The sequence below is a fragment of the Dipteris shenzhenensis genome, chromosome 14, assembly GCF_047967505.1.
Source record: "Dipteris shenzhenensis isolate YYH24624 ecotype China chromosome 14, Dip_SZ_1.0, whole genome shotgun sequence".
Lineage (NCBI taxonomy): Eukaryota > Viridiplantae > Streptophyta > Polypodiopsida > Gleicheniales > Dipteridaceae > Dipteris > Dipteris shenzhenensis.
The window spans coordinates 49,014,144-49,086,232 of NC_141609.1; the positions used below are offsets into that span (position 1 = coordinate 49,014,144).

The window sequence follows — 72,089 nt, forward strand, 5'->3', positions numbered from 1 at the left end:
TCCACTGTTCATCATTTTGTTACCCCTTCCACATCCCATACCATCTCCATACCATTACCTGATCAAATGCAGCAGGAACAGATCCAGGAGCCAGTGTCCTCAATGCAATAATCCACTACATGCACCATTTGCAAGTGAAAAACCCAGGACATAACAGAGGTCCTTAACTTCTCCAAGCACGCAGTGGCAGGTCACAAGGTTCTCCCCTCTCATCCAAGAGTGGCTTGAAGACTTTGGAGGGCATGGTGTTGCTCTCGTAGTTCAAGTGCAATATCAAGGATTACAAACTATACTATCATAATGCAGTGGCATACCAGAAACTTCAAGACCTGAGGTGCAATATCAAGAATTATAGACTGTAATATCACAATGCAATGGCATACCAGGCACTTCAAGACCTTGAGGTGGTGCCCTACATTAGATCAATTGGATTGCAGACAGTAGTGGACAAATTCTTATGCCATCTCAACTTTCGACAGGCTATCAAATTTGTTGCCAATTACAATAAGGCAACGAGCACAACCCGCTGGATGCAAACGGATGGACAAACTCCCATGCCATCTCAACCTCCAATAGGCTATTGAATTTGTTGCCATTTACAATAAGGCAACAAGCACAACATGCTGGATGCATGCGAATGGAGAGTACCACTTTTACTAATTTACAATAGAGACAATCTAGTGGGCGATCAACTTGTCCTCAATCTCCCAATCATTTTAGAAGTTGCACACGATGGAAAAGAGGCTGGCGACAATGGTCCCCTACAACTCCAAGATCCATCGGGGAGGGGTACCCATTAATTTGATCGAGAATTAGCACTGAGGCAGTCCGAGGAGTCACACTACTAGCACCAGAGTGGGGTACCCATTAATTTGATCGAGAATTAGCAACTAGCCAAGGTAGTCTGAGCATTCACAGCTGACATAGCACCATTCGGTTGTCCTCCCTAACTTTTGGATACGTCTCTACAAGCTTGAGCCTACAAACTAGGCTGATTTTTCTATCAGGAAACAATTGGTATTTGCTCCCACTGTGAGAAGATAGGGAATCCCATGTTCTTGAAGCCCATCATCCATCACCTCTCCACTGACCCGATCATAGAAGGTTATGGTGATGTAGATAGAGACATCGGTTTACTCTCAGCCACTCCCCCAGGTCTATGCCTACAAAGAGGAGAAAAGAGGAACAAACTCAGAAGGCCCAAGAAGAAGCGACAACCAAAAGACCCCAAGAAGAGGAGACAGCTCCCAAGCTCCAAGAAGAAGAGGAAGCCCGACATGAAAGAGCTGCGGCCAAGAAAAAGCAACAAGAACTCAGGTAGCAAGTAGAACTTGAAAGGCTCCAAGCAGAAGAAGAATGAAAAAAAAAGCTACTGAAGCACTTGAACGTAGGCAATGGGAGCCAAGGTTGAAAAGACCCAGCAGCCTAGGGGAGAATATTACAGACTTAACTCAAGATTCCCAAGAGCCAAACTGCCTGCCATAGACTCAGCAAAGCCAGTAGCCAAACCCACCATCATAGACTAACTCCGGAATAGCCACCCATCCAACCTCCATTCCTTCCCAATGTGTATCAATAGCAATGGAATATTGTACATTAAGTGCATACACCTCTATGGAAGGATATCAGAATCTCATGTAGAAAGATAGGGATTTGGATGCGAAAGAGATGGTGTTCATGCAATCCATGGCACTACCCTCACAACTGCTACACAAAATGTTCTCCATCGATGCCAAGATGCCTTCCGATGCTAGTACCTGGGGGTAGTATAGACCACACACAAGCTCTAGCAAATAGAGGTTGTCCTTGTGAAGGAGAAGGCCGACCACCTTATGGTAGAAGCCACTGGGCTTCAAACAACATAGACAACCAAAAAGTTGGAACCAGAGCTACTGTTGAGATGCAAGAGGCCCTAGATCAACAATAGCATGCCCGGGTCATGGAGGAGAAACACGCACTAAAGCTCCAAGTTCAGCAACAGGCCACCCTGATTGAGCTTTTACATGTAGCTACCCAGCAAGTGCCAAAAAACAAGAGCAGCAACTACTCGCAATCTAGGTAGACCTGCAGGAGGCCTAGACATCTCCCCCTCCAACACAAGAACCAAGACTTCTCGATGACAGGGTCTAGGAAGCATCATCCCGTGCTTCCACATTGTGCTTCACAACATGCACTGTCCATGACAGTTACGCATATTTTTTGCACACACTTGCCGCCGCACTTCTTCCCCACAACATCCTTTTTTAAAATACTCTAACACTACGCAACCTCAATAAGGGCTTCCGCCATGCCACAGTCCAAGCACATCCACTTATAGTTATGGTGACGTTATGGCAGACTTCCATGAAGATCTAGTTTTGGAAGTGGACATGGATATCTTGACTCTATATTACCACCCCATTGTATATAATGTCATGACATGGGGTAGAGTGTTTCAGGACTCTGCCAACTTTCTTATGACGATGCCACTACTTGAACTTGTAAAGCCTTCTACCCTAGAATACCTCCTCTGTAGTCATGAAATTCTCCAATTGTAGTCATGAAGATGATCGGTGTATATGGGGAGATATAGCTGACCTAATTACAATCTGTGAACCCCAAGCCGATAAGGATGCTGGTCTCCAACCTCCATGGAGAATCCCATTTTTAAAACATGCAACATTTTGGTGGACTTACTACTACGCGAGATCAATCGACCCTACCTTCATGCCACTCTGTGCACCAGATTTTGAGAAGATGTGGGAAGCAGATCCCCACATTGCCTACATCTTCCCTTGCTTCGATTTTCCAGAGGTTGGCTCTTCACTAGCTCTGGTTGACTAGATGGTGAAGTTCAACACAAAATTTGCATCTATTCCAGATCCAACAGTTGTGGCAACTTTTACTTTTTTTCGCCCAAAAAAAAAAAACAATTGTGGCAACCATGCACTTTTTCCAATTGCTTTTAATTTTGCTGAAGGACCTCCCTGCTTTTGACCTGCCAGGGGAGAAGCACCACTAGTGACTGCAAGAGGAAATAGTGTTCAATCTTAATGAGGGCCCCTTATTCCCTCAAGTAATTCGCTTATCTATATGTGTCCAAAATCTTCACGACCATCACATCCAGACATTTGAAGACATGTTCGAGACACATTTTTGGAAGCTCCTACATCCCTTTTGCTACATCTCCCACATGACATTCGACTATTAAAGAACCTCCCTGCTCTTGACCTACCACCGAAGGAGCACCACTAGTGACTGTAAGAGAAAATAGTGTTCAATCTCAATGAGGGCCCCTTATTCCCTCAAGTAATTTGGTTATCTATATGTGTCCAAAATCTTTACGACCATCACATCCAGACATTTAAAGACATGTTCAAGACACATTTTTGGAAGCTGCTACATTCCTTTTGATGCATCTCCCACAAGGCTGCTACTGAATTATGAACAACGCCCTCAAGTTCGGCATTATGCACCAAACACAATCCATGGGAGGATTGTGAATAGGAAGGGGGGCGTGTTAATTGCCACGTTGGTTAATAGTGAAAGTGGAAATGTAGGAGGGAGCATGAGAAGTAGCAAGTGATAATTCCCTTGGAGTCGAATGAGCCCAAGTGGTTGTAAAATGAGAGAAGAGAGACTCAAGAGAGTGCAAGGGTTAGTCCTGCCTTCAAAAGGTGGATATGTATATATGGCCAAAGGTTTGACTTTTGTCTTCATTGTATACTTTCAAGAATTGAATAGAAGCTCTCTCTTCTTCTCATTCTCTTGTATTGAGTCTTCTTGTCCTTTCTTGTGAGTTGTCTTGTGATTGCCACTATTCCCCTACCCCCATCTTCTCTCCCTCATGCTCTTATTCCCCTCCCCCTCCCTTCTCCCCTCCCCTCATGGAATCACTTGCACACGATCCGATAGATGCTTGGGTGACACAGGTAGACAGTTTGCACATACGGAGCCCCCACAAGGAGTTGTTCGAGAGTAGAGGCTTCGATGGCATTGAGTCAATGCGTAGACAATTGCATGCATATATATGTAAATCATGCACATCACAAATGCGTGAATATTACAACAACAAGAATGCATAGTAATATTATTAATATTATTAATCTATGTGGATGCGAAGAAATCTAATTATGCAAATTGCATTATGCATGGTACTTAGTGCAACTTAGCTTTTATGACCTCCAAAAATATTAAGTTTTAAAGCTAGGCATAGCAACCGTTCCAACTAACATTTTGTCTTATGAGAGAGAACCACTCAAACCCATGTGGATTCTAGTAAACTAGGTGGGGAAGGATGGCTTATAAGTGGATACACACACACATATACACACATACATACATATGTATGTATGTATGTACACACACATATATATATATAGAGAGAGAGAGAGAGAGAGTTTTCCCTTAGTAAAACCAGGGGGCAGAATGCTTTATTGAAAATTCAATCACAAGGAAACAAGGCACACAGACCTAACAAAGACACACACACACACACGTTTGTTAGGCCTGTTTCATTAAGCGCCAATGCTTACATCAACGTGGATGAACTCGCAACCTCACACCAAACTTAGGGCGACGAATAATGCCGAAGTGCATGGCTAGAGGCTTCTCCATTGCAGGAGAATGCTCGAACGTGAACCTCTGGTACAGCATTATCAATGCCATCTTGGCTTCCTGCATCGAGAACTTATAGCCTATGCAGATCCGAGGCCCCATCCCAAAAGGGCTGAATGCATATGGGTGCCTCGCCTTGTTTTCCTCGCAGTTCGGATCGAATCTCTCCGGCCTGAACTTATCTGGCTCTGGAAAATGTTTCGGATCCCACAACACGGCGTTCATCGCCAGCCACACGGCAGTGCCCTGTCATAGCACCACATAACAAGCATGATTGAGCGGATCACAAAGATACCTATACCAAAACATGGCTGATCTGATCTTAGAAATCCGACTGTGTTTGCCAGCTTTGCTGCATCTCGTACCTTCTTAAGACGGTAGCCGCCTAGCTCCATGTCTTTCAATATCTCACGAGCAATTATCGGTGACGGGGTGTAGTATCGTAGCGCTTCTTTTGTTACCTACGCTTCCAATCGTGCAGTATATCAGTTTCGGATAGGAATTCCATGGAAGAGTCTTACGATCTAGAGCTCCGCGCCATACCTGTTCCACGTAGGGAAACCGGTCGAGATCCTCATAGGTGGGTTTGCGATCGTGTGGCCCAAAAGCATCTATTTCTTTCACCAGCTTGCGTTCGACCTCCGGATGGCCAGAGATTAGATACAGGGCAAAAGAGAGCGTTGTTGAGGTGGTCTCCGACCCGGTCAGAAGCATCTCGAAAGTCAGCCCACCTACGTAATCGTCTGTAAGGAGTTGTGGTGCGTCCTTCTTTGCGTTTAGTAGCAAGGACAATCCATCGATCCGGTTCTCGTTTCCAACCTGCCGCTTTCTCTGTGAAACGATTTGACTCAACACGTTTTGCAGATTGAGAGCGCACATTTCTTGATCCCCATCACCTGTCGAGGGGAACAGAGCCAGAAACTTTCGTACTGGTTGCTGTAAGACAGGCAAGAAGACTCCAACGATAGTGCTTAATGGAGCTTTTTCGTCCAACCGGAGTGCAGCGATAAATCTCTGTGCACAAAGAATTAATTTGGATTCCAAGCTTTCAGGGTCTCCCGATTTCTGTCCCTTGAGACATCCGAATTGTGTGCCGAATGCAGCCTCTCCAATGACGTCTACCGTCATCCTCATCAGATAGTCGCAAACTTCCACGTCTTCGCTCTCTGTCTTAGTAGCCAGCTCAGTCAACAGGTTGTCGATGATACGGCTCATCAATGGTACGTATTTGCGCATCTGATCAGAATGGTAGAAAGGGAGCTGGATGTTGCGCAAAGATGACCATTTGTTGCCTCTGTGCGACGAGCCGAGTAAGGATAAGCAAAAAGCAGAATCACACCCGAAGGCGAGTGTACAGAAATCTTGGCAGACGATGAGGTTTCAATTACCTGGTGAAAAAGAGACCACGGTTAAGAACCGGGACAGTCTCGATGTAAGGCGGAGGATTACGGTCCGTGGCAGATTTGAACTGCTTGATGCACAGTTCCTTGCACAGTTCCGCATCGGCAATGATAACATAGGGCTGCCGTCCGATGTGCAATCTGTACTCCAGGGAAAAGCTCGGGTCAGTGGAGCAAAAACCGGCAATAGATACTCCACAACAAAATTTCGGAGCAAGGCCGTTGACAAACCCGCCTACAACAAAGTTTGGGAGACAGACCTGTAAACGGCTCCATAGGCCCGGGCGAGCTTCACAAAGAGCTCCTCCTTGAGCTTATAGAAAAGAAGAAGATGACCCAACCCGGGGAGAGCATAGGGAGGGCAAGGGATGTGTTTCACTGCCCAGATGGGGTAACAGACGTAAACGACCAGCAAACCCACAACAAAGGCTCCTCCGATGAGGCCATACAAAACCCAATCTGGCAGCCATGTAACTGCAAGATTCATTGTTCCAAAGGTCTCCATATCCACGATAAATCGCAGCACATATGCTGTGGATCATATAAGGGAGAGTCTGTGCAGAGAAATCCTGTTCTGATTCCTTACTAGATAATTCCAACAGCCTTCGAATCAGCATCGCATTTGATCGAATAGGACTGCGGAGGTTCCTTTCAAGATAATGACAACTCGAAGTATTGTATCGTGCGGGATTCCCGAGGTTGAGATGCTGGGGCCTGATTCCTGAATATATCAAAATTAAACTCATAAAATTGCAGATAGAAATCACAGGTTTCCAACTATATTTGCGAAAAAAGTTTAGGATTTTGAGACCTCCAAATATTTTTCCTTCACGTCACCTAAACCTAGGTTTTTTCATGAATACTCGTGTTAAGTTAACCTTTTCTGAAAAAGAAAACAAGGTGAATGTCATTCACTAGGCTTGCCCTAAGTTAATGTATGCCAGCCGATGTGTAAATAAGGGAATGGTCGGTCCAATCAGCAAAGTTGGTCCCACAAAGACAATTTTCTAAATGATTGTTAATCCAAATGTGGTCTAGCATTGGCTCATGTATTATTGTGGGCGAATGAGTTCGTGTGTCATGTCTTGGTTAACCATGAATTGTTTTAGTTCCAAGAGTTGTTTTGTTGTTTGGGAAAGGAAAATCATTTCCATTTCTCAGGGACGCATATCGATCCATTGCACAAGACAGGTAGAGTCCGAGATGTGTGCTAGTGATGTCCTGGAAGCTAAGGGGATGCTGCGACAAGGTCAAACAAGCAGGATGTCTGAAAGCAACAGCCTTTGGTTCTCTTGTAAACAGATTGGGTGCTCTGTCTTTGCCAATTGCCCGAGTCAGGGAAGGGGTGGTTCTGCTGTTATGGTTAAAGCCTTGGAGGTCTGTCATTAGAGTCATGGGTGTTTTGTCAGTGTCGAAGTCTCGGTGGAGTCTTTTGTCTTTAGAGTTCTAAGACTAAGTGTGTATGAGCATGCTAAGTGTTGGAAGGAGATTAATGATGCTTTGGTAGAGTCAGAATGATGTTGGGGGGGCATTGGAACATGACAAAGCTTGTTGGGGATAGATCACATAGTGGGAGAAGAATTTTTGGGGCAGAGAAAGAAGCTTGGTAGGATTTAGTGCTTACTTGGGGTCTAATTGACTGTTTTGAGTTGGATGAGAACGGTTTGGGAGGTTTCTCTTGGAACAATTGTCGTCATGGTGATGAATTTAGAGTGGGTAGAATAGATAGATTTTATGTTTTTGAAGATGGGTGGTGGCTCTGTGCACCTTTCAGTGGGAATTATGTTCCATCTTCTGGATTGTTAGATCATCTACCTATCTATTAGCGCTTTTCTTTGCCAGTTGACTCGGGTAGATCATTGGATGTGCCATATAAATTTGATAATGCTTTGCTAAAGTCTAAGTCATTCTATAGGAAAATACATAGTGCCTCGAGGGAAGTTGTGGCTGGTGTAGAAGACCATGTGCGAGGTGAGACAAAGCTATCAGGGCACTTTTGCAAGTGTCCAGAGATTGGCAAAGGAGCGGAAGATACACAAATACACAGAGGAGGAGGTGATACAACATGGCAGGTCAGCTTTGAAGGATGCTTTAGGTGTAAGTCCTCGGGATCAGGTGTTGGGGATGTTGTTAGTAGAAACTGAAGTTGAGTTGAAGGCTAGGGAGATGGAGGCGACTAAGACCACTCAAGTAAAGAGAAGACAGCTCTAGCTACCACTGGGTGATTACACTGCTAATGTGTTCTTTCAATCAGTTAGGAACAAGCACATCAAGGAGAGAATGGATCGAGTGCTTGATAAATAAGGTAGATTGGTTAAGTACTAAAATTTGGCACATAGCCGAAGTTTTTTGGGCAGACCTTAGTGCCATTGTGGGTGATGCAGGGGTATGTGATTTATAGTGGGAAGAGAGTTGATGGAGGATGTTCAGGTGCGAGTGTCCGAGTATTAGAGGTCTATACATGGCCACCGTTCACAGAGGAGGAGCTTTGGGAGGCTATTTCTGCTATGGAAAAGGAGAAATCTCCTAGTCCCGATGGGTTCTTTGTTGCATTTTGGGATGAACTCAAAGGTGATTTGGTAGACATGGCAAACTTTGCTATGAAAAGGGGTTTTCTCTCCAAAGATGTAAATGTTGGGTTAGTTAAGCTCTTTCCAAAATGCCAGGAATGCTTGTGGGTGGGAGATTGGAGACCTATAACTATGCTAAACACATCTTATAAAGTGTTAGCTAAGGTGTTGGGTCTCATAATTCAAGATGTTTGTACACAAGTAGTCAACAAAGAGTAGAATGACTTCATTAGATCAAGAGACATTTTCGAGAATATTTTTACGTTTCAAGTGCTCTGGATTATGCTTGCTTAGTGGGTCAAAGATGTGTTTTGTTTGGAATTGATCTAGACAAGGCATATGATAGAGTGAAATGGGATTTTATGCTGTTGTGTTGAGTCGCTTGGGTTTTGGTGATGCATTTTGCAGGATGGTAGAGGCCTTTCCTTGGTTTGATTGGGAGGAGGATTTGCCTATTCAATGGGTAAGGAGGGGTGAGTTCAACAGATATCTTGGGTCTCCTCTTGGCTTGGGGGTCTCCTTAAGGTAGAGGTTTAATTGGGTGGAGAAAATGGAACAAAAGCTCAAGCAGTGGGCGGTGGGGCTATGTCTTGGGTGGAATGCAAGGTTTCTAATAGTGTAGCATGTTCGATCAGCCACACCACAACTTATATTGCTTCTATATGGAATTTCAAAAAGTCACATTGGCTTGAAATTGAGTGTTTTCTTAGAGCCTTTCTATGGGCCAAGGAAGGAGTTATATTCCATAGGATGTTCTAAAGGCTCCCAAGCTACATGGGGTCTAGGATTGGCAGACATGGTGCTAAGAAATATGGCATTGATTTGTAAGTGGCTCTCGAAGCTATTTGCAGTTAGATCTTTCATTCAGCAAGGTAGTGGCAAGGTGGTGGGTATGTGGAGGTATATGTCTTGGTATGAAGCGGTCGTATCCTTTTGTCCTCTAGAAATTCATGGGTCTGATCTAATTGTAGGCTTGGTAGTGGCTTGGAAACATTGTTGTCTTTTTGTGTCATGGAAAGGAAGAAAAGGCTTGAGGGGGCATCGTAGTCTTGTTGAAAACATTTGGTGTGGGTTGGTAGTGAAGGATAAAATTGTCTGCTTGCATTTTTTTGATATCCAGAGAGCCAAAGGGTTGCAATGCAATGGGATTCAATCATGGAGTCATCTCTGAGATGCTAGGAGAATTGGCTAGACCCCGTTGCATGAAATCAACGTAAGGTTTGCTTTAAATTCCCCAGAAGTATAGCTGTTAGCAAGGGTGTCTAGCTTTATCCCTGAGGAGAGGTCATCTAATGTAGTTAGTTCTAAAATCTGGCTAACATATCAATGGGTATTGGGGCATACCCTACTCAATAAGTTTACTACAAAAATAGTGTATAAGAGGCTATTGAGTGTGCCTAACCTAGCATTATGGACCTTAAGATTAAGGAGGGGAGGTAAGTGATGGTTTGCTAGGATGAAAGGGTTGTGGAAATAATGCAAGATTGGGTGGGCAAGTTTTCTTGTATAAAAGTCAATGCAAGTATGGCTACCGGTCAAACTGGCCAGATGAATTGCCATGAATCCATTGTGCCCATTTTGTGGGCGGATGATAGAATTTGTTAAACACTTGTTTTGGTCTTGTATTGAGGTGAGGGGAGTGTGGTTCAAGATAAAAGCTACAGTGAGGAATACAGGTTTGATGCTTCAATTTTATATTCGCGCTAGATGGAAACTGATTTTTTTGGGGGATACTATTGGTGTGCCATCAACTTTGGTTAGCTACTGCTAGCCGCATATCAAAGAAGTTGTGGCACTCACAGTTTGGAAATTTAGGAATCAAAGAGTTTTTTGAGATGCTGGGAATACTCGAGGCATGTCTTTGTAGCAAGAGGTGATTGTAGGAGTTGCAATTTCTCTTCAAGCCTTTGGTGGTTTGCTTACATGAGGGTGGATGATTTGGTGGCAAGTCATCTGAAGGATTTGGAAACAACTCTTCTTTTTGTTTAACCTGTGCATATTTGTGGAAGCCTTGGGATCTTCCCTTATTTGAGGCATGTCTGTGTAGCAAAAGGTGATTGCAGGGGTCGCAATTTCTCTTCAAGACTTTAGTAGTTTGCTTATGAGGGTGGATGATTTGGTGGTAGGTCATCTGAAGGATTTGGTAACAACTCTTCTTTTTGTTTAACTTGTGCATATTTGTAGAAGCCTTTGGATCTTCCCATGTTGGGATAAGTTTTGTCTAGGGTCTATATAGGGGCTGACCCCCCCCCCCTCCCTCAGTTTTGTTTTTTTGCAATAAAAGCCAACTTGTTCTTCCCCCCCAAAAAAAAGAGTTGCTTTGTTTGTTTTTGGAAGTCAATGTTAAAGTCACCTAAGATGTATGTTGGAGTTTTTAGTGTTATGTTTTTTATTATTTGTTGCAAGTTTCTTAGTAAAGTTTTTTTCCGTGTTCTTGGTGGCTTGTAAACGTTAATTATTGCGAATGTTTGAGGCAGTGCTGTTGTTTTAAAGATTGTCAGCAAGCATTGATTTCCTTCTTCATATAGGTAATGTACTTCTATCAGTTTGAGTTATTTTTTATAATATGTTCCGACTCCAATGCCTTGATGTTTGTGAATGTATTCAAACCTTTGAATGTGAAGAAAATCTGATTCTTTTGTATGTGTTTCTTGAAAGCACATAATCGGCGGCTAACATGATGTTGTTACTTGCTAGTATGTCTTGCTTGTGCGGAATCAAGTATGATGTGTTTAGCGATTGGATGTGAAAAGTTCTTATTTGGAGTGTAGATAAGTTTTTTTGGTTGAATGTCCATAGAGATTCATGTCAAAGTCTTTCAATTTCTTGTAGTATGATTGTGTTGACCTTGATATGTTTGCTTTTTATTTTTTGTATCAAGTATAGATTGTTTGTGTCACGTATTCTTGAATCTTGGGCTATGTATACAAGGCCATGCAATTCGATGTTTGATGGATCAAATGCCAAAGAGTCCATGTATAGGCCTTGAGAGCAATGTACTATTCATGCGGATGTATGGTTGAATGGGAAATTGTGTCCCCATTATAGTGTTTAAATGGTTTTTTCCTACTTGGAACTCCCGTTGTATTTGAAGTGTTGGTGTCCAAGTTTACAGTGTCTCATGTTGATAAAGTTCTATGTTATTGTAGTGTGCATTTCTTGTAGTTTAGTTGTCATGGAATTGTAGATCCATACTATTGGTGGTTTTGTATTCATATTGGAATGCATGAATAAACCATCTGCACCGTTTACCAAATCGTCGAAAACATCTAAGTTTTTTGAGTAGATTTTGACAATCATTTCAACTTTTAGGCATAGTTGTGAATGTAAACCTACCGCACACTTTGGGTCATTGGGTATATGTATTGATTTGCAACATGCCTTATGCCTTTTATCTATAGCATTCAACACATGTGCTTCACCTTTAAGTAGATTGAATTGTTATGTTTATATTTTAATGCATTTGTATAGAAGAGATGAGGCACAAACTCTTTTTGTTGAGGCAGTCATTGATATATTATGTTTAGAGTATCGAGGTCTTCTTGGCAATGTTGCCCCCTCATTGCCCCACTCTTAATCTATTGAGGATGTGTAAGAAGTTGGAATTGTTTTGTCTCATTGAGTGGACAAGTTCATAGTATTGAATATTCTCTCTCTAAAGTGAGTGTACGGATGAGAAGCGGTCTTGTTTTTCTGAGAAAATCTAACTATCTTTAGTTGGGCTTGCTTGGCATAAATGTCCACAAAGAAGCACATCTACTCCTTTAAATGTCTTTGAGTGACTCAAAGATAGGAATGTTTGTTGTTGCAAAACAAATATAGACTTTGACCTAGCCCGGCAAGCTATGAATGACTCGAGATCTGGTCGTGTCAGAGCATTGCTCTATGGGGATCAATGCCCATGGCTCCCCAATGAATGTGCAGTCTATAGGCCACCTAGATCCTCATTATGTGTAGGGAGATAAGGTTTTATATCCTAGGTCTTTGTGGGAGCCAATGGTCTATCCAAAGGGATACCGTGAGTGGCACCGCATTGAATTCATCCATGGCACATGCAAGTGTTGCAGTTTGAAGCTAAAGAAGAAGACATTTCATGTCTGTCCAAATGAAATGAGGGAAGACAACCATGTTGCTCTTAAATGGATGAGATTTGAAAATGTCAATGTTGAAGGATCCGATAAAAGGAGATGGCTACTATTATATAAGACCACTTAGCCGAGGGAGCTTATAGGTCACTTGGATCAATCTATCCCAAAATATATGCTTCACAATTTCATGGTCAGCTGGCAAGATAAGCACTTTAGGACGTGCTGAGAAAGCATGCGTGCCTCAGGATCCATGGAGTGCTCTAAGGTGGATGGAACCTATGTGGAGACATGATGAAGAGAATGCTCATGACATATACCTCAAGTCAATTAGGTTCCAAGATAGATTAGCTTGGAATCATAAACAGAATCTTGAGTGAATGTGCATTTCTTCTCTTGTACTCAATAATACATGATAGGCCTCTTATATAGAGAGTGCCCTTTGAATAGTCAACCATGTGGGATCCTCTCATCCACATCTCTCCTTGTGGATATCCTCGATCGACATCTCCACATCATGTAGTCCACATCCTAGGTTGGCTACTTTGATTCTTTCCTATACCATACATTAGCCTCTAATTATGTGCTCATAGCACCACAACTCTCAAAACCTCCCCTTGGTGCCATGATCCTTTGGCTACTGCAAGGTGGTTAGATGTGAGTTACATTCCATTACCTCCCCTTAGTACATGCATTGCCACTTAAGGTGGTCAAGTGTGGTTTTTACATGTCAATACCTCCCCTGGGTGCTTTCATAGCTACTCTCAGGTGGTCAAGCTTGATTTACAAAATATAGGCAAGGTTGGCAAGGCTTTTGCTTCTCAGTACATGTTCTTCTTGTCATTCTACTCATGGCTTGATGATGACTTCATGTAGTTGACTTGCTGGTTCTTCAATCTGAAATCTTCTTCCTTGTGCAATGTCATGCATGATGCTTTGTTCTTCCATGTGCCTTGATGCTTTATGTGTGGATGCCATGTTCTGTGCTATGGTCATCTCATGCACTTGTGCTTTTGGCATGCTTATGACAATGATGTGTGCATTCATGCTTTGCTTTATCATTTGTTGCAAAGGTCTTACCAATTGATTTCTTTCAATATTGGCAGTGTCTAATTGCATACAATGATTCTGACTTGACAAGAGGTAGAGCTCAAAAAGACGATCATTTTTCCTTTTTGGAGCATGTGCAAATTCCTCTTGGATTGCAAGTTATGGCTTATCGAAGTTTCTATGAAGAAGAGGGCCTTTGATGATGCGGTATAGGGATTCACATGCTGAATTCCATACTGTGCTTAGTAGGGGCTATGTGCTTAGGTGGCACTGTGGCAGCCTATTACTTCAGTTTAGTTAACCCACAGTTACTCAAACTGTACCAATGTTCAACTAACCCAAACAGTTAACTTGACCACTGGTAAAAGTTACCACCTTATCTGCCATGTGGCATTTCCACATGGCCTAAGGTTATCAAACCTTGAGAGAGCAGGCTTTGTGGGATTCTGTGAGGCATGGGGTTGTCACACTGTGGAGTCGCCTAGCGATGACTTTCATGGTACTGCAGGAGCAAAGACGCTGTTGGTCATTCTACAATGGAGCGTGGCTATTGAAGATCTTTGGTCGTTCAAGCTATGGCAGCCAAGCATAGGCTCATCGCGCTCTCAATCATCTGCTCTTTCTTCAGCTTATGAAGAATGAAAGCCTTCTCAGAGGTTGTTGCTTCTTCAACACTAGCAGTCATGCCTTTGGAGCTATGGCTGCCACCAAGAACCTTGCTTACCATAGTAGAATCGCAATGTCTGTCCTCCTTCAGCTCTTGTCCTTGGAGGCTCATTGAAGGAGAAGCTTGCTGGTGCCCGTTGGTTCTGGTCTCTCGGCTGCATGCAATCATTTAGAGCATTGGAGAGTACGTCGACAGGCTATGGCATTTAGCAGGAGCCTTCACGTTGGTGAAGAGTCGAGAGTCTTTGTTGGAGGGAGCCGCCTATGCTTGGCTTTGCAATCAGCTATCATCATTCATGTTGTTGAAGAGCCGTTTGGGACATAGAGGAGCTGCTCGTGAGCTTGAAGTTGTTGTGAGTCATAGTTGAGGCTCTGCTTGCTGCTGAGGCAAGTTTGCTGAGGTCGTCAAGCAACTCGTTGGACTGCTGTGTGTAGGCAGAGAAGGCAAAGAAAGTCATTGATATGAAGCTGTGAGGTTGCGCTTGTTGGAAGAAGCTTGCCTCTTTGTTGGAGTCTTGGTCGGTCGCTACTAGAGATTTTTAGCTTAAGAGTGCCTTAGTTGCTATTCAAATTTGAAATCGCTGATGTATCTTTCTCTCTTAGAGAACAAGAATAGAGAGATTTCTCTAAATAAAAATACCTCTCTCTCACAAGAAGCTCTCAATGAAGAACTTCGCTCCCTCATGAACTCTCTCTTTCTCACATAATCTCCCAAAGAACTCTCGCAGAAGATGACATAATTCTCTATCTCACATGGGAGAAAATGGACGAAAATTTTATAAGAACTCTCTCACTCTCAATCTAAAACTAAAACTAACCTAGGAGAAAAACATGTGCTCCTAAGGCAAGCCTATAACTAATCTAGTAGGCTAGACCTAAGCTTTGATACCATGAGAAAACATGTGTGCCTCAGGATCCATGGAGTGCTCTAAGGTGGATGGAACCTATGTGGAGACATGATGAAGAGAATGCTCATGACATATACCTCAAGTCAATCAGGTTCCAAGATAGATTAGCTTGGACTCATAAATAGAATCTTGAGTGTGTGCATTTCTTCTCTTGTACTCAACAATACATGATAGGCCTCTTACATAGAGAGTGCCCTTTGAATAGTCAACCATGTGGGATCCTCTCATCCACATCTCTCCTGGTGGATATCCTTGATCGACATCTCCACATCATGTAGTCCACATCCTAGGGTGGCTACTTTGATTCTTTCCTATACCATACCTTAGCGTTTAATTATGTGCTCATGGCACCACAACTCTCAACACGTGCCTTGCCAATTTTTCGCATGACACTGTTTTCTCTATCATAGATTTCGCTAAAAATTATTCATTTCAAGAACAAGATGAGATACAAAGTGCTTACTCATACAACAAGCAAATAACAATTCTTGTTGATATCACGTACAGTCATTCTTCTATGATTGATGCCAATTTGCTTGTTTTTTACTCATAGGAGTCTAGGTTAGTGCAATGCACATACCATTTCTACATTTCAGATGATAAGGAACATGGCACCTTATTTGTGTAGCATGTTTTTCTACTGCATTGGGAATGGCTATAAAAAAAAAATCCCCATGCAGAAAATATAAAACAACATTGGGTGTGGTTGGATGGTGCTGCCTCTCAATTTAAATTAGCCTGTGGGTTCTACTTTGTCTCAAGGTTCAAATCCCTGACCGATCTAGATATGATGTGGAATTTCTTTGGGTTTAGCCATGGCAAGCGTGAACATGATGGATGTGGTGATGTTATTAAGCAAGCTTTGTTGAAACACCAATTAACATGCCCTAAATAAAAGCTCAATGATGCCCATGATTCTGTAACATGGCTTACAACCCAACCTCTCCACAGGCATGCATTCAACATACAGTAAACAAAGCCTTAAGAATAGTGTAGTACACAGAGTGTTCCATGAAGTAAAAGGAGAAGCCGACACGATTGCGAGAAAATTAAAGGAGTTCGTGGTTCACACAACATATGGGGCTTTTCAAACAACCATTTGATCAAAACAATAAAACTTTCTTATTTCTGCAATGCATGCATCATAGGGGATCGTGACAATTGTGAGAACATTGCAATTGTGAAGACATGGAAGCGAGTTCAAGTTTCCCCTCTACGTTTAGATGGAGTGACAAACAATAGAGGCACAAATAATGACTCGCCATAGTTTGGGGAGAGTTTCAATGACCTCATTGACTGTTTGGAAGAGGGGGATAACTTTGCAGTTGTCATCGTTGACTCTAGGGAGAACGAGGAAGATGACCCATACTTTGTGTTGCAATGCACAAAACCTAAGCACAAGGTTGAGGAAGCATTTAAGGATGATTGGGGAACAACCTATGAGAAGTGGGATGTAGTAATTGGAGATTTTTTGTACAAAAAAACATCCAAGAGAGGCCACAATTACGAATTGTTACATAAAAGTCCTCAACCTTTTGTGTACTCTCATCTAGTAAGAGCTATTAAGTTCTAGATGCAACTTGTGCCACACTGAAAGAAGGGTAAGAGTGTCTTCAAATTGGATTTAGACACGCATGAGCACATCTTGGGGTGTGTTGGAGTAGTGGATGAGGATGACTAAGATAGTACTAAAAAAATGTAGTCTCATTGCAAGGAAACAATATTCCTTTTATCTTGAAAAATGAAAAATGTATTTGAGACTACGCTTCTTTTAGTAAATCCCAAATTAACCACCACACTTGCTTTTGGAATTGTTTTTTTAAATCCCAAACGATAAATCTCACGCTTATTTTTAGTATATCCCAAACAGCCAATGCACTTGTTTATTAAATCCAACAACTAATCCTTAATCGACAAATTCGCAGTTAATATCCTAGCATGCAACCAACCACTATACTATCATCCTGTATTAGAGGGGTGGTTAGCCCTTTAAAAAGACCTAAGTAACATATATCCAAGATTTACTCTTATAAATTTTGAATTGGTTTCACTTAGAATGAAAAAGTGGTTCTGAGAATGAAGTCAAAAATAAGAAAACAAAAAAACTGAGTAGCCAAAGCTTCAAGAGATCAAGTGTGCCATCTCTGAAGAACTTTATATTCACACAAGGCTTTCAGGACAGTGGCAGGACATAGATCACAGTGGTAGCCTTCAGCAACGTACTTCGCAAATCCTCCTCCAATCGATCCATCTTTTGAATGATAATCTCAATAATTCAATGTTGTGGAACACTAAGTTCCTCTTCCAATTGATCAATCTCATGTACAACAACCCTGGGTTGCCGAGGGATCCATTGTGAAATGGCTTCATCTTCTGTAGGATGATTGGTAATGTCATTGCTACCGTGGCTTTCTATCCTTGTTCCCTCACTCGTTTGTATTGAAGAGCATGCAAATTTCAACGATCTTTCTACAAGATCACTTCAATCACTTTGGAAATGTTTATAATATTGGATCACTTTGGAGCTTTGTACAACATCACTTCGATCATTTCATCTATAATATTGGATATATACAGACATATAGATATATGTAGATATTGAGTCTGACATTACGCTCCTTAACCTATCTTGACACAGAGTGTTCTTTTGCTGTACTAAGTGCTACCGTCATCATAGCGACATCTCTTCCTCTCTCATTGGCACTATCCAACCACACTATTTCATATCTTCAACTCAATTTAATCAAAATATTTTGTCTCACATTATGATCCTTAGCAAGTCAAAGGACACTATCTAGTCACAAAGCTGAGAAAACATCACTTCAATCACTTTGGAAATAATTTAATATTTCATACATATACATACATACATACACACACACACACACACACACACACACACACACACACACACATATACATATACATACATACATACATACATACATACATACATGCATACATACATATATATATATATATATATATATATATATATATATATAAACTACACTTACATTGAGGAATATGAAATCCCATAACTAATCCACAAATTCTAAATGAATGAATTTTATGCCATTCATCTTGTAATAATAATAGAAGCAAACCACTACGTGGTGGCGCGCAGTTAATATCCTAGTGTGCAACCTGCAACCAACCATCGCACTGGAAACCACTTATCCTACACTACTGCCATGCTACCTTAAATTGTTGCAAAGTGCTATACATAAAACAATTCCCTTTAGGTTAGTTCTCTTCATCTATTGTCCAATTTTAGCCACTCACCAGAAATCCTAAACAAATGAATTGTATGCGATTCATTTTTTAATAATAGAAGCAAATGACCGTGCTTATGGTGGCAGTTAATATCATAGTATGCAACTAACCTCTGAGCTACAACCAACTATAGCTATACTAAAACGAATTGCATTGCTGCAAAGTGTTATCCTAAAATGGATACATTGCCCAAGTAAACTTTGGAGAACATTTAATTCAATAGATTACATCTCAAAGAATCCTTTCCTTCAAGGGGCTGGTTCCACATTGCTTTGAGAAGATCTCCTTCTTGAGCTCCCTGATTGCAAGCTCAACCCTCCTTGTTCCTTTTTTGAAGGGCGCTAGTTCCTTCCTTCAAGGGCTGGTTCCACACATTGCTTTGAGCAGGTCGCCTTTTTTAGCTCCCTTATTGTAGGCTCTGTTCTTCAAGATGATTTTGCATCATTGCTAGTCCTTCTCCATGATGTCCCTATCCATTCTGACATCTTCAAGCCTATCCTAGAGCTCCTTGATGTGCTTGTTGTCTACCTCTTATCTTCTATGCCTTTCCATGTCGACCATTTTTGCAATGGCCTCAACTTGCCCTCGTGCCTGCAAGGCTCTCTCTTCAGCCTCCTCTACCTTGGCTTCTGCACCCTCCCTAAGAATTTTCTCATGTTGCACTGCCTTTGCTGCATCGATGGCTTTCTCTTATAGAAAAACCATCTTCTGAGACATCTTATTGTATTGCTCAAAAATCCATGTAAGGGTAGATGTCATCCAGCCTGAAATTTGCCCCAACAAGAGGGATATCCAGCTGGAAGGGCGTGGGAAATGGGTGAGAATTGGAGGAGAACAAGCTCAAGCAAATTTTTGGAAGAAGAGGGAGAGATGGTGAAGAAGAAGAAGAGGAAGAAGATGATGATGTGGCAAAAATGGGCTCAAGGGGGATCAAATGGCTCTGATACCATGTTGGAACACTGAAAGGAAAGAGTAGAGTGGACACAAAATCAGAATACTTGCTTATAGAATGAAGAAGAAAGAGGTCCTTAAGTAGGCACCTCATACAAGGTCACTGACATCACTGATGACCTCAAAGCTCCACAATCATCTCCTCAATCTGCTCCTAGATTCACTCAATCATCCTATGTGGCTTTTCCACCACCTAACTGTGCTTGTGGGCACCTAACTGTGCCTCTAGCACTCACACATAGAAACATAAGGTGTGCCTGAGGCATACACCTTGAGATATCCCAACATTGTTCCCCATGCTGTTGTATTCATTGTTTATTGTGTGACGCAAATGCCTTCCAATGTTGTTGATCTTTTTAGATACTTTGTGACAATGTCATCATTTAAGTAAATGTCTTTACTTTTGAGGTCCATCTCCTCTAGCTACCATCAAAATTTTAGTAATAGTGTGTGCTCCTCTAGTGGGCTTGTGTTGATGTGCGCAAACTCCCTTTGTGTTGCTTGTGATTGGTAGTGAAAGAGCCAGGTAAATTGCATCCTACATGGTAATGTGATGTGTATTTAACATTGCATTTTCCATTTTTCGTACTCTTTCGTTGGCATGTGCTTTAAAGCATATTTCACAGCCTCCACTATAGGTTTATCTACTTTCATTGGCATGTGCTTTAAAGCATATTTCACAGCCTCCATTATAGGTTTATCTATCTTTGCTAGATACGATGTGCAACATGCTGCTACTCCATGATGAGGATTCAATATGAATTGTATGCCTGTGCTAGCTCCCCATAGTTTAGATATTTTGGGATAGAAGTTGTTTGTGTACACATATTTTGGTTGCCTTTTCAACTAAATAGCTGCTTAACTTGCCTTGTATCTTAAATCCCAAATGTACTCTTCCTCTATTAAGGGAAAGTTGAAGTATGATAGATTCAAAGTCTAGAGTTGTTATGGAAGATTGTTCTAGTGTTTTGAAGATATATTTTGCATTTCTTGCATGTCTCTTGCAATTTCATCATCATGTAGGGGTATTAGAATTCTTGTTTACCTCAAGGGTGGTATTGGAAAACCAAATCTACATCTTTTTTCTTCTTTAGGCATGTTCTTCTATGTCTATGGGTTTGTATGTCCTTTTTCGGGTAAGTCCAACAATGTTAAGTCCGTTGGGATATATGTTGATCAATAAATCTGATGATTTCATCCATTGAGGAATTGTCGAATGTCGATGCATCTTAATCCATAGTAAACCATGGTCATGTTGACTTCCTCTATTTTGGAATTTGGTGAGTAAGCCATGGTCATGTTGACTTCCTCTCTTTTGAAATTCATTGATGAAGAAGTAGTCCTCTCAGGATCCAGTAATCAATGTGTCCTACAGTAGATGCTTAAATACTTGGAACCAATAGGATGTAGTATTACACAATCATGATTGGGTCTGGCTGAATCAAATCTCGTAGGTATGGTGGTGTTCTTGAGCCTTGAATCAAAGCATTGGTATTCTACTAGTCATGTAAGCATTGTGGGGGTGGCTCCCATAATCTGTCTACTACTGCATAGAGTGTTATTAAGAAATTTGGTACACCTAGTTTATCGTCCTTGGATGTTCAGAGACATACAAAGTCTTTGTACTCAATGTTTGATTGCAACTCGGGGGGGTCAGTCATCATATGTAACCCTGTCACGTGAGTTCAACAGAAGGATATTTTTTATATCTAAATTTTACATAAATTAATTTACATAAGGGATTTTTTTTAATGATTTTGGGAAAATTTTATAGATTTATATAGGAAAAGGGTACATTTTATTAATGGAAAAATTGCAGATAAGGGATTTTACAAATAGGCCTTGAACGCACGTGATATTGAGGGTTTATACATAGTGACCACCTCGAGGATTGCAATAGCTTCTACAAAATTCTTTGTGCTTAATGTGTGCCCTCTTAGCTGTCCTTTATGCATTCAAACCCATGTCGATGAAAGAACTTGTCTAACCATGATTTTCATTGTCTTAAAGGAAAGATTCTCGATTCATAGTGCAAATTTTCTATTTTTGTTTGTCAAGTCCCATTGTGCTATGCATTGGTATGGTGTAGAAGATCGAATTGCATACTTTCTATCATGCCCACAAAAAAGAGTTGGAAATGTTTCTCAATGGTGAGAAACCTTCAGAAGATGTGACAGCGATAGTCTTGTCCTTATAGTCCACTACTTGTTGACTAGTGTGGATAACATGCACTAGATTGTCAATGCCCATATCCTCATCCGTAAAACTGTCTATCATTGTGAATTGTGATTATGAGCCCTCATGTGTTTCTTTGTGTGATAGTGGTCATTACAATTTTGTAATGTGCTCCCAATGTGCTCTACCCATAGTACCTTTAATTCCATCTTGTTATTTTTGTACAAAGGTAAGTTGAGAAGATTTTTGAGAGCGCACTGTTAAAGTAGGGGCACACAAGACCACTTATGTAACTATGGTTGTATTCTAATTTTCTCTTTATGAAAACCATCACTATTGTCATATCATCAATGAAACGAGGCAACAAATGATGTGCCTTGTCTATATCACTGAAATGAACACATTGACTATGCTTCCTCACATTTGTATTTGGTCATTGTATGAGAGCTCCCTTATTTGCAAGAATGGAATCTTGATTGAAATGAGTTGGCCTTCAATGTTGTTTAATAAAGCTGTACAGATTGCTTGCGGAGGGAGGACCATGTTCTTGGTCAAGAAGATAGGCAATTTGTGAGAATGGAATCCTAATTGAAATGAGTTGGCCTTCAATGTTGTTTAATAAAGATGTATAGATTGCTTGTGGAGGGAGGATCATGTCCTTGGTTGAGAAGATAGGCAATTTATTTTCTACTTATTTCCTTTGCACATAGCGAACATAAGCATCTCTCATTGGAGACGAAGTTTGCTGATATAATGGAATGTTCTTGTAAGAAAGTCCTTGTGAATTTAGTCAATGCTTTTAGTCTTTTTGAAAATGTCAGTTTCCCACAATGGATACAAGGAAACTTGGGGGTGTCTATAAATTTTCTTTTGTATGGTTCTTCTTATGAGGTGGGTGTTCACTTTATTTATAATGTTTGGTGTTCTTCTTCTTTGAAGTGATTGCTATAATTTTCAGTTTAAGATGTATCCCTCCCTCATAGCAACTTTGAAACTCTTTGCATTCTGTATATTTTCTTTGTGATACCCTCCATAGTGTACTTATTGTTCATGTGTAAGGCTACAAATGCACAAGCAATTTCCTTTGCTGAACATTATTACAATATACACAGTAAAGTTATGTAGATTCTCCTCATCTTTTGAACTCCATGCAACATATCTCCTTATCTTAGTGGTTTGAAGTAGCAGTGAGAGATGGGAGAATGATTGTTTCATCAATTAAGGTGATTGTTTACTTGGGTGTAGCCATTTTTTGTGAGTTTTAGGCCATTTTTTGCATATAGGTATCTTGCTTGACCCATAACTTATGAATTTCTCAACAAAATTTGACAAACTTTGTCTTCCAAGTTGAAGTACACCTTCCAATATTAAACATGGAATAAAGATCTAGAACAAGACCATTAAAACATTACAGGTGTTATGTTGCAGGTGAAGCATGTATCTTGAAGAGTGTCTTCTTTTCAACCCAAAGACACACCTAATTCAAAACCTTAGGTATGGTTTAAGGGGCCTCCAATGTTGTGCTAAATGTTTCCACACCCATTTGAAGGCACACTCCGTAACTTTTTCTCGATTTGTTCAAAACCAAAATGGATTGAAAATTTTGAATCGAAGCTAGTGGGACTACTTTTTGGTGGTCTTAAAACATTGATAGTTGTTGATATTGGTATCTAGATTCACCCTAGAATGGAACAGTTTGAAAATGTGCAATTTGTGCATGTGCAAACATCTTTTAATAAATTCAACACTATTTACAAATTTTTTTACATGCACTTGCTTGCTATATGACTCATAAGCATGTCAAACGTCAAACATGATAGCATGCCCTTTGTCCTATTTGTATTTTGAACCAATTTGGGCCACATTGCACTTGCTTGAGGGCAACTGGTATATCCAATTTTGTTGATGTGTATTGTTGGAGGGGGGAAATCATGGCAGCTAAAAATTTTTGTATCCCATGCACTTCTGAAAATTTTCACCCCTTGCCCTGCAAATCTTCAAATATGAAAGTGCATCTTGCCATCTGCAAAGTACATCCCCTCTTGTCGGCCTGTGACTATGTGTTGTGCAAAGGTAGCTTGACCTCACCTCATTCTTTTGGTTTGGCGTCATCTTATTTACTCGATTAAGTCTTCTATTCTTTGCTCGCCTCACAAGGTAGCTATTCTCTGTTTTGGTGGCAATGCACTGATCATCTCCATGGCATCAATAGCCAGATGTAGCTCCTCATGGCTTACAAGAGAACTAGACAGAGGCTGCAAGATAGGAAAGATAAAAAGCTTGGTCAAGGCACAAGGAATAGATTGCGGGGAGAGGAGAGAAATGGCACGTTATCAAAATTTGCAATGTTTGAAGAGGGAGAAACAATGAGAAGAAAGAAGACTCCTTGCAGAGCAATAGTAGTAGAAAGCGGTTGTAGATGCATGCATTCGAACATTGTCATTAAAGCAAAGAACATGAGCTATGGTCTCACACTTGGTGGGAGCATTTGAGGTGGCAATATCAAGCCATTCAAGTGAATACCAGTCTTGGGTCTTCACAAGCTTTACCCTACACGCTAAAAGTCAAAGATTGACATACCTCGGGAGGTGCATGCCTAAGAGACAATGCTCTCTAATGAGAGAAATGGCCTACAAAAAGTGAAAGGGGTGCAGAGCTTAGATTAGCTAGCTGCAAAGAGGACAACATTGGCTATGTTGGGATTGTCTAAAACAAAGGAGAAATGAATTGGGCACACGATGTCAAAGATATTGCCAATCAAAAGGACCGCCATGGCTTTAATGGTTGGATGTAGAGAGGAAGCAATGCAAGATCATCCCAATCCAAGAAGCCTTTAGGCTTCAACAGAATGCAAGAAAAGGAGAGATAGCCTAAGTGTGGAAGTTATTGGTTGAGTGACAATGTCCTAGCATGAGAAAAAAAGAGTTTTTCCAAATAAGGACATCTGCAAACATCAGATGGGATTCAAGAAATGGGACAAGCACATCATACACATGCTGGATACAATGCAGGTTACTAGGTGGTGGTTGCCCAAACTAGCCCAATGGTTGTCTATGAATGAGTTTTGCAATAGTTTAGATGTTTAACTTAGTTTCTACACTAGAATGGCTTGGAGTTAAGGTAATTTTCCTAAACTAGCCCAGTGGTTAGAACATCATGCAATATATCACCCTATTGGTTTAGGTCAAAATACCAGTTATGTGATTGTCCTAAACCAACTTGGTTGAACATATATTTCACTAGCCCAGTGGTTGTCTATAAATGAGTTTTAGAATAGTTTAATTGTTTAATTTCTAAACTAGTTTGGCTTAATTAGTTTTAGAATAGTCTAATTGTTTAATTTTATAAACTGGGTGGCTTGGACTTAATGTGACTATCCTAAACCAGTGCTAAAGTTTCCTAGTAGTTAAATACTACTGAAGTGGTTGGAACATCGTGGAGATATCACTGCAGGTCAAACAAAAGTTATGTGATTGTCCTAAACCAGTGTGGTTGAAATAGAAATATATTACACAAACGAAAATAATTAATGACCCACCTAGTGGTTGGATGAAATTACTATGTTTTGTAGTAGTTAAATTATTTAAGTTGAATTTCTGGACTGGTTTGGGTCATATATTAGAAATCGATTTGGCTTGGACTTATGTGATTCTCCTAAACCAGCCCAGTGGTTGGAACATCATGCAATATATCACCGAGATGGTTTAGGTTAAACAAGAGCTAGGTGATTATCATGAACCAACGTGTTGAATAGAAAATAAACAAAAATATATTTTGCAACCAAAATAATTGCCAGACTAGCCCGGTGTTTGAAATTGTTGTGTTTCCTAGTAAAATTAGTTTATTTTACTAAGTAATTAAATTAGTTTGGTTTAATTTCTAGGCTAGTTCGGGTCATGCTTGAACTAGCTGATTAGTTTAATAAGTAATGTGATTGTCCTATACTAGCCTGGTGGTTGGAACACTAAGTTGGTATAGCTATGTGTCTATCCTATACTAGCCTGGTGGTTTAAATTGTTTTGTTTTATAGCAGTGGAATTGTTTTTCTTTCTAGTAGCTTGATTACTTTAACTAACTTCATTGGACTATTTTTTTGTTTCAATGAAATTTATTTTCCAGAGTTGGGTGGTTGGGTGAGTAGACGGAGTTGTATCTGAAGTTTATGGCTTAGAATCCTGACCTTTTGATTAGACAAAGGGGCTTTAAAACCAATAGGTCACTCTTCCACACAAATTCACCACTTAATTCAATTGAAAAAGAAGAAGACAATCACACAATGATAGTGACATGAAAATTGGGTGCAATCTCCCCCCCTAGATGAGTGCCTCACACTTCCTCATCTAGAGTATTTAATATTTCATTAAAGCACAAGGAACCAAAATTATCCCTCTCTTCCAAAGTAAGGGATTTTCTTTACATAGCCTCTTTGGGCCCAAAAGATATTTATGTATTCTCCAAAATATTACTCAAACTTTACAATATTAACAAAATACAAAAATTGGCCCATGGCTATAAAAGATGCGTCATGTAACACCTCGATCAGTACCCTTGCACTAACTCCAATCCTTGCCATTAGTTCCATCACCTATAGTCAAGCTACCAATTAGACTATATAGGTATAAAGGAAACTACACCAAACCTGAAATACAGGAGCTCACTTTGCAATTATATAACAATTTCCAATATAGGATCCCACTCTATAATTACATAAGAAGTCTAATACCATGAATATGATCAAAGGATCATTGAAAAAATGGAGACATAATTCTTTATGCAATTACCATTGATAAAGAAAAATATTTAATCATAGGTGGATAACACTCTTTTGCTACAACAGCTTCAACCCTTGAAGTTATAGAAATACAAGTCAAAAACTTGATTGATGTGTAAGAGATTGGTGTAGAGAGTGTGTTTGTAACTAATGTTAAATTGCAAGATGTAAAGATTGAGCTTATGCAGACAAGGAAAGAGATGTAGGATAAAATTAAAACAAGGCTATTTCCAATTGCATAATGGCCTTATGAAGTCCATGCAACACAGGTGGTTGGTGAATATAAATGTAGACTTGAAGCAAAGATTGAGGAATCAAACCATCAAGTTCAGCATCCTACGCATTGCCACAAAGCTAGATGTGAGTACTCAATGCAAGGCATCATGGAGCAAGGAAAGAGGAGATAATAAGAGAAGCAAGGGATGACATATTATCAAAAGGACTTAGCCTTATGATTTTTGGCCATACGAAGTATAAGGCTACCCTCCATTTTATAGATATGAAGAGTTATCAACCCCTCAATCAAGGATGAGGTATAGCCTCTTCCACCACACATGATTCTTTCATCTTGACCACACACCTATAGAGACTCTTCATACCATGTCTTATGAGAGGGACATTATAACACCCCACCCCCCCATCAATGCAAGAATGATGTGGATATGAAGAATTGTTCGGCAACGAATTCTTCAAGCTACAAATGAAGCATGAAGACTCTATTCTTGCTCACTCCCACATGTCCCTTGCACCTCTGTTGTTCTTATGCAGCCATTGACATGTGTGATGGCCATGATCCAAATGTTCCTGTGCTCATGGAAATATTTATATTCCCACTTAGACTACATTGAGGAATAGCTCTACCCTTAACAAAAAGAGGCCTAGTCCAAACTCTTCTATAATCATAAGGAATTATCCCTCAATAGGAAAGGGTCTAACCCAGATAATGGGCAGTGTCTATCTCTCTTACAAGGCAAAAATAACTGAAAGACTTTCAAAATATGAGCACTTGATGTAGCAAAGAGTAGTGACTAGATTTCAAACAATGATGCTTCTTCTTACATGCTTCATACAGACATATGGCATTGATTATGAAGAAACATTCAGTCCGGTTGCAAGGATGGCAACTGTAAGAGCAGTCATTGCTATGGCTACATCAAAGGGATGGTCTTTACATTAGATGGATGTAAAGAATGCCTTCTTGCATGGTGATTTGCAAGAAGAGGTTTTTATGGAGCAGCCACCAGGTTATGTTCATGCTGCTCATCTTGAGTTTGTTTGCAGGTTGAAGAAAGCCTTGTATGGCTTGAAGCAAGCACCTAGAGCATGGTCTGACAAGATAGGACAATATCTTGTCACTATTGGCTTTCAGATTTCCAATGCAAATTTCTCACTTTATGTGAGAAAAACAGAGAAAGGTATTATGCTGCTTGTTATTTATTTTGATGATTTCATCATCACAGGTGATAGTGATGAAAATATCCTTCATGTGAAAATGCTATTGAAGCAGAAGTTTGAGATGAAGGATTTGGGAGAGCTGCGTTATTTCTTGGGCATTGAGGTGATTAGATCACCAAGTGGGATACGGCTCTTGTAAAGGTAGTATGGAGTGGACATGCTATCCAAATATGGGATGACAGGCTGTAAGCCTATTTCAATTCCTTTGGACCAGAATGTGAAGCTGAGCACAGATGCAGGTGAGCTTCTAGAAGACCCTACTATGTACAGACGCATAGTAGGAAGTTTGATTTATACGACTATTACCATGCCAGATTTGAGCTATGCTATTGGATTGGTAAGTCAGTTTATATAGGCTCCAAGGAAACCGCATTTGGATGCGGCTAGATGCATACTCAGTTATGTGAAGTCCACATTGCAGTGTGGACTATTTTATGAGGCTGGGGGTTCAGATACAGTTGCATGGATACACTGATGCTGATTGGGCTGGTAGTATTTCTAATAGACGATCTACCAGTGGATATGTGTTCTCTTTTGGGAGTGCTGCAATCACTTGGAGCAGTAAGAAACAGCCTACAGTTTCCTTGTCGAGCACAGAGGCTGAGTACAGGGGTGCAGCAATGGCTGCATGTGAGGTAGCTTGGTTGCATAAGCTATTTTATGATATGCATTAGTCTATAGATGGGCCAGTTGTCATTTATTATGACAACATGAGCAGTATACACTTGGCAAATAACCCCATCTATCATGCTAGAACAAAGCACATTAAGGTACATCATCACTATGTGCGAGAGAAGGTTTTGTTAGGTCTTATTGATCTAGTTTATGTCAGCACAGAGGATCAGGTAGCTAACATATTCATGAAGGCATTGGGCACAAAGAAGCTGTGCAAGTTCAGAGACCTGCTTGGTGTGCAGGAAGTGGGATTGAGCTTGAGGGGGAGTGTTGAGATATCGAGCTCCACTCGTGATATGCTAGGGTGACCATTGTGCATTTATGTCACCAACTTGTTAACTGCAGATGCAGTTGGTACACCGCCTATGAATAATAGCTGAATGACAGCTATCCTTATGTACTCTAGTTCGTGGCTCAATTAGTATGCCACCTTAGTTAGCTGAGTTTGGTTTGAGACCTACATATAGGGTTCTTCTATTTCTTTGTACTAGAGTTCTTTTGGCTTTCACAACTAAGAAGAGGAAAATTGTTTTTAGCCTCCACCTTTGTGTGTATTCCCCCATTGTGTATGTGAGAAAGCCGCAAGTGAGACTCCTTCCTTCTCTCCCACTGTCTTCACAGCCATGACTTCCACTCATTTCCTAGCTATGTCTAGCAAGGGCCAATTAAAATGTAACTTTTGTAAGAAGAAGGGGCATATAGAGTCTCTATTCTTCAAGACAAACCCAACAAAGAAAAAGTGCACAAGATGTGGGGAGATAGGACATCTTTCTCATGAATGTGTGACTAATGGCAACAAAAAAGAGGTGGTCAACTATACACAAGCCTTCTCTCACAAGTTGTCTCATGAACTACTCTAGTTCACTCCTCATGTAAAACCCCATAGTGTAACCATCTTGTAAAAATTGCCTATCATCATAAGGGCATAGCATAGTGTCTACTATAAGATGTAGGTACTTGTCAGAATTGGGATTGAGCTCGAGGGGGAGTGTTGAGATATCGAGCTCCACTCATGATATGCCAGGGTGACCGTTGTGCATTTATGTCACCAACTTGTTAGCTGTAGATGCAGTTGGTACACCACCCATGAATAATAGCTGGATGATAGCTATCTTTGACAAATCGGGGGATCGAGCTCTCCTAGTCACTGAGACAACATCCTAATACAACACTAATCTAAGGAGGATGCAATCTAAGTGCAAGCATGATGAAGAGAGTGCTCATGACATGTATCTCAAGTCAATTAGGTTCCAAGATAGATTAACTTGGACTCATAAAGAGAATCTTGAGATAGTGCAAAGTGCTTGATTGAATTACTTCAAATGAACCTCCCTTTTATAGGTGAGGGTACTTACATCCATTTGCTTGCTCACATGTGGGATATCTCCTCCATGCCATGTGGCAGCTTACCCTTTGCTCATACCTTTGCTCTACATGTGCTCATGGCACCACAACTCTCAACACCTCCCCTTGGTGCCATAATCCTTTGGCTACTGCAAGGTGGTCAGATGTGAGTTACAAATCCATCACCTCCCCTTAGTGCATGCATTGCTACTTAAGGTGGTCAAGTGTGGCTTTTACATGTCAATACCTCCCCTGGGTGCTTTCATAGCTACTCTCAGGTGGTCAGGTTTGATTACAAAACATAGGCAAGGTTGGAAAGGTTTTTGCTTTTCAATACATTCCATTGATGTCACCTTTTGGCTCATGGCTTGATGATGACTCCACGTAGTTGACTTGTTGATTCTTCAATCTGCAATCTTCTTCCTTGTGTCCGAGCTTCTTGCAATGGTGACACTTTGGTTTGTTCTTCAATCTGTAGTCACTTTGATAGTGACCCATCCTTCCGCAATGGTAGCATTTCACTGATGTTTTACTGAATAGTGCTTGTTCTTCATTATAGCTGTTGTGTGTTGATGTCGATGTTGATGTCGATGCCTTCAACTCTCTTTCTTTTTCCAGAAGAGAGGATACACATTCTTCAAACTTTGGATCTGGCAAATTCTTCAAAGTGGTTGTCAATGCACTATACTCTGCAGGCATGCTTTTAAGGAGAATTTCAAGTGCATCTTTCTCTCCTACTTTTGAATTTATGCCCTCTAGTTGAGTCATAATGCTTTTGATTTTGTTGACAAATTGTGCCATGGATTCATTGAAGCCCATGTGCATACCATAGAATTCAATCTTAAGATGGATTTCTTGGTTTTTGGCTTTTGCACCAAACACTGTGTTCAACTCATCCCATGCATCCTTGGCATGATCCTTAGAGTCTATATGATGAATTATGTTTGGACCCAAGTGCAATCCAATGAGTGATAGTGCTGCTTCATCTTTTTCCTTCCAAGCATCATTTTGTGCAGTGGGTATATCTTCTTTTACAATCTTCCAAAGCTTTTGGTGCATCAGAAGATATCTCATTTGTGTAGACCATGTGTGAAATCCATCCCCGGTGAACTTCTCAACAGTTGGAGTGCGGATTGCCATTGCAAAGGTCTTACCAGTTTGATGATACTTTCAAATCTGGCAGTGTCTAATTGCATACAGAAAATCTGAGTTGACAGGTGCGTAGAGCTTGAAAAGACGATCACTTTTCCTTTTTGGAGCGTGTGCAAATTCTTCCTGGATTGCAAGTTACGGCTTGTTGAAGCTTTTGTGAAGAAGAGGGGGCCTTGATGATGTGGCACAGGGATTCACATGTTGAATTCCATACTGTGCTCAGCAGGGGCCTCTGTGCTTAGGTGGCACTTAACTAAACCTGAACTTAACGCAGATTGAAAAAACTTGACTAGTGAGTTAACATAACCAGATGTACTCAACCAAGGTTATAGACACTCAACCATGGTTAGTTTCTATCTTGCCACGTGTTAATCCAAGGCAACCTTGAAGGAAACCTTTGAAACAAACTCTGCTGCGAGCAATGGCGCGATGTGAAGTAGCTTGGTGACGGCTTAGATAGCAAAGGAGAGCTTGGCGATGAGGCACTTTGTTGCAATAGGTGGCTCTGAGCGTTGTTGCATGCTGAGAGCTTGCGTAGATGTCGATGAAGCTTGCTGCTCGTTGGGGAGACGGCTGTTTGAAGAAGGCGTTGTTTGATGGGAGGCTAGAGCCGCCTTTGAAGTTGAGCGTTGGAGCTTGTTGCAGAGTCACGGGTAGGTAGGCCCTTTGCTAGCACTGCTGGTCGAGCTTTGGAGCTCTGTGGATCTTTCGGGTCTGTAGCTTTCGGATCTGCAGCTAGCCGTAGGTGTTGAGGGAGCACAAAATCTATGGCTCTGTAGAGCTGCTGGACGACGAGGATGCTGGCGGTTGTTGGATACACAGAAGCGTTGCTGGAGCGTCAAGGAAGCATTGGGCTAAGGCTTTGAGGCACTACAGGCATAGAAGCTCGGTTGGCTAGTGCGTTGCTTGCTGGCGTTGCTAGAGGAGTCCAACCAAGTCGAGGGAGCTTTGGGCTGTGCTGCAATAGAGGTTGCTAGGCACCATAGAGTTGATCTCTCTGGCTTTTTCTTGGTTACAACAGCCTTGAAGAGTCCCTCAGAGAGATGCTCTCCAAACACAATTCTCTCAAAGACTAAGACCTATATCTCTCTCAGAAACATATATCCTCTCAAGATACCTAACAAGAAGAGTCTCTCAATGACTGGAAATGCATGACAGAATTTGTCTAGGTAGAAGAGAACTCTCAATCTAAAAGTAAAGACTAGAGAAGACATGGTCTCCTAAGGCATGTCTGCAACTAATCTAGGAATGGAAGCAATCCTAGTGAACTACTAATGAGCTAAACTAGGAAAGCTAAACCTATGCTCTGATACCATGACAAATCGGGGGATCAAGCTCTCCTAGTCACTGAGACAACATCCTAATACAACACTAATCTAAGGAGGATGCAACCTAAGTGCAAGCATGATGAAGAGAGTGCTCATGACATGTATCTCAAGTCAATTAGGTTCCAAGATAGATTAACTTGGACTCATAAAGAGAATCTTGAGATAGTGCAAAGTGCTTGATTGAATTACTTCAAATGAACCTCCCTTTTATAGGTGAGGGTACTTACATCCATTTGCTTGCTCACATGTGGGATATCTCCTCCATGCCATGTGGCAGCTTACCCTTTGCTCATACCTTTGCTCTACATGTGCTCATGGCACCACAACTCTCAACAATCTTTATGTACTCTAGTTAGTGGCTCAGTTAGTATGCCACCTTAGTTAGCTAAGTTTGGATTGAGACCCACATATAGGGTTCACCTATTCTTTTGTACTTAGAGTTCTTTTGGCTTTCATAACTAAGAAGAGGAAAACTATTTTCAGCCTCCAGCTTTGTGTATATTCCCCCATTGTGTATGTGAGAAAGCTGCAAGTGGGACTCCTTCCTTCTCTCCCACTCTCTTTACATGGGGCACAAATTTCAAAAGCAAGGAGGTGCGGGTATCACATCGTATCCCTATGGTGATGGCCCAGTGTCAGTGATGGTGGCACATGGGCAATAGCGAGAGCTACTCGTGGTGCTTGAGGGTTCACATGGTGCCCTAGGCCATGGCATGTTGCCCATGGAGCCCAATGTAGCATGTGGCATGGGGCACGAGGCTCCCATGATGATAGAGGGTGCGCATCGCACAATGTATCCATGCTACTCGAGGCGGCTGGCAGAAAAATGAGAGGGGGGGTGTGAGGGGTTTGGGGGCTATAAAGGGGGGGTTTGGAGAGAAGATTGAGGAGGGGGGGAAGAGAGTGTGAGTGGAGTGAAGGGGTGTGGGGGTAGAGAGAGGGTGGGTGAGTGGTGTGAAATGGGTGTGTAGAGAATGGAGTGGGCGAGTAAGGGAGGTGATTAAGGGGGGAATATAGGGGCTTAGAGAGAGTGTGTGTTTAGAGTGAGAGGGGAGAAAGTAAGTGGAGGGACTTAGAGAGTGAGTGTGGGAGGTGAGGGAACATGGGGTGGTGGAAGAGAATGGAGGTGGAGGGGGCATGGAAGAGGGGTGGTGGAGAGTGGAAGGGGGTGAGAATGGGAAGCGATTGGAGGAGAGAGTGGTAGTGGCAGAGAGAGGAAAGTGGGTGGAAATTGAAGAAGGGTGGTGGAGAGAGGAAGGGAGATGCATGAATTAAAAAGGGGGAGGATGATGGAATTAAAAAGGAGAGGAAGACAAAAGCGAGATGATGGAAAATGGGGAAGGGGAAAAGGAATTGACAAGAAATTAAAGAGGGGAGGGTATAGTGTAGCATAGGTCCTTGGGTCATATTCCAGAGGGAGGTGTAGGCTGAAGCATGGAAAGCAAGTCTCGTACTCACTTAGGTAAGAAAGAGGGCTTGATCACAATGATGGATGGAGGCTCTCACCCCCATAGGATTTCAAGGGTTAGAAGGAGGTTGTAGGGTTCAAAAAGGGGATAAGGTTGAGAGAGCTAACTAGGGGTTCCAAGGTTCAAAGAGGGTTGTAGGGTTTGGGAGGAGCACAAGGTTGAGGAGTGGAGAGCTAGTCTCCTTCACGACTTCAAGGGGTAAAGCATTGAGAAGGATGACCAAGTGAGGGAGGAGGCGGAGGGAGGAGGAGGAGGAGGGCCTGAGGAGGGAGAAGGAGAAGGGTGGGGGCCTGGTGAAGGAGGAGGAGGGAGAAGGAGAAGGGATGAGGAGGAGGAGGGAGGAGGAGGAGAAGAAGGGGGGAGGATGGGAGATTCCAAGGTTAGAGCATGCTATCACACAATAGTGTTGAGGGGAGCATGGACCCAAACAGATCAAGCACATGAACACCATAGTGAACTTGAACAATGAACCCTAGAGAGTGGAAGCTTCATTCCATTGAAAGATATTTATACATGTTGGCCTCTACACAATTTGTAGGAACCTCAAGGGTGGGACCTCTTTTGTAAGAGACCTCTTAGGTAAGAGTTCCTCCACTTTTTATAGGAACCTCAAGGGTGGGACCTCTTGGATAAGAGTCTATCCACTTTTTGGAGGGACATCTTGGGTCTCTCCACCTTTTGGAGGTACCTCTTGTGTCTTTACACTTTTGGGGGAGACCTCTTGCGTCTCTAACTTCTTGGGAGAACCTCAAAAAGTGTAAGCTTTAGTCTTTCTCTCTCTAGTTTTAGTATGTCTCTCTAGATCTTGATATTACAAGTATGATTGGATCTTTTCTAGAGAGGATTTTGGATATCCTCATCCTTTTAGATTCACCATACCATCTATCACGCTCAAAATATTACAAGCGAAACTTTGCTGCTACTCTACAACGCAACAATCTCACTTTTGCTGCTCTAGACTGTGCTCTTGGCCCTTGCCACCATAGATTAAACACATGGAGCATGCCAATGTACTGTCATGAAACATACAAACAAGTGTGTGGATATAAGATACACAAGTGTGTGATGTACAACCCAAATAGCTCTTAACTCTATTTGAAGGAGCTTGAGAGAGTCTTTTGTATGGACTAAAATACATTGGACCAAACCTTTATATACTCAAAGTCTCAACATCTCTCACATGTGGTCTCAAGCTAGCTCTTGAAGTATTTTTTCTCATAGTTGTGGTTTCCATTGTGTTATACTCTTCCTAGAGGCCTTGAGCACATCAATCCTAGAATGCTAAGATTGTATTAGAGCTTAAGTTAGATCATTCCCTTGAGAGCATTGAGTGGCCTTGTTTTCTTGGAAGTTCTCTATGTATGTTCCTTCATGGGTTGTTTTGCAAAGGTGTCTTGTTGATTGTTTTTTAGAGTGTGTCTCTGAGGTGGACGTCTCCCCTTCATTTTGAGTTTTGAAAGTGCTTTAAGAGTTGGTTACTATAACTCAATAAAGAGTAGAGCTTTAACAAATAGCAAAGAAAAAAGTCACAACTGGCTTGTAAGAGGTAGAGCAACTATGTGCAATATTGGAATGGTGATCCATGCATGGAAAATTTTTAGAGGCAAATCTTAGACAACGGTGGAGTAGAAGAGCTATATTGTGTACAACTCGAATGAACATTGAGTGCTTGGGGGACCAAATGAGCTGTATAGAAGACATGTATAGTGTTTGCATGCAAATAATGGAGAGTCTATGCAAAGAATGTAATTCAAAAAAAGGTGGTTGTCAATAGCATGAGGAGAAATTGCAAAAGTGGAGAAGGAGAACTCTACAACTACATGAGAAAGAAGCTATAGAGGAGTAGGTTAAAAGGTGGTACAAATCGCTTGAACAACAATGGACCATCTATAGATGAAGAAGCCTTGGCCGTTTGTCGAAAACGATAAGGCAGCAAAGGGAGAAGCAAGATTAAGCTACCAAGAGTAGCAACGAACAAAGAGAAGCTTCAAATGGTGGTGTGACAAAGCTAGCATCCTTATTTTGGCTTAGGGTTCAAAACCCTTGTTTTTCATACATGTGACAATGTAATTTGTACCCCCCATCCAAGGTTGCTTAAGGCTAAGCCAACTCAATGGTTGACTAAGCTATTTTATTTTTTAACCATTTCTTGGCAAGTAATTCCTTCCACCCTTAGGATTCAATGGTTCAAGCATTTTTTATTTTTCAAGCATGCTTCATCTTCAAATGCTTTCTTGCATATATTCAAAATCTCTTGATCTTCAAGAGATTATTAATGCCATGGGATGATTTTTTATCTGGAGAGAAGAGAGAAAAATATGTCCACAAATCGACTCTAATTGCTCTTGCATTTGCATATCCCTTTGAGCATTATGCAATGACATGCAAATGACCTCTCCTTGTATTTGTGGGATAGACATTACCCTTGTCCATCACATGAGGCAAGAGGTAAGACCCTCGTTCATATCCATTGCCATCTTTTGGAGGAATGCCCTCATTGCCCTTGGAGGAGGCTATTATGCCTCATTGACAAAGGAAGAGGTGTTGCTATCCTCACAAGTTGGAGGACTTATAGTATTTAAAGAAGCATAAAAAGCTCAACTGGATCTATGTGCAAAGTACTTCAACAAGGGTGACAGCCTTGCATTGGCCAAGATAGAAAGAATATGAAGGAAATGGCATGAAAATATACTTGTAAAGTCCCATCTTGTACATGCCTCAGATACAAAGGCATTAACCTTGTAATCTAGGAAAGGATCATTCTATGTTGCCAATGTAACTGTTTCCAAATGCTACATTGAGGGAGTGTATTAAAAGAATCATGGTTTGTAGAACACTCCCTAGACATTAAGGGTGAGTGTGCATATGGTCCCCGTGAGAAAAGGCACATGAATCAAACATGGGTCTCATAAAATGTTGTAACATGTAGCGCGCAAATGTACTTTGTGGTGGAGGATACAAACAAGTGTGTGGATATGAATTATGGATGTACACAAGTGTGTGGTGTTTGATCCAAATGGGTGGAACATTTGGCCTATTTTGAAGGAGCCCATGAGTATGACTGAAATACATCGAACAAAACCTTTGTATACTCAAAGTCTCACCATATCTCACGTGTGGCCTCCCTCCTCTATCTCTCTCATGCAAGTTGTCTTCTACAAGCTAGCTCTTACAAGTGTTCTTTCTCAATAGTTGTAGCTTCCATTGTGTAAAATCTTTCCTAGAAGTCTTGAGCACGTCGATCCTAGAATGCTAGCACCTTTATGTGGCCTAAAAGGGAGGCCTATGGAAAAAATTCCCTTTGCATGCATGCACTCATGCACACATGCATTCACGCACACGCATGTGTGTGCGCATGCACACACACACACATGCACAAACATGCACACATGCACACATGTGCACACACACACACATGCATGTGTGCACTTTTTAATTGTGTGTAATAAATACTTCATATAACACACTTTTTTAAATAGTATGTGAGTCTATATTCTAATACCATGATTTCCTCCTTTGTACTAGTGATTTTGGTTTGGTTCATTTTCATTTAAAGACCATACTATAGCTAGTGACCGTGGTGTTAAGGATATGTTGGGAGCAAGAAACGCTAAGAAATCTTTTTATGTGGTTAATTTTACCAAACTTGATTCTTAAAAAAGCTTATGCAAAATGAAAATAAAATCTTTAACAAGTCTTATACTGCTTTTTATTTTTTTAAAGACATAAGGTACAAGTAAGCCCTCACTATAAGAGCATCAATGGTCTTTTGTGAGTATGAAAAAATGAGAGCTAGGAAAAGAAAGGAGGATGGTGCCTTGGCAAAATCAAATTTGGATACTAAGGAGAGTCATCCTTGCAATACCAAGTGATGCTATTATGTTGAAATGCTCAATTGAATTGAAAGTACAAAAAATGATAATGAATCCAAGAAAAAAAGGCTAGCTAAGCTTTGTCAAGTCAACTCGGGCCAGTAGGGGGGGGTCCCCTCAATTAAATAGCTCTCTCTATTACTAATGTATGCAAGTGCAATGGCTATAGGTTAGATGATGATCAACGTCCTTTTTTTCAAAAAGGGACTAGATTGCATATGGATTTGCACTAACGACCATAGTATAACTTTAGATGTGAGAGCTAGTTGGGATTTATTAAAGGACAAGGGTATGTCACTTTATCATGGATCTCTGAGAGGGGAGGTGTATTGCTAAATAGAAAACTTTTCAAGCATTTCAAGAAATTTAGGAGAGTCCAATCTTGGGCCAAATGGCCTCCCTCTAGAGGGTTGAGTGAGAATGTCAACTCTAAGGTAGTCGAACGTATGCCACATGGATTTAAGAGATGCAAAATCAGGACTTTGAAGTCTCATCTAATATTTATGAAAGAACTCTAGAGCTCATAGTTAATTTCCCTTTCCTAATATGATAAGCCATGAGTTGTTTGGATATATCTTTGATAGAGACATTCTATAAAAAACTAATAAACTCTTGAAATGGGAATGAAACATGATATGATATGCATTAACTTTGAATCATGGGATGCTGGTTTCAAGAACTATGTGGCTATGATCTAGAACTTCATGTCGCATCAGAGGAGACTAGAGAGGGATTTGAGAATTTTATTCTTGGTAGAACTGTCTATATAGCATGAGAGCCAATTCAATAACAAGTTGCAACATAGGATAATGTAGGGCTTGGAGTCTTTGACTTCAAGTCTAATATGAAAATTTAATTAGATAGTGTATTTATTAAGATATGGGGGTTCCAAAAGAAGACAAGAAGATATGGCATGTGTGTGCGAGCATGTGTGTGTGTGTGTGTGTGTGTGTGTGTGTGTGTGTGTAAACCCTACATCCCTCTGTGTGTGTGTGTGTGTGTGTGTGTGTAAACCCTTTCTGTTCCTGCAAGGTCCACATATCCCTATGCGATATGTGGGCCCCTTCAAAGTCTTTTAAATCCAAGGTCCCTACTTGTGCACCTCAAAATTATATAATAGAGGGAAGAGGGAGGAAAAAGAAGGGAGAGGGAAATTTTATATAAAGAGTAAGGGGAAGGAGAGTGAAAAAAGAAAGAAAGAAAGAGAGGGGGAAATTAGAAGGTGAGTTTAAGAAACAATTTTAATGAAGTGGGAAGGATAGTGAATGGCGGGGGGGTGATAAGTTAATGTGACAGGTGAGAAAGGTAATAAGTAAGAGGGGCCTTTTTAAAGTAGTTAGAGAGAAAAGAAGGGGGAGGAGATAGTTTGAAGAGTAAAGAAATAGTGGGCGAGGGGGTTTTTATGGGAAAGTAAGGGAAACACATAGCTTGGGAAGAAATAGGTAGAAAAGTTATATAAAGAAAACAGAGGGGGAATTTGCAGAAAAATAAGGGTGAGGAGGGAAAGAGATTAAAGTAATGGCATAAGCTTTAAAAATATAAATTTAGAACTAGAGGGGGAAATTAGGAGTAGATGGGTAATTTGTGATTATAAAGAAAATAGAGGGGAAATTTGAAGCAAAATGAGGGGGAGGGGGTGGGGAAAATAGAGTGAAAAAATCTTTAAGGAAAGCTTAGAATAGACTAAAGAGGGGGGCTAGGGGGTGTGGTATTTGGTGGGTTTCATATAAAGAAGTGAAAAAGGGAATTTGTTTAAAGAAGTAAAAGGGAATTTTTAATGAAGTGAAAAGGAGAGAGGAGGGGGGTCGAGAATTGATATAAGTGGGGATAACAATGTAGTGAAGGACCTGTGAGTCCATGAGCATAGAAGAGAGTCGTCGGAGAAAGGCACAAACAAAGAGGTTACATGGATCGAGGCGTATGATGGCGACAATAGCCGGATTAGAAGGTAGCATTGTAAAGGCACAAACCAAATACGATAATCGACGCCAGTGAGTTGTACTGTGCAGTCATGTAGAAGAAGGAGATAGGTCACCAGACAGTTGTAGAAGAGAGGGGCTAGAAGGTAATGATGGGCTGTGGAGTAGTCAAAAGGAACGAGCATAATTAAGAACTTTTTGGACTGTAGTAGGAAGAGACAACACGGTCTCACACAACAGCAGGCAGAGTCTGGCAGCCACAGTGGGATTCATGGGAGCTCCAAAAACAATGAGAATCACAAGAGCGTGAAGGTAGAAGATGGCAAATTATGAGAGGTCTGTGAGGGTGTATGTATAGTGAAGGGGTTTAAATAGAAGGGTATAATAAGTCAGCAAACTCTAGGCAGTCAGGGGAGAATGCCAAGGGGGTGAAGATCAAGAGTCAAAAATCTTGCTCTACAAAAACCGGGAAAGCCACGGGATGGGGAGGTTAGGTTTCGTTTGAGGTTTTGGTTAGGAGCTAATTAGGGTTTTGAATAGGAGGTCAAGGGTTGGGTCTAAAAAAGGGATAGAAGGGTTTAGTATAAATGAATTAAGAGAAATTTAAAAAATAAAAAAGTAAGAAATTAAGGAAAATAAAGATAGCTTTATTTAAGGAATTAAGAAAGGCCTAGGAGGATGATAGGGATAAATTAGAAAGATAAACAAATGTAAATTTTGGCCAAAATAGCAAAAAACTAGAGGAAGAATTAAGGAAAAACTTAAGGAAATTTGGTAAAATTTTAAGAAAGGAGAAGTACTAATGAAACGTAGAGGAAATTAAAATAGAAGAGGAATAAAATAAGAAGATATATAAAACATAGGAAAAATAGAAGAGAAGATGAGAAAATTTAAAGAATTTAGAGGAAAGGAAAGAAAAAATAAACATTAGTTTTAAAAAATTAAGAAAAGAGTAAACAAACAAAGGAAAAATAAGAAAAAGAAGTAATAAATAAATAAAAAGGGAAATTTGAAAAAAAACATAATTAAATTAAGAAAATTGGAGAGAGATAAGAAAGAAGGGAACTAAGAAGTAAAAAACAAGGGGACTAAAAAAATAAAGGGTTAATTAAATAAATTTTTAATTTGAAGAATTTAGAAAAGTAGAGAGAGAGAGACAGAGACAGAGAGAGACAGAGAGACAGAGAGAGAGAGAGGGAGGGAGGGAGGGAGGGAGAGAGAGAGAGAGAGAGAGAGAGAGAGAGAGAGAGAGAGAGAGAGAGAGAGAGAGAGAGAGAGAATGTAGGGGAGAAAATAGGCAAAAATTAAGAAAATTTTAGAAAAAAATTTAGGGAAAAAATAAAAAATAAAGAAAATTAGAAAAAATGGAAATAATAGATAGAATTAGGAAATAATTAGAAGAATTAGGAAACTATGAGAAAATAAAGGGAGAACTAGGGAAAAATAGGGGAGAATAGGAAAAATTAGGAGAAAACTATGAAAATTAAAAAAAGTGCTAGAGTGGGGTGAATTGAGAGGTTTTAGGGGAATCTAGGAGAAAGAGAGGGGAAAAAAGAGTAGAGAGAGAGTGAGGGGAAAAATCTAAAGAGAGGGAGAAAGGAGGAAAGGCAGTATGAAAGGGTTTTACAAGGGGTTATAAAGGGAAGAGAAGTAATTAGTATAGTCAAAAGGAAAGAGAGGATTGTGTGTGTGTGTGTGTGTGTGTGTGTGAGAGAGAGAGAGAGAGAGAGAGAGAGAGAGAGAGAGAGAGAGAGAGAGATCCTTGGGCTTCATGGGATGTTTGCAAATATCTACCTACACACTCTAGAAAATAATTGACACCGTTTTTTTGATCTAGAACATTCTGTAAGAATTGATGAAGGGCAACTTTAGTAGAAACCTTTGATTTTTGTGCACGTGATTAAAATTTATGATGCTTAGAAGTACTATCCTAATTTTATTTTTTCCCAAGCTTTGAATTTGAGTTTTTCCCAACATTTGGAATAAAGTGTAATGTAACTTTTTGAGTTTTCTTGGTAGTTTCAATATGCACCTTTTTTAGTTTTCTTGGTGGTTTCAATATGCGACTCGATTATTGAACTTCTCAATGCTTATCAAACACTCAATGCTTATAAAAAATATCAAAGCTACTTACATGTAACTATTTGGGAATGTCTTATCTTATGACGTGAGTCAAAATCATACAAATGTAGCATGTTTTATTGAATTTCTTGGATTTAGCACAAAAGGAGGATGAATCATTTAGAGCATGCATGCTTAACATATAGTAAATTAAGTATCCTAATGCACAATTTGAACACTTTCTAAGTATTCCAATCTTACTTGATAATCCACAAAGTTATTGTTTTTCCAACCATCTTTTAAGACGTGAAGATTATCGAGTTATGATAGTAGTGGGATTTGGGAAACCACCCATCGTGTAAAATGTAGAGGTTATGACAATAGTGGGAACTTAGAAAGCACAAAGTGTGTAAAATATAGAATTTAATACTAGACAAATAAGTCATAATGAGCATACAAAGTGTGACTTTTTTCCTTCTCCATACAAGTGTAAGATAACTAGATTGAAAAAAGCATTTTCATGCCTCAAAATGCCAAGGGAGAGTAAAATGCAACAAAACTAGGCATAAGGTTTTTTATTTCAAAAAGGAGAGAGAGAGAGAGAGAGAGAGCTTAAAATTCATTTAAAGTTCTATACTGGTAAGAAATTATTCATATTAATAGGAAGCCTATAGTTAACAGTAAATCCTTGCGTTCACACTCTAGAAGCAAGGAAGAATTTTAATTTTGTGTTGACTAGATAAACTTCTCCTTCTTAGAACTTTTCCCATGTGCTATGCACAAAAAGATCTAGTCACGTCTAGTATTCAAATGTCTCTAATTGTTTTTTCTTATAGTCGTTGATATAGCTTGGAGATTCCTAGTTCTACATGGACTTTTCGGAAGAGGTAGCATCTAAGAGGAAACTCCAAAATTTGAAAGTTTCATTTTTAAAGATTAAATCAAGGTGGAGTTGTGATGTGCACATTCTTTACGTTTCAGAAAAGCAATCATGCATCAGTCCACCTATTCCAAGATCCCTATTTTGTTTTGTTCTTGTTCACAGACATAGCTCACAATATCTCTTCATCAACCATACATGAATGTAGGGACCTCATGAAAGGCTAAGCCAGTTCTCTTGATAGTGATGGGATGAATCAATGCAATAAGAACTATTTTAAGATACTCACCATAGCTAAACAAATACATTCTCCACATTTGGAATGATGTATGCCTTGGGATTCCAATTCACGTCCACCCTAGGTGGCCCACTTGAGACATCATCATGGTTTGCCTTTCAAGTAAGATGCGTAAATAAAAAAGGAAGTCGGCATGTTCGGGAAGAGATGGATTTAAAAATATCTTTATTGTAAATAATATTATTACATTATGGGTCTCCACCCCCCCCCCAAAAAAAAAAGCCTTCACACCCAAGTTTAAAATTCTCATTTTAAAAAGCTCAAAACGGCATGGAACAAGATGCCATGAACACCTGGTTTTGTAAGAAAAACCAAAAAGAGTTTGAATTTGGGAGTCTTAATGAACAAGAGCAAAAGTACCGTGTTAGAATATTGCATGGAAAATAAGTGGACATACTTTGATGACCATAAATTTGAAACATCTCTCTCTCTCTCTCTCTCTCTCAATGCTAGATAGCATTAGAAGAGACTAGAGTAATACCACCTAGACATATACAAATCAAGAAGGAGGAGGTGGGTTTTGGAGTTTATTTGAATGTGGAGGCATTATCAAGTTGCTCTAGTCTTCATGAACTTCTTTGTGTTTGCTCTAATAGCCAAATAATTTCCTGACTTAAATAGTACTAAGGCATGTATGTGTGGCATTCATGAATGTATTAAGGCTACCCAATGATTAAACAAAGCAAAATCTTCCCCCCATTTTAGGGTTACCCCCATTCATGTATATTCTTTTGGATTTGATATCATGTTTGTAAATTTGATATCCCTTCTCCAAGCAATAGACATCTAAAGAAGGAAGCAAGATTAGAAAACCATATAAAATCAACCCTTATACCTTATTCCCCATGGACTTCTACTAATTGGCTTTATTAGCACTTCCTCCTTAAAAGGATTGAAACTCTTTTGTGAATTTCCATGTGTAATTTTTAAAATAATTTTTAAAATAATTAACTAATTGTGTGTTTTAAATTGCCATTTATGGAGATCATCCTACAAAATTGCCTTTTAATAGCCCAACGTCCTTTAACAAATCAATGTTTTCTCTTGTACATCCAAAAGTCCTTGGTTCAACACTATACTAGGAGGCAGTATTTGTGCACTCTTGTTTCAACTCATGAGAATCGTTACATGTTGTGTAGCTCACCCTATCTATGACACAAGGTGTTGAATTAAGCCTTACTAGCTACACCTAAGAATAGGTCTTGCTTATTTATTCATTCTTAAACTCATGCTTGCATTCTCTTCCTTGGGGTTGAAACATTGTTGGCACGTTGGGGAGGAAATGTCTGACCTATGTTCCTTGGGGCTGAACATCATTGGACTTGTTGGGGATGAGGCCCTTACTTATCTTATTAATCACCCTATCTTACCTATCATTGGACTTGTTGGGGATGAGGTTCTTACCTATCTTATAAATCACCCTAAGGAGGCTCCAGGTAATTCAAGTTATGAGGAGTGTGGCAAAAACCGAACCGCATGTAATTCTATGTTGGTTGAATTTTTATCTCCATAGTTGCCCTTTTCAAAGATTTTCAATATCTTAGGCGTTTTAATTCACGAAGGGTGGCTTTCCAATGAGTCATAATGGTCATAAACATCTTGAGGTTGTTACAATTGACATATCTTAAGTTATGATATTATTTGTGGCTTTCCATTGAGCCTTTAAGTGTGATATGCTGTGTTAAGATATACCTTAAAGCCATCCTAGGAGCATATTCTTACATTTTGTGAAAGGTAGTCGCTTGAAGTTTAGTAGAAGTATTTCCCTAACCAATCATTCAAAAAAATTGACAATTTGACATTAATGATGGCGATAGAAAGAGGGCAATCAGACTCCTGCAGCAAAGAATTCTCAAGCTCACATCCTCCGTTTTTCCCATATTAGCCATGATTCTAGCTCGCTCCTATATCTTTGTCGAATTTGATATTATATCTCATAGTTAGGAGCCTCCTAACCTATGCCCAAAACTTGGTAGATCGAGTGATCCCTGCCCATATGAGATACTCTAAGGTATATCATCTTTTTATTCAACCGTAAGCAATCATACCAATCTTCAATAATAGGGCATAGAGTGCTATGAGCACTCCCTTTTCAATCTGATTGCCAATAGACTTGCACGTGATCAAAAGGTGGGCACAAAGAAGTAAAGGCACACATTGCAAAAGGAGAAGAAGCCACATCAAATTATATAACCATATGGGAGTAAAACTTGAGCCGACCTTAGGGAAACTCAAACCTTTCCTAACAATAGCTCCATAGAAGAGAGGGCTTAGATTTTAAATGGTCTTTATGATGATTTGTGACTACGGTTATGCCTAAGGTTGTGTTGATGATTTTGTGATCTAGGTTATGGCCCAATCGAAAGATGAAATAGGCTCACTTTACAAAGTCATTTATAATCAATACATCCCTTGCTATTGAAAACTCATTAAGAAGGTAAATGAAACTAAATGTGTCCTCACCCCAACTAGCCACAATTATTATCTTTGGCATTGTGAGGTTTGATTTTCGTAGCATTGGTTATGATTCAAGACTCAATTGAAAAGTAATGATAATTTTGAAAATTCATGCTCTCTTCGATGATGTGGCCCCCTGGGCATTTGACTCTAGAACTCGTTGAGCTTATGAGGATTTTGATAATTTGAGAATTCATGCTGTCTTTGATGACGTGGAGCCACGTGGGGATATGCCACGCGTGAGCGAATGATAACACGTGGCTAGATTATAGTGGCTAGAATATAGTGGTTAGATAATGGGGATATATTATGATTTGATGATATCATATATGATGACGTGGATCGGATTTAGGGGCCATTAAGTGGCGATTTAGACTAATTGGGTGTCGTGCGAGACGGAGACCAGAGTGCTTGATGAAGCATTCACTGGACAGCACGACCACACACGAGCTCAAATCCACGGCCTCTGGATCGCGATTCGTCTGCAACCGCACAAGATTACTGCTTTTCTGCGAGTAACACGCTGCGGTGCGACGCTGACACAAGTTCACGGAACCACAGGACTCAGCAGGATGATCCCGACGTCCCTTCGCCCACGAAAAGCCAAAGAAAGAGGAGATCGCCGCAGACGCAGCAGAAATTGGTGTGTCGAATTACGACAGGCTAGGAAAGGAGGAGGAAACACCTTTGTTTGCGGGACAGCCTCCTGAATGTATCTCATACAATACTGTGAGAGCAGAGGGGAGAGAGAGGGGCATCTCTGAAGCTGAAGAAGACGAAGAAGACCGGGGATTTACGGTACTCAAGGCCATAGGTATCTCACAAGATAGCGAGCGGGCGAAACCGGAGAGGAGGGCAGCTGGAAAAGCTTCCACAGGTAGATCAGAAACTAGCACGCACAGCCACAACGGAAGGGGAGCAGGAAAGGGGGGACCCAAGAGGCGGTAGAGGACGAAGTAGAGAAAAGGCCAAGGTCAAGCACTGAGCAAGAGGACGAGGAGAGGGACTCTGGAGGGAGCACAGGTGGCGCAAGGCTCTAGAGGAAGACAGGATTCAGAGCCTGAGCGAGCCAGCGAGAGCGGGAGACAGAGCGCGAACGAGAGGGAGACACAGAAAGAGAGAGAGGAGCACGAAGAGAATCATCGCGACCCGCGCGAGCATCTTTCTCCTCTCCCTCTAATTGACCTGCCGCCTGCCTGCCTCCCTTCACAGTCCCCTGAGAGTGAGAGCGAGAGCTCGGCGACAAGCTAGCGGCGAGCCAGACGTGCTCCCGTTTATTTAATGCCTGCTTGCTTGTACCAGTTGCCTAGATGGTCGTGCCTCCTCCCCACCCCCGTCGCAGGGCCGTTGGGGCTTGGGGGCAATCGGGACACCTGACCTCCGCTCCTCGTTGCGAGGGCTACCTGAGCGTGCATGCCAGAAGATCTGAGAGGAATTTGAAGAAAAGAGTGGGAGAGTGAGCTTCCAACACGATTCAAAGTAAGTAGCTTGAGCTGAGCGATTCTTCGGCGCTCGCAGAAAGTCGGACCTCTGATCTTCCGTGAACGCGTTGATACCCAACCTGTGGGCATTGCTTGTACCTTCGTCTTCCAGCTGCTCTCTCTCTCGACCGAATTCGCCCCCTCGTCATGGGTGTTCCGGAAGGAGTAGCAGTTCTCTGTTTCTTCGTCCCACAGCTTCACATTACTCGCTGACACAGCCTCGAACTCCAAGTTTCTTCCCACAAGGTTCCCCTTTGTGAAGCATTGCCTCGCTTTGTATCTTACTGACCCGATGACCTCCATGGAGTCGGGACATGCAAGGGCTGCCAGCTTGATGAACGCCGCAAGACGAAGCCAATTCGTAGCAAGGATAGAAAAGTATGAAGCGAAAGTAAAGCAGGAGCAGAAAGCCAGGGCCCTGCTAAGGGAGCAGAGAGCGGCAAGTATGGCTTCATTTGAGCAACGGCCTACCGTTACAACAGAGCAACAGCCATCTTTGACGGAGAAGATCGTTGTACCAGAGCAAATTGCAGCTCGGCCTGAACCGAAAAGCTTCAGGCAACCTGAAAGAGAAGATTCACCAGAGCAAAAGACGATTTCGGAGCAAAGGGAAGCTCCTGGAGAACCACGCCAGACTCATGGGCAGTTGCAGAGAACATCATCGGGGCTGAAGGCTGTCCTTAGAAGTACTGAAGTTCTGAGCATAAGTAATTCTGCTCCTGCGGATAAGGCTCGCTACTTGGAAGAAAAATGCTCAGGCGGGCAGGCCAATCCCTATGCGGGGGTGAAACCAGCCGTCGTAATAGAGGTGGATATAGCTGCCATAGCTGCAGCCCTGAAGGTCAGGATTAAGGCAGCGGATATGGCAGCATCCATGCAAGAACACGCTTTCCGTTGTGCGAGAGAATGCTTGGACACCTCAGACAAGCTCCATTGCAAGCGCATTGCTTACACATTGAAGAAGGTTAGTTCTCCTTTCTTGGTGTTTCACGACCTCGTGGTGGCTCCTTGTTCTATTTCCGATAAGCTGATCTTAAGTTTCTTATCGAGAGGATAAGAGTCGAAGTGTCAATGGCATTTCGTGTTTCCTCTCGGCCTTACAGAGTGCACATTCCGTATTTTAAGCTTAAGCAGGCATGTTAAGCTAGTCCTCAAGAAGCCAGGCTTGTGGGCACTTCGATATATTTTTTGCATTTGCACTCCGAACGTCTTGTGCTGACGTTTTGTGGGGTATATTAACTAGTGCACACTGTTAGCACGAGTAATGTGACTAGAGTATAACTTTTCTTCAACCTCCCGTACTGCGTCATGGACCGAGGAAGCTGCTTAATGGTAGGAAATGCTTTGACTTTATTATTAAGCATTAATCTTGCAAGTATGTCTTTGGTTATTGCCAGTCTGTCAATGTATTGAATGCCTGTGTCCGTCTGTGTCGTAGGGTGCAGAATCGTTATTTGTTACGCATGTATTCCTTATTTATGCAACGCTTGCCAGAAAGTTTTGCCTTATTTTGTCTAAAAAATTGATGGCTAGGTTGGTAACAGGCAATTTGTGATGCCTCTGAACATGTACAAATATAAACAAATTGATATTCTTAAAACACTTGGAACTTGATTTAAAGACTCTTCAACTCTCTAAGACTTTTAAAATTTATGGGATATGTGAGAGAGAGAGAGAGAGAGAGAGAGAGAGAGAGAGAGAGAGAGATGAAATGCGGTATTTATTCCAGTCTTATCAACTTGGTATGTGCTGTATTTATGTCTTGTAAGACATACCAACTGGGCCTGGATCCAGGGGTAAAAGCAGCAAGACTGTACTGTCTCTGACAGCAGCTCTGAAGATCGTCACCACCAATAACATTTTTCTTTTAAAACTAAAATTAAGCTGGTTATAAATAGGAGGCTGCAATGAATAAATTTAAAGGTTCATTCTATGTGCTTATGGCTGCTGCTGTACACTGGCACCTGTGCAGAACTTGCAAACTCTCTAGTCTTATCTGATCATTTGTTTTCCAATTTCTAGACCATGAGAACTCATTCTCATCTTGCATGCCACCTGTTGAATGTCATTTGCTGGCATCCCATGAAAATATAGGCCTTCTATGCATTGCACTTAAATATTTAACAAAAAGAAGTCATGCTGGGTTCAACTCCTTTCTATAGGTCATTTTCTCTTTTAATTTAGCTTTAGATTCTGTGGGGTGCTGATGATGTTAGTGGGGATGTCATAGTAGCTAGTCCCTGCTAGCGTGATGGAGTTTTTGGTTTTCAATCTTATGAGTCACTATCATGAGATTGAAGCCGCACTATGTGTTGTATTGTAAGAGGATGCGTTTGGGCTCCTAGATTCATCTAGATATATGCTTCTGTCGCAGTAGCGGACATGCAAATTTTACCTTGTGAAGTTTTCGTCCATGTTGCGGCCTGCTGATATTGCGATAAATTCTTTCCATCTTAAGTGGTGCGGTGCCCTATCGGCCTTAAATACTAAACATGTCTGCGTCCAACCTTTCAACAATTTAGCTTAATAAGCCCAGGGCATGTTACAATGGTAGTGACCTCTTTAAAACCCTCCAATCTCTAGGATACTTGCCCAAATCTTACAGTTAGGCATTCATTGTCAGACTCTAGGACACCTCCACCAAATTAGGATGCATGACATTAGAGATACCCTACCTTTTTCTGGTTGGTAGTGGAGGCTCCTGTAACAGACTGCTGAGCACACTGTTGCGTGTCTGTGTCGATCATTTTAAGCTGTCCTTGCTTCTCAATGCACTACTTAGGGAGCCATGTAGGAAGCCCATAGTTGCTTTGATTACTGGTTGTACCAAAACTTGTCACTTTCTGTTTGGGCACATACCCTCTGAAACCATTGTTAAGTAAGTTTTTAAACTGATTCTGTAATTATTTGCAGGGAACAATAATCAGAAATTGATTTGGCAAATAATTGTCTGGTAATTTCCCTTTGAATGCCCTCTTTTATGACTGGAGATCGGGCCACTGTTGCAAGAAAGACACTCCTCAACCGAAGTGTTGTCATCAACTGAAAGGCCTTTCTGTTTAACCAAGTACTCAATTGTAACCTTCCCACTTCTTGAATCCTTATCACTAAAACCTAAGAGCCTTTCATTATTGCAAGAAAGACCCCTCAACCGAAGTGTTATCATCCATTGGAAGGCCTTTCCGTTTAACCTAGTACTCAATTATAACCTTCCCACTTCTCAAATTCTTATCACTAAAACCCAAGAGCCTTTCAGGCTATAGAATGAGAGTCCCATCATGTGCAATTTATTGGCCTAAAAAGAAATTTATAGTTTGGCTACAGCTTGAACTGTTGTAAACCTCAGCTCCATCATCATTGGTTGAACTAGCTCACACCCATACAATGCATTCTTGAGCTACGGCAGATAACTCAGCTATAGATAATGTGAAACATCATGTTTCTTGTGATTCTCCTTATTCTTCAAACAGAATAATTTTCACCTATAGAGACTATAAGAGAAGGTTACAGTTCTTGAACTGACTCATGGTTTTGGGTTAAGAGTTTTGAAAGATATAATATTAAGGTTCCTTTTAAACTTCTATATTCCCAAAAAACATCTCTCGTTAAGATTTTGTTTAAAGACTCAACATTGCTTTCAGCTGAAGGTATTTTAAAGAAGTTTTTAAAGCCTCAAGTTGTTGGCCTTAAAAGGCACTCCCATTTAAAGAAAAGAGCTTATGGTTACTACATTTAAGGTTTAAGTTCTATATTGGAGTGCCAACAGAAACTCAGTATGAAGACTTTGTATAAATGGATGCTCAAGTATGTGTGGGTGTGTGGATTTGTATGTGCGAGAGCATACTTTTATACTATGGTCTACACCCACTATTGGGCACTGATGAAGTTAGTGGGGATGTCATAGTAGCTAGTCCCTGCTATGCATGATGGAGTTTATGGTTCTCAATCTTATGAGTGACTCTCGTGAGATTGAAACTGCACTATGTTGTGTTTTTAGAGGATGAGTTTGGGAATGTTCCTGGATTCATCTAGGTATATGCTTCTGCCGTATTAGCGGACATGCAAATTTTGCCTTGTGAAGTTTTCGTCCAAGTTGCGGCCTGTTGGTATTGTGATAATTCTTTCTATCTTAAATGGTGCGTTGCCCTACCAGCTAGATTTAGATTTAGATGCTCGTTTGGGAGAGACTAAAATGAAATCGTTTAGACTTCACAAGCAGTTGTAGCTTGAATGAAGAGATTTGGACTACTTTTTGATTAGCCTTCTCCTTTAGTGCTAGCCTTCGTCATGGCTGAGTTTGCCCTTCACCTCCGGAGTGCCGACAGAAACTCAGTACGAAGACTTTGTATAAATGGATGCTCAAGTATGTGTGGGTGTGTGGATTTGTATGTGTGAGAGCATACTTTTATACTATGGTCTACACCCACTGTTGGGCGCTGATGATGTCAGTGGGGATGTCATAGTAGCTAGTCCCTGCTATGCATGATGGAGTTTATGGTTCTCAATCCTATGAGTGACTCTCGCGAGATTGAAACTGCACTATGTTGTGTTTTTAGAGGATGAGTTTGGGAATGTTCCTGGATTCATCTAGGTATAGGTTTAAGTTCTATATTGAACTCACCTAAGTTATGAGTACTCTTCCTCATTGGATTGGAGGAGTTTGGAAGCTTGCTTGGAAATACGTAAAACCGTTTGGACAAAAGGCTTTCAATTCTGCAGAAGTTGGTAGAAACCTACAATGCATGGAAAGCTAGCCATTCTTAGTAGCACTTGTTGTTGCAGTAGTAAAAAGTTTGCTCGTTTCATTGATAGTTCTTTAGGATATGTTATTGCTGATGTTTTTGTCCTTTTACTGCCTTTCTAAGGGAGCTTTTCTGAAAAGGCACAAAAAGTTGACTTTCTTCTTCTAAGGATTTGTGCCTAGTAAAAGCCATAGAGAAAGGAGTCTCAAATTTTACTATCCAAGTGGAAGAACCTTTAGGGTTCCAAGGTCTCTTATCACATTGGAAATTGATGGTTTTGAATCTAGTTGCTTCAAAACTAAGAGAAGTTCTCTCTATTCGCACCTTTGATAGTGGCATATCCCTCCCTCTTGAGTGGATGAGATATCCTTGTGTAAAGTCAGCAAAACTTTGTGAAAGGTTTTATTTGCAATCTCTGCTAGGAGAGGTGTGCTAGTTGTCAAAAGGATTTGATTTCGAAACATCAAAACTTTTGTAAGTCTTTTGGGTTCATTTGCAATCCAACCTGTCCTTATCTCTGTGCACCTTGGAAGTTTCATAAAAATCCCAAGACACCTAGATTCATTGTAGGGGCTTATAAGACTTCTCCAACTAATGTCTCAAAGTGGTTGAGTTATTGCTTGAAGGCCATATTACCAATTGTCCATGAACTTTTGGATAAACTTATTGAGAGAGGCTGATGTTCCAATAGATTTGAGTTAGGTGGCGCCAATTCCCTGTTGCCTTTTGAGCACCTTGTGCATCTCCTTCATAGTGGTCCTTACCTGTACAATTGTGTACTACACAACTCCAATACAAATACTGCCTTATGTAACACAATAATGTGCTGACCTGTCAAATCTGACATCAGAGGACAGTCTGCAATAATGTGCAGTATTGAGCTCACACCTTATTATTGTCCTAAATAGCTCCAATCTGAATTTCGAGGCTGGGACTAATTTTTGACAATCTTCTACCAGATTTTGGTATGGAAAATCTGTGCATAGATTTATCCAATCATGGTCCCACTTCATCCATCATGTTCCCTAGTGCCAGGGCTTAGGTGAGTAGCATCAGGTGAAAAGCACCAATTGGAAACCTTAATTCTGTAACTTAGCCTTGATTCTGGCTGCAAAATGCACCAACTGCTGCTGTGACCTCTAATCTCTAAATCCGGTGATACTTCTTGGCAAGAGCACTCTCCTAGGAGAGTTGCAGATGCTCCAAATTTAGCCTTGATTCAGGCTGAAAAATGCACCAACTGCATTTTTCTGTAACTTAGCCTTGTCTCAGGGTGAAAAAATTGCACCAACTGCGTGACCTCTAATCTCTAAATCTGGTGATACTTCTTGGGAAGAGCACTTTCCTAGGCATGTTCTAGGTCTAGGTGAAAGCCCTTAGAAATCCAAGGGGGCCATTAGGAGAGCTACTGATGCTCTGAATGTCAACAACAAACTCCCACTAAAACTGAAGAAAACGGTTCTGATACCAAAATGTTCTCAAAGCATAATAAACAGGAAATGCTTAGAATATAGGGCCAAAATTGTGTGTTCCAGTAGATAAGTCAAATCCAAAGCACATATGAGGATAGAATATACCAAAAAAATGTAGTGACAAGGCTAGTAGGTAGAAGCAAGGCCTCATACCCTAGATATAACTGCCTACATATTTTGGATTTCAAAGGTCACTATTTAGTAGCCTTAATACTAACTCTTGTCCACGGCCCACCTTTTGAATAACTCGGTACCTGTACAAATCTAGAACAACTTGCTTTATGCTTAGGCATTCATTTTCAAACACTAGAAGCCCTCTACCAATTAGGGTGCATGACACTGTCCCTTCCTTGCACGTCGAGGGACAAACTGGATAATAGGGAGAGCTTTCAAGCTTGGCTTGGTGCCCAAAGCCTCTGCATCAGACTCCAGAGGTACTATCCTTCATTATTGCTGCCACCACCTTTTGGCTCAGCCCTGTACTAGAAAGGGTCTACAGAGTAGCATCTCAGAGGGGAGAGAGACAGTGACCACTAACCACCACTTTGACGTTTGGAACTCCATGCTCTATGAGAAGCGAATTCCCAAACATGGGGCTTCAGAACCATGTGAAATTGTGCGGGTTATGATTTGGAAAGCTGCGGACTGAGGATAGTGCAGCAAGGTAAAGGGAGGCTGAAGGGGCAGCGTGCTGAGTGGAGCTTGATGATGGGGATCGAGAGCTCAATGGGGGCCAAGGTGGAGAAGCAGCAGACCTGCAAGGGGTAGCAGAGAGTAGTGAGGTAGAGTGGATGGGATGGAGGAAAGCAGCAGAGAGGAGGTGGATGTGAGCAGGAGAGGTGAGTAGAGGGATGGCTTGGTGGGGTGAGGTGTAAAGTAGGCAGGATGGGGCAAGGAAGGACCCTTGGGAAGGAGAGAGGAGGGGGTCAAGTGCTCTCCAAATTGCACTTTGGTTGTGTCAAAATTCCAAATGATGTAAGGAAGTTTCGGGGACGGTATGAGAAGCATTTTGCCTAGCTTGCAACTCACATGACTTCCCCTGTCGAGGAAAAGAAAACCCTTAACGGAAACATTAGAGTAAACATGGTTGCTGATCTGCAATATGCCACTCATGACCTTCAGACATGCTTGCTCTATGATAGTACGTTGATAATACAGTGTCATCTGCAAAGGGCAGGACAAATCAGCTAAGATATCAGAGGACACTCGGTGAATATTTGCAATTTTTGGAATATCCGCCTTATACAGACAAGACAGCAATGAGTGCTTGAGACTTGTGCAGCCATGTTGCGATGGATTTCTTCAGGCCATTGTAATTTATCCAACAGCTTCTATCTAGATGATATATTCAAATGCTCTCTCTGGATTTCTTTAGCAGCAAAAATAGAATTTTCTTTTTTATTGAGCTCGCTTTATAACTGAGCAATCAAGCCTCCAGTGCTTTGGCCTGTAACCTGCTTTGTGATGACCCACTGGCCTCCAGGGTAGTCTGAAAAAGCTTGGCTGTCGAATTGCATGCCCCCACTGTCCTTGCTTTTTAAAACTACTACCCTTGTGTATCGAGAATTTTCAATGTCCATTGCCAGTTACTAAGAAACAAAAAATTTTGTGACTCTTTAGTCAATGCTTGGTCCCTCCATTTAAAAATTTCAGCTCCTAGACCTAGGATATCACTCCTACATATTGAATGCCTTCACCCACCCCCTCTGTACTGTATGAGAGAGAGAGAGAGAGAGAGAGAGAGAGAGATCCTCGATATTGAAGGCCAAATGCCATGGTTCATGATATGCTGGCGTTTCTGATTTTGTTGGATTATATTTGGAATTTGTGATGGCATCTTTGTTTAAAGCCTGTTTTACAAAAATGGTTCTAAGATTTTCCATCTAATTGTGCAGGAATTTGACACAGTGTATGGGCCCGCATGGCACTGCATAGTTGGTACAAGTTTCGGGTCATATGTAACACATTCATTGGGAGGGTTCGTTTATTTTTCTTTGGAGAAGGTGTCTGTTTTGCTGTTTAAAACAACAGTAGAGCCTATTGAGCATTGATAACAACAGCATTCACGTAAAGGCACGTTTGAAATATGAATTATGTGAAGGACTACGTGTTATACCTGCTCAATTATATTTTGATAGATAAAATATATACTGCTGTTTGCTTCTTTGTGTTCAATAAGCACTTTTGGTAGACAGATTCATTGTAGCAGGAAGGCGCAGCGCACTTGTATTTAAATGAAGGGCGCCTGCATGTGTCTCGGGACAAATTTTCGAGCATGTGAAAACAGGGGTATCGGTGATCTTGGGTTATCCTTTGCCTAAACGTGGTTATAAAAATTAGAATTATTGTTCTGATGACTCGTGACATTGTGTGACGTAGAATATAAGGAGTAGGAAGCTATTAGATGTGTTTTACCTCTTCATAAGCCTAGAAATATTTTTAGAGATCTGCTGATGCACGAACGTTCAACGGCTGAATAGAATCGGGATGTTAAATGCCGTCGCTCTAAACGCACCATTGTATGAAGAGTCAGTATTTAATATGTTCGAAGCTTTTAGATGCAGATGCTATTATTAAATATCTTAACTAATATAAAAAGGCTTTAGTAATTGCGACCAATTCATGATTGGAAATTAGCATTATCATTTTGGTTGGGCTCTGTGGGGCCTGGGGTTGTGGAGATACAGTTCTGCTAGCTGTACTCGGGTTTTGGGTTACGTTGACATTAACAAGTCATGAAGACTAGTCGTTTTGGAGTTCGGGTCATGAATACTCTTTGTTTTGGAGCTCTTAATAGTGCAGTCGGTGCTCCCGTATGTAAGCTCTCTGTACAGGCAACCTTAGAGTTGACCTGCTATGACTATTGAACAGACACAGCAGGTCTCTCTTATGGTGTACGCCCTATAGGTTTTCAGATTCATGATATCCACATATACATCATTATGTCATCTTTTTTTTGCCTGCGCTCTTAAGGGTAGGTCTTAGTAACGTGTTTCAATCTTGAAAATGAAAAATGTTTTTCCTGTGTAATTATTTGGCGTCTTGATTTTGTGGTGATCTGATTGGCTGTATGCCACATCTGCTTGTTTTAATTGTTGTTCTCATTGGCTAGCTTTTCTTAGTGCTTAGCATCATTCTTTTTTAGCCATTCACTCTTCCTTGTTTCTCTCCTCCACTATTGCTCCTAATGTTTCTTTGATCTTTTCAAAAATCGTAACATGTATAACAGGAATCAAGCATTGTTTGTAAGATAAAATTCCAAAGAAAATTCACACAAGGAAAGCTATTCTTTAAGATTGTATGAAAACATAGTGAATCCAGCATTTTTGGGCCTTTGCCTTGCCTCCCAATTTTCACCTTTGGTTTCCCTTTTGCAAGTTGGAAAATTTTACTATACTATTTATCCGGGCTACTTTAAATGTAGATATAGTGATTGTCACCTTGTTGAAATCATGACCATAGTGGTGATTGCTTCATAGATGTATATCTCAAAGAACATCACAATCAACAAATCTATAAATCATGATGGATGACTTTTGTTTCAGTGTAGCAATTCAGAGAACCAACAACTTTCAACTTTTTAGCAACCTTGGCAACCCTAACAAACAAGCAGTACCTCATATTTGCATACTAGATAGATAATTCCATTGCATACATTTGCACATGATACACACTAACACTTAATCTACAATAGCACTCGAAAAGGCAGGGCCTTAGTGGGATTCCCACCTTGTTTAAAAAATGATTCATTCACCATAAAAGAGGTCCATAATTTTGCCAAGAGAGAACTACTATTGTTCCTGTGGCTATTTGATATTTTAAAAATTGTAACTTAAGGTGTGTACCTCTAAATCAAAGTATTGTTGGTCACAATAGAGAGAAATTCCAAAGAAAATTATGTGTAATGAAAACAATTGTTTCAAAGCGTGAAAAATAGTGAATGTTTTTTTTTCCCAAAAATCAAGGTATTAATGTAAAGCTTTGTGAGAATAGAGAGAAATATAAAAGCATGGTTTATCACAACAGAAAAATAAAACACCATGCTTGATAAAAACAATGGTTGGACAACACTTGAAAACACAATAATAAGAGTAAAATTTTAAATTTTTTTACATAAATGTACTTGCCATTATGAGCACCTTTGTCGAAGATACAACCTCTTCTCTCTTTCCTTTTCCCTCTTCTCTTGCTCTTTTTTTGTTGAAAATTTGGTACTCTTGCAAGGAAAATATTTCGAGGTCTTCTTGGAGGACTCAAGAGTTTAGTGCTTACATTTTCAAAAATTACAAGATACTTCAAGTGATCCTCAATAACTCACTGGAAGAAGCTTGCACCGGTATGCTGTTTGCGTTCTATCGTTGACTATATATGTAAAAAGTTTCTCATGCAATAAACCCTTCATTTGGCAATGATTTCAATCGCTTCTTTGATTTGTGGGTGCCCTTTGCTCTTGTTTGATCTCCAAATGTAGAGATTCGCTCCAGCTTTCATGGTTTCTCGCATGAATAGGTGTATCTACTAGTGGCTTTCTTCTTTCAGAATTTGCATCTATTTTTTATTCCAAAGATTAGTGATGATTGTTGTCCATTTTTCATTCCAAAAATTAATGAAGAGAGATGCAAAACTCCATCTAAGGACCTTGATTAGCTAGATCATAAATGGATGCTACTCAGCTCCTCGCTAACTTGACTTTCAAACTAAAAGTTGGCAATTCGGGACAATGCTTTGATAGTTAGGTATTGGGGAACTTTTAAAGCTAAACCCAAGTGGATTGTGGCTAATGCATATGATTGTAGGGCATGTAAACAACACAAGGGAATAGCCCATCAACTCAAGAGCACATGAATGACTTGAAGATTAAAAGAAAATCAAGACCTTTTACACAACAATGTAGCAATATTACTAGCAAGAAGGCACCTACGGCAAGGGTTCAGCAGTAGCATGACCAAAATTAGTAACATCAATGACTATGTGTGACAAAATCAACAACAGAAGAAGAGCCTACGATTTAATGATAGGAGTTGGAGAAGAGAAAACTAGGGTCAACCAAGTGATGACAAAGCCATCTATCCCAACATCATGATAGTAAAGTATTGCTGTATCATCGAGCAAGAGTTTCAACCACTAGCCATTTGGCAGTTCATTCCTAAAAATGATGATGGATAGTGTTCTTGAAGTGGCTCTTGTGAGGGAACTCTCGCGATTGGTGCCACCCATATGATCTGCCAAGGCCCTTCTCCACTATCGATCTACATTCTCCCCTTTGTCATTGATTTAGGGTCAACCCATCAAGATTTCCCTTTGTCATTAAAGGTCGACCCATCATAATCTCCTCTTTGTCATTGAGGGTTGACCCATCTATTATTTACTATTTGTTAAATTTTCCTTTAATGTTGCCACGGCCCCCCTTCTTTCCTTTGTTACCTTTCCCCTCCTCCCTTTCCACTAACTAATGCATTTATGGGTTTTTTCATGTTGGGGATCTATTTAGGGGTATGAAATGTATAGTCATTTTATACATTTAGATCTTTGCCATCGGGAGTATGTTAATGCTAAGACTTTGTAATGTACTTTGCATAAATAGAGTCCTTGTGTACCATGTAAACCATGGTTCTCATCAACTTCAGGCTACTGATCTAACATTAGAAACAACTTCTTAGGCTATGCCCCTATTTCGTTGTGTGTGTGAGTGTGGTGTGCGAGTTCAAAAGAAAGCAAGGTTTGGATCTCCTATCTTGCTAGGAGATGCTAGATGTGGTCCTGTCCGTAGCTTCCAAATGGCAAGGAAAACTTGATAGGAGGGACTTCCTTGATTTTCCCCACAATCGCAAATGAACCACCACAAGCAAAGCCTGACCTTGATATCGTGTCTTTTAACTCCGGTTATCAATTTTCCCTTATAGAATTTTAAAAGCACCCAAACACACCGTGTCACGTATTTTTAAAAATAAAGAAGGGTGTGCCTCCAAATATAATCAAAAGCTAACTTGTGATCCTTAGGAAGTTGCTTGATTGTCAAAGTTTAGGTGATAAAGGCTTGAGGGAGAATGAATAATATGCCTATCAACAAACCCCATTCTAGGTATTTAATCTTGCATACTTGTTGTTGGTCATGGACATAACATCAATGTATCCAAAACTTTATTGGTTGTGTCACTTTTTATAGTCCACCCTAAAAGGGACCCAATGTGGTGTTTATGTTGATATTAACCTTTCTTTTGATGATGATGATAGTGTTCAATGGTTGCAATTGTAAGCTATTATTTCTTGTATAGAATACTCATTCTAGATGACAAAAATGATTGCAATTCATTTATAAATACTTATTATAGCAACTAGTTGTACCCAATCATTGTGTTCAAATAGAGCTAATCACTTAGGCCCAAAGAATAATCTAATGCATTGTTAATGCAACACCTTTTTACATGTGATGAAGGGATTTGTTCAAACAAATATTGAAGTGCATTTGCAAAGCCTTCTTATAAAAACCATAGGATCATTCAATCATTTTCTTCAGCATTTGGCCCAAATAGTACCTTAATGCATTGCCGATGTAGCACCCTTTTACTTGTGATGATTGGTTTTGTTACTTGCAAAATGGATGATTGTATATAGCAAAAATTTCTTTATGTCTAAATATCCTCAATCTCAATGTAGCTACAAATGGCAAGAGGAATCAGTTTGCATAAATTCCTTGAAACCTCCCTTGTTGATCTTCTACTTGACATTGTACATAGTATGCACATGTGCATGCATGGGTTTGTATGTGTGCACATGTATACATAGCATGCACATGTGCGCATGTGTGCACATGCAATGCACATGTGTGTAGGCACACATATTGTGCGCATGTGTGTGTGTTAGAAGACCATCATGGTATCACGTAGGATCATAGTGGTGGCTTGTATACGGGAACCACAATGATGGAGAAGATTATGATACTGGTTGTACTTAAGAAGAATAGAGGTATGCTCAAAAGGAGGAAAGGAGGAAGGAGAAGGGGGAAAGATACATCAATGGGGAGGGGTGGAAGGGGAAAGAGAGACATTATGGAAAGGGAAATGAGAGGGAAGAGAGGATGGGGTGAAGGGAGGAGAGGAATCCATTTGGAATTGATGAAAAGGGCCATTGTATTAACATCAATATCTACAAGGAGGGTATGTGGAAGGATACATGAATGAAGGTGTCCACATCAAGCAAGATCCTCCCATTTTAGATCCAATTTCCTACTTAGTAATTGGTTCCCACATCAAGCAAGAGCCTCCCATTTTATAGCCAATTTGCAACTCATTAAATGGTTCCCACATGCACAATGTGGGAGGGTGCATCTTCTATGTGGGCATCTTTGGCTAATATCTCAATAGGGCTCAACAACCCTCATCCCCATTTAATATAGCCTAAGTCAAGAGTGGATAAATCACCTCCTTGGATGCTTCTCCTATTTCAAATGCATACATGCATCTATCATGACAAGGGGATGGTAGGCACAAAGAGTCTTGCCACCTCATCCCACTTTCCCTTTATAAAAATATTAGATGCATGGACTATGCATAACCATATTCAATGCAAATAGTGGTCCTTCTACATGGGGGGGGTTGGCACATAAGCTTGCCACCTCAACCATGGGTCCTTAACCCTCTTATTCTATCTTATGATGCCACTTCATATTACACGGCTTGCAAATAAATATGATAAAACATTTATTTTTTCACAATTAATTGTGTGTGTGTGTGCATGCGTGTAAGTGTGTGCATGCACGCATGTTTGAATGCTTGCATGCATACGTGCATGCGAGCATGCATGCATGCATCTATGCACATGCATTGCATGCTTGGGCATGCATACGTGTGTGCGAGCATGCATCTATGCACATGCATGTGCACACACACTTGTGTGTGTCCACACATGCATGTGCACATAAGTGTTAGCCCTTAGCAACCACACGAGTTTTGGCTCACAAAGACCATGGCTAAGGTGTCAAAAAGTCAGCACCAGAGGAGTGGCTGATATAATCACTAAGAGACCTATAATCAATGGAGAAGATGCTTAGTTCAATGACATTGGTTGTGGGGAGTGGAACAGAAGTTGAAGAAGAAGGTGCAAAATCAAGACATTGATCGTGGGTTGGTGAGGTAGTATCGGATTCATATCAGAGGCAAGATGGCAAAGTAGAGGAGGTTCCATGTTGCATGAGGTTTCTTTGGTTAGATGCTACACAGAGAACTAGACTAGAGGAATTATCAAGCTTGTTGTATTCTAAATCGTTGAATGTAGTGCACAGAGAGAGAGAGAGAGAGAGAGAGAGAGAGAGAGAGAGAGAGAGAGAGAGAGGGAGGGAGGGAGGGAGGGAGGGAGGGAGGGAGGGAGGGAGAGAGAGAGAGAGCACTAAATAGGTAGCTGTGGCTATTTGTATTTTGTATTTAGGCTCAGAGGTAGCATCCCCCCCCCTCCTTTCATCACAAACTCAGAATTACTTTAGCATCTAATATTCATTCACTCCATATGTCTTCATACATTTACAAAGATCCTATGCAATGAATAAGATAGTGACACTCGATTTTCCCCATAGCATCGATACTATTATAGGGTGCATAGGATAGACTAGGTTCCAACAATGAGCATTAGATACATCAAGGAAACATACCATCAACATTTGGCAACCATGGAGGCAATAAGCTATAAAAGAGGCAGTTCACTTCTCAACGAGAGGTTGGAGATGGGGAGAAGGTAGCCGATTGGATGGTGGTAGTTGCCTTCTTAGTTTCACCGTCGCTACTCCACCCTCCCCCCAACCAGAGATCATCGCCTTCAGTACGGCCTGCATGATGCTGATTTTGATGCTCTAAATGAAGGTTGCTCCACAGGTGGTGATGAATCCTCGTTTGAGAGCTTCGCGTCAACCTCCATAGGGGTACGAACTGTCTTGCACTCAGCCATGCCAAATGCCTTTAGTATCTCTCCAGCATACTTCAGCTATGAAATGAAGATCTGTTTCGGCTCCTACCAAACTTTAATCCCCAAATAGAAATGCATCAGTCTGAGGTCTGTCATTTCAAACTCTCTTCCTAGCAAATGCTTCGTCTGTGAGATCTTCTCTTCATGGTTCCCTGTTATGACAAGGTCGTCCACATAAAGGACCATGATCATACACCTGCCTCCTTCTCTGAAGATATACAAATTTGCATCAGATGGGCTCCTCCTGACCCCGTTTTGCAGAAAGTAGGCATCAATTCACTGGTACCATGCTCGTGGGGCCTGTTTCAGCCCGTAAAGTGCCTTCTTCAGTTTGCAAACTTTACCTTCTGAACCGGGGATCTCAAAACCTGGTGGTTGTTCCATGTATACCTCCTCCTTGAGATCTCCATTCAGAAAGGCAGATTTCACATCCATCTGAAACACGGGCCAACTTCCTTGGGCAGCTAAAGCTAAAACACTGCGAATTGTGGTTAGTCGAGCTGTGGGAGCAAAAGTATCTAATAATCAAAACCATGTACCTATGCAAATCCTTTTGCCATGAGCCGAGCATTGTACTTATCCAACGTGCCATCGGACTTGTACTTGGTCTTGTACACCCACTTGGTTCTGATTACCTTGCGTTTTGGTGGTCGATCCACAAGGTCCCAAGTGTTGTTCTTCATTATGGAGCCATACTCCGACTGCATAGCCTCCATCCACCTCTCACCCTGTGCCTCTTCAAGACACTTGGGTTCATCAGCATGGATCACTTCTGTCATCAAAGCATAGTTGACCAAGTGTTCCTGCGCCCTTCTTTGCTCCTCTAATCTCTTGGACCGGCGGTGTTCAGATGGTTCCTCCTCAATGGCTGGAGGTTATCTACCATCCAAAAGCTGCTTTACCCACTTCGGGAATGGCCGTTGCTATTGTGGTTCTACAGGCTCTTCTTCTTCTTCTTTGTCTTAAATCCTCCCAAGCACCGTTGGGGGAGTTCGGTCTACTATTGGTGGTGGTACTGGATGGATATCCTGGTCCTGGTTGTCTGGGAAGGAAACATCCTCCTCCAATTGATGCGGCTATTCTGAGAAGATCACATCGCGACTTACAATTACCTTCTTGGTAACAGGGTTATAGAGACGGTAACCCTTCGCCTCTTCATTGTAGCCCAAGAAAATACACTTTCGGCTCTTCGGTTCCCATTTGGTCTTCGGTTCCCATTTGGTCCTGGTAGGATCAGGGACATGCACAAAACAGTCACATCCAAAAACTCTGAAATGTGGAGCTGAAGGTTTCTTACCAAAAAAGGCTTGCAGTGGAGTCATCCCGTTCACAGCCTTCGTGTAGCTACGATTCAGGATGTAAACTGCAGTGTTACATGCTTCAACCCAGAAAGTAGTTGGCAAATCTTTCCCTTTCATCATACGCCAGCCCATTTCGCAGCATCTTGCATTCTGCTACTCCATTTTGCAGTGGTGGGGGTTTCTGCCTCTTGATTCCATGACTTTTGCAGTAACTTTCGAATTCAGTTAATGTGAACTCTCCACCTCTGTCTGATCTCAACTTCTTTACCTTCCTCCCCGTTTCATTCTCGACCATTACATGCCATTCCTTGAACCTACTAAAGCCTTGTCTTTAGTCTTTAGGAAGTATATCCATATCCTTCTACTGCAGTCGTCGATCAACATCATGAAGTAGTAGGAACCACCCAAAGCTTCGGTCTCCATCTTTTGGCAGACGTCCGTGTGAATGAGCTCTAGAGGAGCCTTTGCCCTACTGGCCTCTTTAGGAAAGGGCTACCGATGCTGCTTGCCCATCATGCAAGCTTCACATACATCGAGCAAATTTGAAATTTCTGGTAGGTCTGCAACCATTCCACTTTTATGCATCTCCTTCAAAGAACTAAGGTTTAGATGACCAAACCTCTCATGCCATAGCTTAGTGTTCTTTACATCAGCTCGAGCATTGAAATATGAAAGTTTGTAAATGTTGTTGCACTGTGTACCTTTACCAACGAACTTTCCTTGAAGATCTAGGATCTGTGCACCATTCTTATCAAATTGAACTTTGAGGTCCCGATCCGTGATCGCAGAAATGGACAACAAGTTCCTCTTGATATCTGGCACATAAAGAACATCAGACAACTGTTTTATAACTCCATCTGACTTGAGAGCAATCGTACCTTTTCCTTTTGCTAGACATTTTGCATCATTGCGGACTGTTACCAGGATGTCATTCCCTACCGACTGTAGAGAGGTATACCAATCCTTCCGACTGGTCATGTGGCACGATGCACCATTGTCAATGATCCATGGTTCATCTGCAGGTACATGAACTGCCTCCGTGTAAATCTCCTCAATTGCTACGAACAGCTCTATTGGTGCTGCCTGTGCGCTGTTGCTGGACTATTTCTTTACTCCATTCTTATCATCTGCAATCTTCTTTTGGCACTCATTCTGCTTGTGCCCTACCTTGTTGTAATAGAAGCACTTGATCTTCTTCTTTCTCTTTTTATCATAAGAAGAAGATGGGTTACCAGAGTCCTTACCCTTACCTTTCTTTGATCTGGTCCAAAAAGCCGAATTTTCTCTAGTATCGCGCTGAAATCCTCAAAGTTGAGGGGTGGATTTCTGTTCTGCGTATTCAGTGCCATAACTAGACCGTCATACTTTGGTGGGAGAATTCGTATGCACCTTCGTGCTAGATTCTCGCTGGTGATGGTGATGCCAATCGCAGTCATCTAATGGCGCAGATTCTTCACCCTGGTGATGAACTTCTCTGCCGCTTCAAACTCAGACAACTTCTCATTCGCGAGTTGAGTCTCCAAATTCTGAATCCGTGTCTGATTCCTGGTCTCATACTGATTTTTCAAGACCCCGTCCATGCCTCCTCCGCTGTGGTGACATGAATTAATGCCATGATGGAATCACTAACACTGAAGACAATAGAACACAGTGCATCTGCATTTCTTCTTGTCCATGCGAGAATCTCATCTGCAGTTGGTACCATCTGCTGTCCTGCATTGGCTGGATCTGATCTCGCAATTGGCATCATGTCCACCCCAGTAGCAATGTCCCAAAGCTCATATGCGCTTAGGATGGTCTTCATCTTGAACTTCCAGAGTGGATAGTTAGGGCCGTCCAACTTTCCGCTTTCGTCAAATGGTGGGATTCACAGTCTTGCAGGCTGAGCCATCTCTCACAATCTGCTCGCAAACAAAAACACACTACCAAATCTTCTTGCTAGAGTCCGGGCTCTGATACCATGTAAGAAAATAATACAACATCTATGCTCAACAAATAGCTCCCAAACTCGAAAAAGGAAAGCAACACTGGTCCTCTTACGAGGACACCATGAACTTGGTTTGCTTTCTTGAGCTCCTTATAACGAACCAGGCTTTGATACCATGTGAAGATAGTGGGAGAGAAGGAAGGAGTCTCACTTGCAGCTTTCTCACATACACAATGGGGGAATACACACAAAGGTGGAGGCTGAAAACATTTTTCCTCTTCTTAGTTGTGAAAGCCAAAAGAACTCTAGTACAAAGAAATAGAAGAACCCTATATGTGGGTCTCAAACCAAACTCAGCTAACTAAGGTGGCATACTAACTGAGCCACGAACTAGAGTACATAAGGATAGCTGTCATCTAGCTATTATTCATGGGCGGTGTACCAACCGCATCTGCAGCTAACAAGTCGGTGACATAAATGCACAATGGTCACCCTGGCATATCACGAGTGGAGCTTGATATCTCAACAATGGCGATAGATGTTGATGAAAAATGGGAGAAAGCCATGGATGAAGAAATGGATGCCTTGGAAGCAAATGCTACATGGGAATTGGTGCCTTTGCCTAAAGACAAGAATGCAATTGGCTGCAAGTGGGTTTATAAGGTGAAGCACAATGCAGATGGTTCTATGAACAAATACAAGGCACAAACATATGGTATTGATTATGAAGAAACATTCAGTCCGGTTGCAAGGATGGCAACCGTAAGAGCAGTTATTGCTATGGTTGCATCAAAGGGATGGTCTTTACATCAGATGGATGTAAAGAATGCCTTCTTGCATGGTGATTTGCAAGAAGAGGTCCATATGGAGTAGCCACTAGGTTATGTTCATGCTGTTCACCTTGAGTTTATTTGCAGGTTGAAGAAAGCCTTGTATGCCTTGAAGCAAGCACCCAGAGCATGGTCTGACAAGATAGGACAATATCTTGTCACTATTGGCTTTCAGATTTCCAAGGCATATTTCTCACTTTAAGAAAAACAGAGAAAGGTATTATGTTGCTTGTCATTTATGTTGATGATTTGATCATCACAGGTGATAGTGATGAAGATATCCTTCATGTGAAAATGCTATTGAAACAGAAGTTTGAGATGAAGGATTTGGGAGAGTTGCATTACTTCTTGGCATTTAGGTGATTAGATCCACAAGTGGGATATGGCTCTTGCAAGGTAGTATGGATTGGACATGCTATCCAAATATGGGATGATAGGCTGTAAGCCTATTTCAGTTCCTTTGGAGCAGAATGTGAAGCTGAGCGTAGATGCAGGTGAGCTTCTGGAAGACCCTACTATGTACAGACGCATAGTAGGAAGTTTGATTTATATGACTATTACCAGGCCAGATTTGAGCTATGTTGTTGGTTTGGTAAGTCAGTTTATGCAGGCTCCAAGGAAACCGCATTTGGATGCGGCTAAATGCATATTGAGGTATGTGAAGTCCACATTGCAGATGGACTATTTTATGAGACTGGGGTTCAGATACAGTTGCATGGATACATTGATGCTGATTGGGCTGGTAGTATTTCTAATAGACGATCTACCACTAGATATGTGTTCTCTTTTGGAAGTGCTGCAGTCACTTGGAGCAGCAAGAAATAGCCTACAGTTGCCTTGTCGAGCACAAAGGCTAAGTACAGGGGTGCAGCAATGGCTGCATGTGAGGTAGCTTAGTTGCATAAGCTACTTTATGATATGCATCAGTCTACAGATGGGCCGGTTGTCATTTATTGTGACAACATGAGCAGTATACATTTGGCAAATAACCCAGTCTATCATGCTAGAACAAAGCACATTGAGGTGCATTATCACTATGTGCGGGAGAAGGTTCTAGTAGGTTTTATTGATCTAGTTTATGTGAGCACAGAGGATCACGTAGCTGACATATTCACCGAGGCATTGGACACAGAGAAGCTGCGCAAGTTCAGAGACCTGCTTGGTGTGCATTGAGCTCGAGGGGGAGTGTTGAGATATCGAGCTCCACTCATGATATGCCAGGGTGACCGTTGTGCATTTATGTCACCAACTTGTTAGCTGTAGATGCAGTTGGTACACCACCCATGAATAATAGCTGGATGATAGCTATCTTTATGTACTCTAGTTAGTGGCTCAGTTAGTATGCCACCTTAGTTAGCTAAGTTTGGATTGAGACCCACATATAGGGTTCACCTATTCTTTTGTACTTAGAGTTCTTTTGGCTTTCATAACTAAGAAGAGGAAAACTATTTTCAGCCTCCATCTTTGTGTATATTCCCCCATTGTGTATGTGAGAAAGCTACAAGTTGGACTCCTTCCTTCTCTCCCACTCTCTTTACATGGGGCACAAATTTCAAAAGCAAGGAGGTGCGGGTATCACATCGTATCCCTATGGTGATGGCCCAGTGTCAGTGATGGTGGCACATGGGCAATAGCGAGAGCTACTCATGGTGCTTGAGGGTTCACATGGTGCCCTAGGCCATGGCATGTTGCCCATGGAGCCCAATGTAGCATGTGGCATGGGGCACGCGGCTCCCATGATGATAGAGGGTGCACATCGCACAATGTATCCATGCTACTCGAGGCGGCTGGCAGAAAAATGAGAGGGGGGGTGTGAGGGGTTTGGGGGCTATAAAGGGGGGGTTTCTTTTTCTGCCCCTTTTTGGCCCTGGGGTTGAGGCTATTCACTTGTGTAGTAGCTACTTCAAACTGTCTCCTTTTGTGCTGATCCACATCAAATGCCTTACCTTGACTAGTGTCCCCTTAACTTCCTAGAATACCTTTAACTTGATCCCCTTTGCTCTCTATTGGCATCATCCTCAAACTCTTTGGACCAGCCAAATTCTATCATCATGTCATCTTCCGGAATCACTATTATTGGCTTCCTTATCAACCTCCTTATTCCTAAGAGGTTCAAACGGTTTTTTGGATGAGGAAGGAGAGGGTACAATTTCCTTACCTTTTCCAAGTTGCCTTTGGAGGCTTGAACCTCTTGCCTAGTAGTATCAGGCACTGCAGGAGCCTTAGGGACCGATTTTTCTATTAGCAAACTGGTTCTGTGTGGATGTAGCAGACTAGTTTTAGGTGGATGGAGAATCCTCTTTGGGCTTTCCTCTTTTTAGAGGATGACTTTTACCACATGGATAGAAAGGCCAAAAAGTGCTAACCCTATGGCAACAAGGGCCAGAAGTGCAGTCTAGGACAACAACGATGAGAGCATTGTGTGTGTAGAGTAGTGGCGGCAAAGCAGCGCCTGTAATAGCTTGAGTCTAAAAGATGGTATGACAAATCTTAAAGGATGAGGATAGCCAAAATCCTCTCTAGAAAAGATCCAATCATACTTGAAAATCAGGATCTAGAGAGAGAAATACTAAATGTAGAGAGGAGAAACTAAAAGCCTACACTTTTTGAGGTCCCCCCACTTTGTGTAGAGACCCAAAAGGTCCCCCCACTTTGTGTGTAGACTCAAAGATCCCCCCACTTTGTGTAGAGACTCAAAGGTCCCCCCCTTTGTGTGGAGACCCAAAAGGTTCCCCCAATTTGCATAGAGACCCAAATGGTCCCCCCCAAAAGTGAAGGGACTCTTGTCCAAAAGGTCTCCTACAAAAGGGGTCCCACCATGAAGGTACCTATAGATTATGTCAAGACCAACATGTATAAATATCTCTCAAAGGAATGAAGCTCCCACTCTTTGGGGTTCAGTGTTCAAGCTCACTATTGTGTTCATCTGATTGATCTCCATTGCATCCATGCTCTCTTACACTATCGTGTTCTAGCATCCCTTACCCTTGCACTCTCTACCCTTGTACTCCCTCCTCCTCCTCCTTCCTCCCTCCTCCACCTTCCTCCTCCCTCCCTCCTCCTCCTCCCTCTTCCTCCTTCCTCCCTCCTCCTCCTCCACCTTCCTCCCTCCTCCCTCCTCCTCATACCTCCTCCCTTGTCCTCCTTCCTGCTTCCTCCTCCTCCTCCTCCTCCTCCTCCTCCTCCCTCCTCCCTCCTCCCTCCTCCCTCCTCCTCAACCCTTACCCCTCAAATCCGTGAAGGAGACTAGCTCTCCACTTCTCAACCTTGGACTCCTCCTAAACCTTATAGCCCTCTTTGAACCCTAGAACACCTAGATAGCTCTCTCAACCCTATCCCCTTTTTGAACCCTAAAATCCCCTTCTAAACCCTTGAACTCCCATGGAGGTGAGAACCTCCATCAATTGTTCTGACCAAGCCCTCTTTCTCACCCAAACGCCATGGGATCTGCTCTCCACACTTTAGCCTACACCTCTCACTAGAATATGACCCTAGGACCTATGCTACAACGAGCGACAACATGACTATAGGTGACCAATGCCCTCAAAACCTACAATTGGGAGAAACAGTGACAACATTTTGGCACCACTACCAGGGAGGCTAGCGCTTGAAGTGAAACCAGGGCATGTATTTGCATGTGTGAAAAAGAACCCCCTTTGAAAGACCATTCAAGACACATCCCTCAAGGCAAAGGAGTGAAAAAATACCATCCAAGTGGTGCAAAAGGATAATGTTGCCATTATCATCACATTAATACACTAAACAACCAAAATTAACCCTTAATCCCCACACATGCTACAAAAGCAACACCAACCCCCCCTCACTTCTTTCCCCGCACTTTTCCAAGCTACTTCCATCTCCAAATTTTGTTGAACCTTCATATTTTCTGTCTACCTCTATTTTTCGCCCTCCAACTTCCATCCACCATTTCCACCACCACCACCACCACCACTTTTTCTGTCAAGCCCCCCTCCACCACCACTTTTTCCGTCGGCCCCTTCTCCATCTCCACCTCCCATTATCTTCCTCCCCACCACCTCCACTTTTTCTATCCATCCCCCATATCCTCCACTCAAGATAATCATTCTTTCCCTCTCCACCTCCACTCCACCACATCTCTTTGCCTCTCTCTACACCCCCCATCACCCTCCACTCCACCGTCTCTCTACACCCCCATCTCCTTACACTCCACATCCCCTTTTCCCCCTCCATGTCCCCTTTCCCCCCTCCACCTCTACCACAACCTCCCAAACCCCCCCCACCCAACTCCCCCTTTCCTCTCCACCCCCCCTCCCTCCACCCCCCCCTTTTCTCCCCCCTGCCCCTCTCTTCCACACCCCCCCTTCCCTCCACCCACCTCTCAACCCCCCTTCCCCACCCACCACCACCCCCCCCTCTCCACCCCTCCCCTTTTCCCCCATCCATACCACCCCTCCCTTTCCCCTGCCAACTTCCCCTCCAACCCCCCCCCCATTCCCCTACCTCCACCTTCCACCCCCTCCTCCTACAACCCCCCTCAAAAATCCACCCCCTCCCCCCCCTCACCTCCCAAAACCCCCCCTCCTACACCTCCCTCTACCCCCCTTTCCACCACCCCCCCACTCATCGTGCCACATCACCTCCCTTCCCATCACCACCCCATGCATGCTGCCTCAGTCACAGTCCCTCGATGATAGCACCACCTTAGATGCAAGTCCTCGAGTGCTGGCCCTTATAGGGCATGCAATGCCGTCGGTGATGTCACCTCGACTGCAGTGCCTCAGTGGCCGTGCCTTGGGCATTGTCTTGTAGGGCATCGTGCTGCAAGCATGAGCGCACTGAGCGCCACACCACACATGCATGTGCCACCTCAGGCCTTGGACCTTATAGGGCACATAGCACCTTAGGCACCATCCCTTAGGATTTTGCACCATACACATGGGCATCGCACCGCACACACGTGCGTGCCATTGGGCACCGTACCATTTCACCACCTCTGCCGCATAAACAGATGTGCCACATTTGCAAGTGCTATCGGACGCTACACCATTTTGCCTCTACCCTCATTCAAAAATCTGCACCATGCCACTTCGCCTCCACCACCCCTCGTGGCCCTCCACACTGCTCTTCACGTGCCTGCCCATGCCAGTGACCTATGCCTCCCGTGCCTCCCACTTCCACCCTCGCTCGGCCTCCCCTCCACACCCCTCTAGGCAGCCCTGCCACCCCCCATGTTCCTCCACACAAAAAAAAAACTAGCCCTTATCCTAGCCTAACCCCTCATTAACCCTAGTTAGGTTAGGTTAGACTTAACTCTAGTTCAATAATAGACTAACTATAGTTAGTTCAACTAACTATGGTTAGTTAGACTCAACATTGGGCTAGATTAACCAAATTTTAGCTCGGTTTACTAAACTAGCTAGTTAGGTTAGTTGGCTAACAAACAGTTACACCAATGAGACTGGTTCAGTTAGTCCAACTGACTAGGTTAGTTACACTTTAAGTCTATTCACACCCAAATTTAGACCCAATACCAAGCAAATATTCACGCACGCAAAGTCCAATATCAAACGATAATTTTCAAGTCTTTTCACCATCGTTTTCAATCTCGGTAGTCGTCATTACGTAGGCACTAATTTCGACTCGTCAATTGCATATTTTTTGCCATTTTCGAGATATGAAGGTCAAAATCAATTGCAGATTTCAAAGTCAAATGTACTCACTTGAAAGATACAATTAAGATTGTGTATGCATCTCAGATCTAGAAGAAGACTAGCACATGCATACATTCGTGGGCTTTCTTCAACCCTCAACACTCTCCAAGAAGTCAACCTCTCACCATTGACAAGCAACGTGGAAGACCTAAGAGTGGAAGAAGAAATAGATAACAACGATCTGCATCCTGCAGATTACTTTGGTCAACAATGCAAGAGCAATAACAACAACAATGGTAGATGACACTTTGGCAAATTAGAAATGCCAAAGTACAATGGACAAGGGGATCTCGTCCGATTCCTTCAACTCTTTGACGCAGCATGTTGTTT

General features: G+C 41.5%; 2 protein-coding genes across 2 annotated transcripts; one reads left to right on the forward strand and one right to left on the reverse strand.

The window, feature by feature from the left end:
- Positions 1 to 4,515: 4,515 nt before the first annotated feature.
- Positions 4,516 to 6,501, reverse strand: LOC147894754 (cytochrome P450 711A1-like). Its single transcript, XM_087385366.1, has 5 exons — positions 6,257 to 6,501; positions 5,985 to 6,137; positions 5,140 to 5,890; positions 4,962 to 5,057; positions 4,516 to 4,842 (listed from the first exon to the last, which is right to left on the reverse strand). Exons 1-5 carry the CDS (start codon positions 6,499 to 6,501, stop codon positions 4,516 to 4,518), a joined length of 1,572 nt encoding a protein of 523 aa, XP_087241492.1.
- Positions 6,502 to 45,806: 39,305 nt separating this feature from the next.
- LOC147894755 (uncharacterized) lies at positions 45,807 to 55,217 on the forward strand. The gene is made up of 2 exons (XM_087384921.1): positions 45,807 to 47,803; positions 54,949 to 55,217. Exons 1-2 carry the CDS (start codon positions 47,132 to 47,134, stop codon positions 55,102 to 55,104), a joined length of 828 nt encoding a protein of 275 aa, XP_087241047.1. The 5' UTR covers positions 45,807 to 47,131; the 3' UTR covers positions 55,105 to 55,217.
- Positions 55,218 to 72,089: the final 16,872 nt, after the last annotated feature.

Bases quoted from the DNA above. Each gene is read 5' to 3' on its own strand.
- LOC147894754 (XM_087385366.1), bottom strand. From the start codon at position 6,501: ATGGAGACCTTTGGAACAATGAATCTTGCAGTTACATGGCTGCCAGAT. The intron at 5,891-5,984 runs GTAATTGAAACC...CTCGTCGCACAG, and splicing joins CGTGGTCTCTTTTTCACCAG to AGGCAACAAATGGTCATCTT. The intron at 4,843-4,961 runs GTACGAGATGCA...GTGCTATGACAG, and splicing joins GCGGCTACCGTCTTAAGAAG to GGCACTGCCGTGTGGCTGGC.
- LOC147894755 (XM_087384921.1), top strand. From the start codon at position 47,132: ATGACCTCCATGGAGTCGGGACATGCAAGGGCTGCCAGCTTGATGAAC. The intron at 47,804-54,948 runs GTTAGTTCTCCT...CTAATTGTGCAG, and splicing joins TTGCTTACACATTGAAGAAG to GAATTTGACACAGTGTATGG.